The following is a 72,089-nucleotide window of genomic DNA, read 5'->3' on the forward strand; positions in this document are numbered from 1 at the left end:
GGAAGGACGGTAGACCCTTTTTGCACCGTATGTGGGGGCGAATCTTCTCCAAGGAAAGTACTTTTATATACACCTTAACCTATAACAGAATACTGATATGTTGCATTTGATGTTGTTATTATGTTCTATGCATTTGTTTATTTTGTTGTCTTTTTCTGGATTGTGGTATAATGTGGAACTCGATATGCATACACCCTATTTCGGTTTTAATCAACTGTTAATCATGATTATTATGTTAATCTATAATCTGATTTGCACTAATATCTTCATTATGAAATGAATACTTCCAACACTTAGTTTCTCCCTCACCTACGCAATACCTGGTTAGATGCAAGTGGATTTACATGATCAAGAGGCATGCTCTGATTCCATGCAACTCTCAAGCTATATTGATATTAATTGGGCAAATTGTCTATATGATGAGGTCTATATAATTGGATACTTGTGTTGCTTGAGTTAAATTTGATTTTATGGAGCTCTTCTAAACAACACATTGTGATCAAATCTAGCATTGAAGTTAATATAAAACTCCTGCTGTTGTTGTTTCAAAATTTATTAAAGGAATTGCCTATTATTCAATTACGTCCTCATATTATATGGTATCACAACCTAGGAAAGACTTATCTTGCACCAAATCCAGTTTTTAATGCTCACGTGAAACATATAGAGATGTATTTTCATTTTGCAAGATAGACAGTCGAGAGTAAAAAAATCATCGGTTCGAAGGAGCAACTTGCCGAAATTCTAACAAAGCCTTTGCCCACCGTGCAGTATCATTAGATTCAAGCTCAATCTCTCAAATATAGATATGAGCTGTGCTGGGGACTATAGAAAATCCTAATGATCGATCGGTTGTTTCCTTCTTGTTGAAGTGCACAAGCTCCAGTTGAATCATGTAACATTAAGAAACTCGTTGAGTTGTATAATTGGAAACCTAGTGAGTGTGGTTTTCCTATTGTACCAGGTTGAAATATTATACATAATTAATTTCACCTCTCTCAACAGTTGTTGAAAAAGAAAGAGAGACTCCTAGACGTAGGCTGGACTATAGCCGAACCACCTAAATCTCGAGCTCTGTGTTATTTTCGTTTGTGTCATGCATGATAAATCTGATACGTTAGACACAATTGACTATATAAACACATTCAGACTGATTCATGTTTTGATTAACACATTTTGGCTTGACCGTAAAAAGATGATTTTGTATCCGTGAATTAGTGTCTTGTGTATCATTGATTTCCTAAAATGATCTGCTTTCGTGCAAATCATATCTGTAAGGCTTCATCTACATCCCTTCCACCATTTTTTCTGGCAGGTGTCCACTAGAAATTGCTGGCCCACTGCCTCAACACCCCACGCACCTTGACACTTAGATGGCTGTTCACTTGCTTGCCACCCACATTTTCCACCACCTGACCACACCACCGGCAGCAGGTCGTCCAAGTGTAAGCCACTGGTGGCCACTCGATAAGCCAACAGCTGGTTCTGGCCGATCATAGAGAGATCGAGGGGAGGGGGGGGGGGGGGAGCATTTGGTGCAATTGGACAGTTGTGGAGTGTTTGCAGATCTTGGTCTGTTTAGGGGTCCCTTCTCTCTCTTTATATATATATATATATATAACATTAAACTAGTTGTGTTTAACATTAGATTGATCTAGCTTTATAAAAATAATTCAAATAATCTTAAAATCATGGCATTTTTCAAAATACAAGATTATTTTTTTAGGTAAAAAGGTAACTTTGATAGCTTCACAAAATTACCTTTTTAGAAAAAGGTGTTTAACTTTTCAATTCCCTCCAAGTTCAAAAGACCTATAAAGCCCTGAAAAAATAATATGCATTTAAAAAAATATTATTATTTCAAAAGTATTTTAATCATTTTAGTAAGATTGAACCCATCTAATATTAAACACAACTAGTTTAATATTAGATTAACCTATATATATATATAAACTAGAATATGTTTACCGACTAAATATATGTTTTCTAGTATGAATCGATATTTTCATAAGTTTTTTGCAAATCTAGCCCTACATATGCATTCGATGGGGTCCATTTGCAATGAATCAACTTTTGGATCATCAAAATTGAATCAACAAATACAATTTTTTATTCTTGAATAGTTATGAAAATTCTAAACTGTTGATTTTCATTTCTTAGAAGATCCTTCTTATACATCCTAACGGGATGATCCATTTCTATAAAACCAAGTATCCAGATCACATTTGTACAGTAAAAATTTCGAAAAAACTAAAAAAAAACTATGAAAATCTTGGTTCATACCCGTAAACATATTTTAGTTACACTATATATATATATATATATATACCAGCAAACATATTTGGTTGGTAAACATATTCCAGTACTTATGTCATTAAAAAGCTTGATGGTCACCACTAATTTAACCTAGAAATTCCTCGTGTAATTGATGGTCACCACTAAATAAACTATCAAGATTACATTTGTTAGGTTTGATTCACAAAACATGCAGTAAAATGTTAGAAAATAACATGGTCAAACTCAAATCAGGAAGGATGGATACGTTAGCCTGCATCACATGAAATAGATGAATGGTTAGGTTGCACTGTCATAACCTAAGGGTTTTAGCCAATGTTGCCAGTATAGTACTGACAACAAATCAATGCCAAACAGAGCTGATTCGGCTTAGTTTTAAATATATTTAAAAAATGATTAAAATATTTAATAATATTTTAATATTATTTTCAGATTTTTCTTAACATGTATCGGTTAAAAACTGGTGGTGATTCAGCCTGATTCTATTCATAATTGGAATCGGCCTATTTCTAAGTCCGTCACAATTCTGACCATTGGTTTTAGCTTAGAATACCGTTAAGGCATCCCTTGTCCCAAGGAGTCGCCAAGCTTAGGCTGAGCAATGACTTATCCCTTGCCCTCTCGTTAATGCAAAAGGCTGATGATGCTCATAAGAATGAAACCTTGATCACCCACCTAGTGGCCGACCAAGGCCACATCCAATGCGTCGAACTCTTGGGACAGGTTGTCCTCTATCCTGACTATAAAAAAGACTAAAAAAACAGAATCACATATGAGTTAGCTGGGCATCGTTTTTCTTGTCTCAGGTCTTTCCTGTTTGTCAAATGGTCCTGGCAAGACAAGCCTGGTAGATCATATAGCTTGAAAAAGTTTGGCACAAGATACAATGTCCAGTTTGGCTCAGCTCGGGATGAGCTCGTGTAATGTCCAGTAGATCCAAATCTAAGGGTGTATTCCAAATGAGATTTGACGATGTAAGGTTGAATCTGGATCGAACAATATGTCTGTGAATATTACGTATGGTAAAAAGAACTGACGTCAAGGTTTTTACGTCTAAAATGTGCAAATGGATTGGATCGGTTCAAAATCTGACATAGATCCGACCCAAAACCTTGATCTGAATCCAATCCGCGTCCAGAAATAATCCAAATTGTAAATCACCTCCATCTCCATCCACCGTTGTAATTTTTACAAGTGGACGGTGGAGGGGAGAGAGCACATCTCCATCAATCGTTGTAATTTTTACAAGTGGACGGTGGAGGGGAGAGAGCACATCTCCATCAACCGTTGTAATTTTACAAGTGGACGGTGGTGGCGTGTGTGTGTGTGTGGGGCCTCATTTCCATTGTCGTTTTCCAATGTCATCTTTCTTGTTTGGATCCCGCATAGCAACAACATATACGAACTAGCATTCTTCCGGACACGTGGCAGTTAATGCTAGAATATAGCCATCATAAGTAGGGTATCAACGAGTCGGGTTTGGTTCGGAACTAATTTTTGGTTATGGTATCGGGTTTGAATTCGGGTCCACTATAAGAAAAACCATACTCAGACCCGATAAGAACTACATAAAATCAGACTGAGACCATACCCTATACAATAATATTTTTTATATTGAAAATTTGCAGGTCTTAATCTGAAATAGAGTCAAGTTTGGTTAAGACTTAATTTTTGGGTATGGTATTGGGTTTGAATTCGGGTCTAATCGGTTCTGCTATAAGAGAAACAATACTCGGACCCGATAAGAACTACATAAAACCAGACTGAGACCATATCTGATACAATAATATTTTTAAAAAAATTTATATTGAAAATTTGCAGGTCTTAATCTTAAATTGGGCCGGGTTTGGTTCAGACTTAATTTTTGGCTATGGTACAGGTTTGAATTCGGGTCTAATCGGTTCTACTATAAGAGAAACCATACTCGGACCCTATAAGAACTACATAAAATCAGACTGAGACCATACCTGATACAATAATATTTTTTATAATTTTTATATTGAAAAATTGCAGGTCTTAATCTGAAATCGGGTTGGGTTTGGTTTAGACTTAATTTTTGGGTATGGTATCGGGTTTGAATTCGGGTCTAATTGGGTCTACTATAACAGAAACCATACTCGGACCTGATAAAAACTACATAAAATCAGACTGAGACCATACCCAATACAATAATATTTTTTATATTGAAAATTTGCAGGTCTTAATCTGGAATCGGGTTGGGCCCGAGTCTGGTATAAAATTTTATAAACTAAACCCGGGTCCATTTTATTAATTAGACCTTTAGGTTCGGACTGGAGTCTTAATCGGATTTTCTTATTTGTTACCATACCCGGATCCTATTTGGTACGGTCGGGTCCGAGAATCCGCGAGAACGCAACTCTGTCTCATTCGCACGCACCTATGCTGCTTAGGCTACGTACAAATCAAAACAAAGCCACGTGTAAGTCACATACAACTGAAACGCACTGGCACAAATTACGCTCTCATACCCAATAAAATTAAAGGAAGAAAATATCGTGATAAAATTGAAAAATTTGTCCTTTCCGAAGACATCAGAATATATAAAACCAAACATGTATATAAAACTTCAAATAAAAAGATTTATATCGAAATGGGATCAGGTCAGAGTGGAGCACCTTTGAATGCCGTTAATCTCAAGATGAACGAGGTCCACACCTGTACGAATGTGCGCCCCAGATTTTTTTACCGGTGTCCGTTCGTGTTTTCGGATGGACGGCATCTGGATGGTTTAAAATGAACGGCTCAAAATGAGCCTTTTTCACCCTTTGATGGGTGTCGTCCATTTTTAAGATGAACGGCATCCAAGTTGCCTCTGACGGTGTCACCGTGACCGGCCGAGGTGCATCTGACCTGACCCTCGCTCATTTATATCGGGGGTTCTTAAAGTGTAGTTACTGAAAATAGCGGCAGTGATAAAAAAAACAACGTGATAAAACTGCGATATTGTCCGTGACATTATTAAGAAACAGAAAAAGTATGAGAAAACGTACAAGGGAACTAAGTCGGTCACATGGCCACGTGTCGACGATCCCCTAAAGCCTCAGTTACGAGAGCGTATAAACTGACGCGCGCAAACTCTGCAGGGAGCTCGTCTTCTTCTTCTTCCTCCTTGCTTCTTTACGTCTCTGCTAGTGACAGAGAAGTGTCCGATCTCTCTGTGGTGTGAGAAAGAGAGGAGACAGAAGAGGAGGATGCCTCACGGACGCATATCGGCGACATTGGGGTCGCCCACCGTCGACGTGTTCTTCGACATGGGCCATCCGCTCCTCAATCGGACGGTCGACGGATTCCTCAAGATCGGATCCGTACATCTCTCTCTCTCTCTCTATGGCGTTGTTTCAGCGACTCTGCATTTCTCGTCTTCCCTTGGCATTTTTTTTTTTCGTGTCCTTATTTTGTTTGGTGTTTTGTGCCGTTTTCAGGTGGGTGCGATTCGAGTCGCTGCGGAGGAGGTCTACCACTGCATCCGTAAAGGTATCCCTAACTGGTTTTCCTGTCCTTCTTACCTCCTCTTTTCTTTTTTTTACTTAACGAAAATTAGCCATGGATTTTTACAAAGATACGGACACGAACCGTGACACGGTATGAGCTTTGTGACGAAATAGAAGAAGACACCGTATTTTTTATTATTTTATTGATTACAAATATGACCTGCTATTTTAATATATGAGATTTCTTTATTATTGAAAATGTTGTTGAAAAGTGCCTTTTCGTATCGTGTCCTTAGACCCTGTGATACTTCTTTTATACATGGGTAATGATTTCATTTTCTTTTGTTTTCTTTTATTGTTTCCTATTTTTGTCGTTACTATTTATTCTATTTTTGTTCTTCAAAAATGGAACATATGAACGGGACTGCTCAAAATGCGATAGATGATTACTTTTGGGTTTATTAAGGAAAAAAACACAAGAGCTCACAATAGGTATGATGGAATCTGTATATCGTTGATCATTGTATGGTAAAAATATGTAGTTTACATGTGTGTTACAATTCAAAATATTGATAAGAGATGAGAACTGAAATCTCTCCTTGATTCAGTCAAGGCCTTGTGAAGTACGTCTGCACACATGATGAAGGTGATGCGAATCTTCAAAGCCAGGTGGTTGGCTCATGTACACGTCTTCCTGTAAGGGTTAACGCCACTTGGGGTCTCGGTTCGCTTGTTTAAATGTGGTGGGCTCGGGCTCATGGTCTTGTATTATTTCTGTTAATAAGGTAATGGGTATAGGGTGTTTGGTGGCTAAGAAGGTTTTGGGTTTGAAAATTCCAGCCTGGGAGCGAGTGATCATTAGGTGGGTTCGGTGGGGTATTATGGGTAATATGAATTCTGGGTTGGGCGTATTTTGGTTTGGGTCAGTTGACCCATGAGCTGAAGTTGGCAGGTCAGTAGTGGGTGTAGGCGGGTTTGCATTAACTGAGGCATTGGTTGTGACTTGAGTTGGGTGGTTTGGTGTTGGGGAGTTCGGTTGGCTTGTCACCTCCGTTATTTGCGTGGCTAGTGGATCGGGTAGGCTTGTTGGGATTGATATTGTGGTGGTGTTGGGTTGAAGTGGGGGTGGTTTTGGGTAGGTCTGTCAAAGACAACATGTCGGGAGACGATCACTTTGTGGGTTTTAGAGTTCAGGCTTGAGTATCCATGGTGATTGGAACTGTAACCTAAGGTGTATTTTTTGGATTTTGGATGCGATAATGTCTGAGGTATGGGTGGCGTGCACGCCCAAATACTTTGAGGAATTGGTAGTTCAGCTAGGCTTCTAAAAGGGATTATTCTTGAGTTTCAGGTTGGGCAATCTATTGATTAAGTAGACTGCAGTTTGAAAGGCATAGGACCAATATTTGGTTGGTACGTTTGCGTAAGCCATTAGAGACAGACCTGTTTCTTCGATGTGACGGTGCTTTCGTTCTGCTCTTCCATTTTGCTCGTGTGTGTGAGGGTACGAGGTTTGGTGACCTATACCATGGAGCTTGAGAAATGCATCTAGCGCTCTATATTTTATCTTGGTTTCAATGACATTCTCAACGTGGGTTTTGAACTTTTGAAAAACTCTAAGCACATTTGATTTGTTCTCAATGAAGAAGATCCATGTGAATTTAGTAAAAGCATCAATAAAATGTACATAGTACTTGAACTTGTCTGAATTCACAATGGGGGTTGGGCCTCATACATCTGAATGAATTATTTCTAAAGGACTAGATACCTCATGAGAACTCTCGGTGAACGGTAGTTTGTGGTGCTTTCCAATCTAGCAAGCCTCACAAATTCTATGTTCACTTTTATTTTGATGCGGTAAATCAAATTTCTGTATTATTTTCTGCACCATACGGAGTGCAGGATGACCTAACCTGCAGTGCCACCGATTAACGTTCTCTCGCCGACTAAAGCTTCTTTATTTCCCCCTTCCTTAAACTCCAGTTGATATAGCCCTCTCCTACTCTGTTCTCTGATTAGTTCTGTCCCCGTTTGCTGATCCTTCACACAACAGAACGTCGGGTGAAATTCAAAAATAACTCCATTGCCCTTTGTAAATTTCTGAATTGCTATTAGTTTCTTGGTGATATCAGTGACATGAAGAACTGTCTTTTAAAAAAAAAATCAAATTTATGAGACGGTATATAGGATTTTCCAGTGTGGGAGATATGCAAAACCTTCACCATTACCCATCTTGACAAATTTGTTCCCATTGTAGTTGCATTGAATGGAGAGTGAGTACAGGTCAGGTGTGATGTGATGGGAGGCACCCAAGTCTGGGTACCAGTATTCATCATTAGATGAAGGTCTAGCATAGTAAGCATTTAGAGAAGATGGACTTCGCTTGATCTCACGTGCTAGTTTTCAGTAGTTACTGGTAGGGGTGCACACGAGCCAGGCTCAAGATGCTCGGCAGCTTTCAAAGCCCCGTCTCATGGTTGAATTTATTGAATTTGTACCTAGCATATTTTAGGTGGTGATTTGCAGCCTTTCCAGATCTTGCTCTTATTGGCTTTTCTGTGTTTCATATGTGATTTTGCTGTTAAGGTTTTTCTGTGTTAGCAAAGGGAAGTTCCTTCACAAATTTTCTCTGTTTCTGGGGCTGTAGACAAATATGTGGATAAGTTGAATCTGAGTTTTGACTGTGATTTTATTGCCATCTTATTGTTGAGTCTTGAAGTAAATGTAGTTTGAGGTTTTTTCTGGGTAAGCAAAGGGAAGTTCCTTGACAAATTTTCTCTGTTTCTGGGGCTGTAGACAAATATGTGGATAAGTGAAGTCTGAGTTTTGACTGTGATTTTATTGCCATCTTATTGTTGTGTCTTGAAGTAAATGTGGAGGATGTTATAATGTAACAAGTTTGTCATTTTTATCCATTTCAAAAAATGTGGCAGGTTCTAACCATAGTCACTAATATCGGTATCGGCTATATTTCAGCGAGGTTATTTCTCACGATATTATAGGTTTGGTGATAAATCTTGGGAAAATCTCAGGAAAATATTGGGTTTAAAAAATATAAAAAACAAGTAGGAAAATATCATGCTTAGAAAAAAATACATAAATAATAAATGAAATAAGTAAAAAATGTAAAAGAAAAAGAAAAACATATTTAAAATGTAAAAAATAAATAAAAACAGTAAAAAAAATTGGTAATATCATGATAAATATCACGATATTATCAAATTGCGATATTTTGAAAATATCGTGATATTTTACCTATATTATCATTTTCTGAATTTACAGTGATAATATCACGATATTTTCAAAATATCGCCGATATCTGTGACTATGGTTCTAACTATAGTCTACAGGGCCAAGTTAAGTAATACCAGTCACCCATATCGCTGATATTTTGAAAAGATCACAATATTATTGACATTTTCAGCTAGGCTGATAATATGGGAAAATATTATTATCACAATATTTTTGTGTTATTTTTTAAAAAGGGTTTTTTACAAATCGGTCCCTGCCTTATCAAGCATTTGCAAATTAGTCCCCGCCTTATCACGTTTTGCAAATTGGTCACCTTGTGATTAACCTTTGCAAATTGGTGCCTGGGTTAACAGCCATTCCTCACCTCTGACGGAAACTGTTGAAGGAACATAAATTAACAAATCTGCTCTCACAGTAGGGTGGCAATCGGGTCTGGTTGGCGGGTTGGCGGGTTGGGTCAGCGGGTCAGCATACCTCAACCCGAACCCGACCCGTTTATTAAACGGGTCGGCTGTGGCAAACACGAACCCGACCCGTTTAATAAACGGGTAACCCGACACGACCCGCCAACCCATTTAATAAATGGGTTGGGTCGGGTAAACGGGTTTTCAAGTTTGCGGGTCAGGTTGACGGGTCAGGTTGGCGGGTTGGCAGACGAGTCGGCGGGTCGACCCACCCGCCTAACCCGTTTATTAAACGGGTCAGGTGGGTTGGCGGGTTGGCATACCCCTAACACAAACCCAACCCGTTTAATAAACGGGTTAGGCGGGTCGACCCGTTTATTAAACGGGTTCATTTTTTCCAAACCCTAACCCGCCTAAGAGGCGGGTTGGCGGGTCGTGTCAGGTTTTGCCACCCCTATCTCACAGGGACTGTTTTGCAAATACCGATTAAGGTAGGGACTAATTTGCAAAAACTGTGTAAAATAACTATTCTGCCCTCATCGAGGATCATTTTTCAGAAAACAAAAATCCCAAGGACTGATTTGCAAAAAGTGCATGAAAAAGACTGTTCTCCCCTAACTGAGGACTATTTTGCATAAAACTCGTAAGGCAGGGACTGATCTGCAAAGAATGAACAAAAACCTCTCTCTCTCGTTCTGGTTCCTATATTTCCTTTTTTTGTTTGTTTTTTTTAATTTTCAGCAACTTGTACATAATATGAAGGCATTACGAGCTAGATTTGGCAGCCATTCTGAAAATGGGCTAAGCAGGGAATCCCTTGAGTCATGTTTCGAACATGGTTTCTTTCTACCCAAATATTCAGCTTGTCCAGATGGATGAGGACAGGCCCCACTTCTTAGGCCATTGATTCGCTGGAGGATTTTGCACATGACGCCCATGGCTTGTAGACTGATTTAAAACAATTTTTACTCAGGGCCGTGCTTTTTCAAAAGCCGATTAGACTCAAAAACTGAATTTAACAACATTGGTTTTAAGTTTTACCCCCCCCCCCCCCCCCCTCTCTGTCATGTACTCTAGCTAGAAATGGTCACCTCTCTCTCTCTCTATATATATATATATATATCATATTTTAAAGCAATACAAAAATAATCAAGCAATGGTCCAGCTGCCTTGGCCTGTACAATGAACCAAACCAGAATTGTAGATGGGGCCTTCATGTTTCTACTACAGTGCGGTGCCATTGAATGGTAAACAACTTTCAGCCATTTGACAAATGTGCATCATATCTTTCATTTACCATTTTGCTTTGGTGGTATTTTCAATTCCATTGTGCACATGGAACTACCATCTTGCCCTGACTGTTTATATTTTAAGTTCAGTTTTTCTGTTTTTTTTTGTGTTTCTCTTGTATTTTAAGCACTTTTAAAGCTTGTTTCTTTATATATTTTTGACAATAGAAAACCTATTATTTTCCTATGTTTCTTATTATTATTTATATTTTTCAATTTTTAAAGCTTCTAAGATTTTTCAGAGAAAAATCACTTTTTGAAAAGATCTCCGAGGAATTACCTTGAATGATCTATGAGTAAAACAATGCATATACATCTTTCCTCTACTTCATTCTATTTATCATGGCACATGGCAATATTTTTTATATACATGTTTGAGTGAAATATTGGTGCTTTACAAACACAGTTACATAATGTCCCCTTATTCATATACGTTTATTTTGGTCATTGTAGGAACCATTTCAAGCAACAATTTGGAGCACACGGTAAGGTTCCTTCTTTCTTAGGATTTATTTTGTCATTTTAGATTGTTTAAGAATTCATTCAATTGGCATGTTAGACATTGTGTTATTACAACAAAATGTCGGGATGACAAAGATGGTAGATAATAGATATATTTGCTCCTTTTTCATCCAAGAGCAAGGCAGTTCCCCGAAAATATCCTAAGTAAATGAGCTGGAGTTTATGTTTAGCTGATTGAGTTGGATGTATATACTGGTTTCGGTGGTCCATGAATAGTTTGGTGGTTGATTTGGCTTTAACCAAAGCAGCAAATGCTGTAGAACTTTGAGTCCTGGTGTGGTTATGTGCTTTGGGTATTTGTACTTTCATAGATCCATGCTCACTAGTTTGGTTTGGTGAATAGATATTTGTGTGTCATGTGCACAAGGATATTCATGTCGTCTTTACAGTCTTGCATTTCACGGAACAATTTAATGATTTATCATATATGTAATATCCATTTGTATACATTATCTTAGTTCAGTCTTTTCTTTATCACCAATTGAGTGAGCCATTCCGGTTTCTTCTCCAAGCTGCTCGATTCACATGGCTTGAGTGTTAGAATTTTGGGCTATGTCAATTTTGTTTTCCTTTTAAGGGGAATGAAAAGTATATGCTAGAAGTTAAGGATAAAGACGTGTCACAAGGTAATATGCCCATATAAAGTAAAAGGTAATGAATTAGAGACAAGAGTTGGAAGTGCCATGAAAAAAACCTAATAAAACATAAGTCGCCACTTGATGTTGCCCAAGTTATCATATTCTTTTGGGTGCGGGCTTGTATCAGAAGTCAGTTTTGCTGAAATGTCATTAAAAACTCTGCTGGTTGTTCACTGTTCATATGGATCGCAGGTAGTCAACAGCTGCCAATACCATGTAGCATTACATTTCATTCCTTTAGATAAATATATTGTCAGCAGAAGTATAGATTCCTGTGTAGCAAAAATCAAGTCAATACGTGAAGCAACTGAATTTGTTTATGCAAAGTGTTGGATGGTCTGCAAGTTGGTGGTATGTGTCTTACAAATTGTTAATCATATCAACCATGCTAAGGTGATAGCTCCAGAGGAGGGGACCTTAACTCCAACTTGCATTCTTGGGAAGAATTCTCGTTGATGGTTCCATAAGAGATCTATGGTAATGAGCATTCCTGGGCTTATTGAAAAGAAGATTCTTAGATGGACCAATACCAAATCACTGGCAAATGGCAATTCATGACTGCAATTGTATATTAGGAGTGGCTCATTTAGACTGCCAGTCAGTCACACATTTTGGTGGACATTTATTGATGGTGTTCCTCAGGGTTTGCATAAAAAACAACAGTTTTTTATCATTAAGCTACATCTACCACTTTGACGAAAAGTTTGATAGGTTTGAGCTCAATTTTGTGGTGTTTCAGAGCATTAAACTGCTTACCGTTTTATCTTTTGCATCTCGATTTCTGTGTGGACCTTCTAAACCTAAATTTTCCCCACTTCATGTATTTATATAATCCTTTATGTTAAAATTTTCTGTAATTTTATTTTTTCTATTTTGGGTTTTGTGATGAAATGGTGATCTTCCACAAAAGCACAAAAGCTCACAATAGGTGTCTATTGGAGACACTACAACCCACAAAAGGGTATAAATGGAAGAACACAAAATAAAATAATAAATTTTTATTTCTCACGAAAAATGCTTAAGAAGCATTGAATTACAAAGGAGAGAGGATCACCCCTATTTATACAAGAAAAGAGAAGGGGGAGAAGAGCTCTTCTCAAAGAGTCGTTGGACCTAGTCCAACGACTATAATTATAGCCGTTGGACTAGGTCTAACGACTATATCCTAGTCAAGATCTAATTAGATCTTTGACTAGATACAAAGTCTAGTTCAAAATGAACTAGACAAAAATTACAATAAAAGAATATAGAAAAGGAAAATAAAAATAATAAAAATATAAATAAATACTATATTATTATATTATATATGTTACACTTTTTATATTTTTAACACTTTCCCTCAAACTTACGGTACAATGAGCAAAAGTTTGTTTAAGAGGAAATGATATCTAGGAGCAGCCAGAGGTTTGGTGAAGAAGTTCGCTAATTGATATTTTGATGTTACATAGGGCAGATCAATGGTTCCATGTAGATACTCTTCTCAAACATAGTGACAGTTCATTTCAATATGTTTGGTGCGTTCATGAAATGTTTACTTGCTGGGAATATAGATCATACTCTTGTTGTCATAGCACATGCTTTAAGCTTGCATCACTTCAACTCCCATGTCAGCTAGCGGACATTTGAGTCAAACTACTTTCGTTGTCGTAGTGGTCATGGCTCGATATTCAGCTTCGGTGGATGAAAAAGAAACCTTCTACTACTTTTTGCACCGCCACGAAATCAGGGACTCACCTAAGAAAACACAAAAACCAGTGGTTCTATTGAGATCACCTCCACAATCAACATCAGTATAAGCGATTAAATCTAATGAAGATGAAGCAGACAAGAAGATGCCTCATGAAAGGGAAGATCTTATGTATCTAACAATACACAAAACTGCTTCCATGTGAATAAAAGTAGGAGCATGTTGAAACTGGCTAGCTGTGTTTACAATGTGTGCTATATCAGGTCTAGTAATGGAAAGGTAGGAAAGTGCTCCAATAAGCTGTCTGTAAGGAGTGGGATCATCAGGAGGTTCTTCGTCATCGATTCACATTTTGATGTTGACAACTTCTGGATTCTCCACTTTCTTATCATCTGTAATTTTAGACTTAGAAACAATATCCAAAGTAAATTTAGACTGAGATAATAAATGCCCACGAGGGTAATAAGCTACTTTAATTCTTAAGAAATATTTCAATAAGCCTAAATCAGTCATTTCAAAATGAGTTTTAAGAAGCTTTTTAATGTTTTTAACTCTTTGTTTGTTGCTTTCGGTGATGATCATGTCATCCACATAGAGAAGAAGAATAATCCCTACATCAGAATACTTAAGAAATAAAGCAGTGTCAGTCAAATAAGATCGAAAACCAATATCAAGCATAACATGACTAAACCTGTCATACCAGACTTTTGGTGCCTGTTTAAGACCGTAAAGAGCTTTTTCTAAATGAAGAGTTTTACCCTTAGGGATACTAATACCAGGCGGGGCTTCTATATAAACTTCTTCAACTAGATTTTCATTGAAAAAGCATTTTTGACATCAATTTGAAATATGAGTCATTTTCTAATAGATGCTAAAGCTATTAATGTCCTGACAGTGGTCATTTGGGCAAATGGAGTAAAAGTTTCTTCGTAATCGATGTCATACTCTTGGGCATACCCCTTGTCACTAATCTGACTTTATACCTTCCAAGAGTTTCATTACTCTTGGTTTTAACTTTGTAAACCCATCAACAACCTATAGGTTTCTTGCCTAGAGGATTATCTTGAATAATCCAAGTGTTAGCTTTTTCTAATGCTTTCAATTTTGCCTTTATGGTTTCTATCTATTCTGTATGGTTTTTGGCTTTAGAATAGGATGACGGATCTACATATGACTGTATTAATGCAATAAATGCCTTCTATATAGGTGAAAAAGATTCGTAAGACACAAAATTTTCGGGAGGTCTAGAAATTTTGGATGACCTTCTGGTTTGTACTTCGAAGTATTTTTTTAATACACATGGAAGATTGGATTCTCTATGTCTTAAATATTGTAGACTAACGTCCTTATGAGTTTGCTTTTCATTATCAACATTATGTTTAGAATCAATAGTACTTTGATCATTGTCTAAATTGTATTCATGATCACATTCATTAGATTTTGAAGTCAAATCTATCAAAAAAAGAATATTCGGTTACTACCTTGGGATTTTTAAATTCAAAGAAACTTTTTTTTTTCAAAAAAGGATACATTTCTTGATACATATAATTTTTCATTTTGATAATCAAAACACTTGTAGCCTTTTTTATTATCTTCATAACCTAAGAAGGCACAAAGAATGATACTAGGGGAGAGTTTATCATTCTTGTTGGTGAAAACAAAATATTTGCATCTAAAGACCGTTAATCTAGTGTAATTAGGAGATAAATTAACAAGTTTCTCAATTGAAGTTATATTTTTTAAAGAAGAAGATGGCATTCGATTAATGAGATAGATAGCAGTTAGGGCAGCTTCTTGCCTAAAATCCTTTTGGAACTTGATTTGTTATTAATAAAGTTTTAGTGGTTTTCATAATGTGTCGATGTTTTCATTCGGTCAGATCATTTTGTTGTGGTGTTCGGACAAGATCTTTGATGTGTGATGCCATGTAAATTGAGATAGTCTTTAAATTCTTTGGACAAATTCTCTTCCTGAATCAGTGCGAAAAATGAAACTATCATTTTGAAATTTATTTTTAGCCATTTTGTGAAATGTTTGAAAATATGAAAAAACCTCAGATTTATGCTTAGGGAAGGAAATCCAAGTATGCATAGAAAAGTCATTGACAAAAATTACATAATATGCATATGCACCTTATGATATGACCGGTACAAGACCTCAAACATCCGAATGTATTAACTCAAGTGGTCTAGAAGAAACAAAAGTTCTAACATTTTCATTTTGCCAATAATACAATCTTTACAAGTAAAACTTTCAGAATTTCATTTTTTTTTAACTTGAAAAAAGTTAGATTTTAGACATGATGATGGCCAAGTCTTTTGTGCCATAGATCCAACTTCATCTTTCCCCCAAGATACAATAGCTTCGACGATCTAGATCGGTGCACTCTGACGGTAGATCGTCCTTTGAAGACAACCTATCGGAATCACTGTTGTAGAAAACCCCTTTCTGGGAAACGCAAGAGAGTGAGAGAGAGATAGCAACAAGGAGAGAGAAAACGAAGAGTCAGGCTAACATAAAGCATTCTTGGGCAATTCCCAAAAATCTATATAATAGAGTTCTCCTTCTCTATGACTTTCTCCAATTAGCTTTACTCACTGGTGATCCTATACCCAACAACCATAAGAAAAGAAGGAGATATTACACCCATAATCAAATATTTGAGAAACAAATAAAAGATTTAGATTTAGATTTAGATTTAGTTTAATAATATATCTAATTTCTGGAATAAAGAATTTTTTGAATTTTTGAAGATTTTCAAAATTTTCTATTCCTTTAATTTCAAGAGATGTATCTTCAACAAGATACTATAATCAAGACCCAATGTTCTTGATGAAAGACAAGTGTACATTATGCACAATAAGAACACAAAGAACACTTGTGCACAAAAGCACAAATCAATCAATCTCACAAATGCACTAAAAAAAATGAATAAAAGCTTTATTGAATACTCGGGCTTTGACCCAAAGCCATAGCCAAACACAAGGGGGAACACCCCTATATATACACAATGAGAGGCCATGGAGGGGCTCCCAATATGATCGTTGGGACCCCTCCAACGGTTATAATTATAACCGCTGGAGGGCCCAATGATCATGTTGGGTGGGCCCCTCCATGTGCTAAAAGCCAAAAAAGAAAAAAAGAAAAAAGAAAAAAAGAAAAAAAAGAAAACAAAAAGAAATAAATTACATACATATTCTAAAAAAAGAATGTGTAAAAAGATGAATATACTCTTATGGCTGAAAAGAAATAAATATATATTATATATATATATATATATAATAGGTAGATACATATACATATATTATATATATGTATATGTATATGTATTACCTTATATATATAAAATATATATTGGATTACAAGATGAGATTACATAATTTAACAGTACTATTAGCTAGTATCATTAGCTGTGGAAACTTTTGACACACTTGAGTTATTGTTAAGACATTCCAACAAACTATTGATATTTGGAGTCATATGAAAAGAAACACTAGATTCAAGAAGCCAAGGAAAGTTACCTGTATCGGAAAAGGATGAAACAACTAAACAACTGCTCCGATTGAGGCTTCAGTTGAGGAGGATGCTCCTTTGAGAAAAGATTGAAGGAAACCCATTAATTGAGCTATAGATCCAGGTGCATCTTGATTCCGAACCAACATATGCAACTTTCTTTTTTTCTCTTTTCTTTAACCTAGGACATTGAGGCCTATAGTGCCCTAATTAATGACAATCATGGCAAATAACTTTTCTCTTGTCAAAATTACCATTTTGTTTACTAAAGTGAGGCGGCTTATAAGTACTCACATAACTTCCCATTCTAGATACAGTTAGAACAAAATTGTCTTCATGCTTTGGAGTATTCTTTTTTAGTCTATTTTCCTCCATAGTTAGTTCCTCTATATTATCAATGATAGAAAGAACATTTTCTCAATGTAAAAGAGTCGATTTGGTTGTTTCAAATTCCGGCCTTAAATCATTTACAAAGTGATAAAAGTGTTCCATATCGAGTTGCTTTTGGCGAAGCTCAATATCTTCGAAACAATGCCATTTTGGCTCAAGAAGAGCCAACTCTTTCCAAAGTTTGGATAACTCATTATTATATTTCTTAATACTTTTGTCTTTTTTAGTCAAAGTACGAACTTCGTCTTGCAAATTGATAGATGTCCAATATCTTTAAAGAAATACATATTCCTAAGCTCAAATTTGGCTAGAATACAACATTTCTTCATGTCAATGCTATTAATTAGTCATGACATAATTTTGGCATGCCCTATCCTCCATTCTTTTCATTTTTTCTCATAGGTAGCCAAGGTCTTATTTTTCTCTCTTTTCGTGAGAGGTACTTCTTTATCATTCTAATTTTTCGTGAGAACTAGTTTTGGTTCCGAATTGAAACCATCTACTATACCCCACAACCCTTTTTCCCAAATGTGGTGCTTCATGATAGAAGCCCACATCACATAGTTGGTGTCATTTAATTTCATAGGCATAATGGTGACATTATCATTCTCATCCATCTTTTACAAAGGTGAGAAAAAAAAGAGAGGATAGATGGGAAGAAAAAGAAAAAAAAAGAAAGAGAAGAGAAGAAGAAAAAAAGAACACGATCACGAATTTAGGTAGCCAATCTATCCTCCAAACGTCTTCTTTTTTTTATGGGAATTGCACAAAAATCACTTGAATCACGAACAAGAGGATGAATCGCTCTTTGCTAAGGAGGCACGAAAAAACGAGGTGAAAACTCTCCAAGATCTAAAAGCTTCCAAGCTCTGATACCATGTAATGAAATTGTGATTTTCCACAAAAGCACAAAAGTTCACAATTGGTGGCTATTGGAGACACTACAAGCCCAACCCACAAAAGGTAATAAATGAAAGAAAACAAGATAAAATAATAAACTTTTATTTCTCATGAAAAATGCTTAAGAAGCATTGAATTACAAAGGAGAGGGGATCACCTATACAAGAAAAGAGAAGGTTGAGAAGCGCTCTTCTCAAAGAGTCGCAACTCTAATTATAGCCGTTGGACTAGGTCCAATGACTATATCCTAGTCAAGATCTAATTAGATAGAAAGTTTAGTTCAAAATGAACTAGACAAAAATTACAATAAAAGAATAAAGAAACAGAAAATAAAAATAATAAAAATATAAATAAATATTATATTATTATATTATATATGTTACACTTTATATTTTTAAGAGGTTTATCCACCTAAATACATGAAATCAATTTCTTGCCTAGATCACTATCTCCCTTACCTGATTCTATGTTTCTGTCGGGATTTTTTCCTTTTTACAGAACAGTTTGCATATGTATGAGATCACCGTGTTCATATATATTGCTTCTTTTATATCTGCATCCTTTTACCTAGTAAAGTTGGTTTCCTTTTTTCTTTTAGTGCAACAGTTGTCTTGTCCTGTTCACTGTACTCCCTATAGTGCTTGTTCTGTGTAATGGAGAGGTTATATAGTCTTTGCAACTCACCCTATAAAATTGACCAGATCAAATGGCCATTGGAAATCTGATTGAGTGCTATTATTTATGCTTGGGCCTGTCCCTTTACATATACCCTGGCAGTGATGGAAGATTTGAATAATTTTGGCAATTTTGGGAATCAACTTGAACAATTGCTAGTTACTGTTGGCTGACTTTGCATTTTCACTTATTCAGTTATGCTGATATATTACTATCCTACTTACTATATACACAGGCACACAATATACCATTTACAAATTGTCTTTCTAAGCAAGAATTTTGTGCACAAAAGAACAGTCACACTGCTTCTCTGTTGGTATACATAGAAAATATATCAGTATATGGAATAGTTTAGTGTATATATCCCTTGATAATTGATCATGTTTTTGCAGTTCAAAAAGATGTGCAAGGAAGGTGCATTATGGGGTAAGCCTTATGATTTTCTTGATTCCTTCATATGTTTAGCTATTCATGCCTGTGCCCAAATGTCTTTCTTCCTTGGACTGGGCAGAGTTGCAGTTTCTTGACCTAGAGTTCTCCAGAGACTACTCCAGAGCTTCTCTATCCATCAAAAGAAAGAATAAGCTTTATGGATTTCTTCATTCCTGCATATACCTGAGTCCAACTTTCTTTGTTCCCTGGACTGGGCAGTGTTACCCTATTTTATCTTAAGGCTCTCCAGGGGCTGCTCCACTGCTTGGCTGTCCATTAAAAGAAAACCATTATAATGTAATTCATTTTGGGATATATGTCATGATCTTATAAAGTATCCCTAATTTTCCATGAGCATCCAATTATATAATCAATCTTCATTTTCATGTAATTGCAGGCACTGTAGCTGGAGTTTACGTGGGAATGGAATATGGAATGGAAAGGATTCGTGGCAGAAAAGACTGGGTAGTTCTCATTTAATCCCACTTGGGTCTATTTTACTTTTGCCACTATTTTTATTTGCTTATTTGTCTATTTTTTAAGCGATTTCTAGACATTATCTTTTCATGCACTAGCATTTGGGACATACAACACACACATGAAATGAAATAAGCGGAAATAAACACAATGTCCTATAATGGACATTCATAAGCAAAATGCAAAGAACAAGTCCACAATGGACAAACACAAAGACAACAATGGCTTTGCTAAAGGGAAAAATCTTACGAAGCAAGAAATGGGCTTATAAAAGCCACACTTTACAAAGGGGTTTACTCCTTTATTTATAAGTAAAAGAGAGAGAGAGAGAGAGTGGGCATTGGGAGGCCCAACAAGGAGTCGTCCAACGACTCTTAGTTTGGACCCCCAATGCATTATGCATTTAATGCATTTACAAAAAAAAAAAATAGGAAAAAGAAAAAGAAAAAGAAAAAAAAGAAACTAAAAGGAAAAGGCTAAAAATGCCCCTATTGGGCAGAATTACAGAAATACCCTTTATCGGGTATGATGGGATATATATATATATATATATATATATATATATATATATATATATATAGCCTCTGATTAACATTTTTAGCTAGTTTATGTGTGTCTTACCATGGTAGGGCATTTATCAATCTCTAAATGTGAGAACTAACCCTTTGGGATTGATTGAACATGCATTATGCTTAAGTTCTGTATTTCAACATGGGCTATTTCTTTGTTGGCTTTAAATTGATTTTTAACATAGTGATAATTTTTTTGAAAACAATCAAATATTTCAGATTTGTATTTAAGGAAATATATCCATGTATCTCTACTATAATCATCCAAAAAATTATATAGTACAATACTCCTCCTTTGGATACAACCAGAGCCGGTAATGTATTAACTCAAAAGCCTCTTTTGATACAAAATGACTAGATCCAAAAGGTAAGGATTTCATTTTTCCAAGAATACAATCTTCACAAATAAATCATTTTCATTACAATTTGCTAGAAATGAAAACAAATGCATTTTTGATATACTAGGATGTCCTAATCTTTTATGCCAATTTTTTGTCTTTTTTTTTTGCAAAATTACAAAAAACATGTTTTGATGGTTCAAGATTGTCCATGAAATAGAGATCTCCACTTCTATGGCGTCGGCCAATCGGCTTCTCAGATTGGAGATCCTGCACCAAACAACGACTAGATGAAAAATAAATCTTGCACCTATAGTTCGCTATTTGAGAAAAAGATAGATGATTTAAATTTAAATTTGATACCATTCTAACATTTGGTATATAAAAGATTTGATGTTTATCCAAAGTTTCAAAACTTTTGAATTTTAAAGTACCATCGGCGATAGAAATATAAGAATCATTTGGGTTAATATGGCATTCAGATAGTATGGACTCATTTGATAATGCACCAAAATTAAGAATCCAAGAAGTCTTACCAGGATCAATGCAAGTGGACACGACCACATCGGAGAGGGAAGATGCTTGATTTTTGAACATTGGTTGTAGTGCCTCCATGAGTTGTACTAGTGACGTTGAGACAACGCTTTTGGAGCTTTCATCTACACCATTTCTTTCAAAAGATGGCCCTATGGAATGCAAATTTTTTTCTCTTTGTTCTTCTCTTCTCCTCTTTGGAAAAAATGGCTTGATGTGACCCGACTTATTGCAAAAATGACAAATGATCTTCTTCATGGAATCATACTTGGAATTATACTCATTTGTGTTTCTTTTAAAGCGTGGAGGTTTGTAGACTCTTTAATGGTTTTCAGGTCTTGACATAGCAAGAACCAAGTCTTCATTTTTGGAAGAGATTAGTTTTTTAACCTATTCTCGTCCATGGTAAGTTCTTTCAAAGTTTCAACTACAGAGGGAACACTTTCTCTATGCAAAAGTGCAGACTTAGTACCTTTAAATTTAGGTCTAAGTTCATTTATAAAATGATAAAAATGCTCCATGTTAATTTGTTTTTCACGGAACTCTATGTCCATGGGATAATGCCACTTAGGCTCTAAAAGAGCAAACTCATCCTATTGAGCATTGTAATATTCTCCTATGCTCATGTCTCTTTGGGTCATGGTTCTAACTTTATGTTGAAGGTTACATACATGAGCTATATCTTTTAGAGAATACATATTTTGGAGATACTTTCAAGCATCACTAGCAAAATCAAATTTGGCTAGGCTAGAACATTTCTTAATGTCAACAATATTGATGAGCCTGCCATAATCTTTGAATGACTCATTCTTTATTCCTTCCATTTCTTTTTGTATTCGGCAACGGCTTTGCCCATATCGTTTTCTTGAAGTGGCACTTCTTTACCGTTGTAAATCTTAGTAAGCTTGAGTTTGGGTTCTTTGTTTGTTCCGTCCACCAAACCCCATAAACCTTTGCTCTAAATTTGATGTTTGACAATTGATGCTCACATCACATAATTGGAGTCATTTAGATTCACATGAATGGTAACGGTCTCTCTATCATTTTCCATGGTGAGGCCACAGTAGAGAAAGAAAAGGGGAAGAGAGAAAGAAAAGAGGAAAGAGAGAGAGGACATGATCCCACGATCTACGAGCACATGTTCCCACAAGCAAAAAGAAGATTTCAAGAGTCGTATCACCAATGACTCTGATACCGTGCAATGAAACATGGTGTGCATAAATAAAATGCCATTAAAGGGCTATAAAGTGCACAATTACAAAAGCCACTAATGGGCAAACAAGAGTTGCCAGTTGAGGAAGCGGGAGCGGGAAGCGATACGGGAAGCAGGAGCGGGAAGAGAGGCACTTTCAAAAATGTAGGAAGCGGGGAAGCGTGGGTCCACTTAGAAGAAAATTATGAACCGTCTCGGAAGCGACCTAGGAAGCGAACCAGAAGCGAGGGGGAAGAGAAAAAAAATGAAAAAATGGGGGAAGCGTGGGGGAAGCGAGGGGGAAGTGTGAAAAAGTGTATTCTAGATATTAAGACCCGGGTCCATTGTATGTACAGTCTATGTTTTATTTATTTTGGGTCTTTCGGGTCTGGACATTACACTAGACCCGGACCCATACTGATTCATTTACACTTATTAATAGAATGTTTAGGTCACGATTTCATTGATTGAATTCGTGACAGCCGCATCCTTTGTTCTCCTTTTTTATTCTTTTCTCATTTCATAGGTTCCTCTCAAACTTACATGCTATCAGAGTCGAGATCCAGGATCGAAGATCGAAGGGGCTTCAAAGAAGGATTCATCCAGAACTAGAGGTTTGAGGTTTTATCTCTCGTGTTTTTCTCCTCTCTGTGGATTCACGCTTCATGTGAAATCCCTAATTTCATCACGGTAACGCGAATCATGTTTCTCTCCTTTATCTCCTCTCTGTGGATTCACGTTTCACGTGAAATTCCTAATTTCATCACCGTAACGTAAAATTTTTGAAACACCCAAAAGGATCAGTTCCCTCATCCCTCGTTTCTCTCCTTGATTTTTTGGTGGACTCACGTTTCATGTGAGTCCCTAAAGTCGATTTGCTTTGGTCTGATCGTTTGTACTTGGAAATATCTCAAATATTCAGTTCTCCTCCTTTTTTGTCTGATATATCCAGATCTGATCGCATCTTTACAGCAGATTTGAGGCATTTTTTATTCCTAACCAGCGTCTCTATCTTTTCTATTCTCGCTGTCTCATTTGGTATTCAGAAAAACAGTCGGCTATTTGTTCATTTTTTTTTATTACTTCAAACATAAGCCTTATAAAAGGAGGAAAGGAAAAATTTTTTTGGGTCTGACAGACTCAGATCGTCAATCTCTTGAAAAGTGACAGTCGAGCAAAAAAAAAAAAGGTGACCAGTACCCTTCTCGGCAACAAATTGAGCATTTCACTTCGTGATTATTATTGTTAATTTTCTCCTCCCTCCTTACTCTTCATGGATTCTCATTCCTCTCAATCGAGCATCTCTTCGAGTTTTCTAAATCAGCTTGTCTCCGAAAAGCTAAACACCTCAAACTTCTTGATCTAAAAGAGACAAATCATCCCTTTTATAAGGAGCCAAGGACTCTTAGGCCACCTGGATGGAACCACTCTAGTACCACTAGAGTTTGTTACGAGAGAAGAGAAAGATGACAAAGGGTTTAGTTCAATTGTGTATGTTAAAAATGTGGAGTATCTCAACTGGGAAAAGAAAGATCAGTCTGTAGTTGCATATATCACTTCTACCCTGTCCCAAGAGGTTCTTGTTGCCATTCCCGACAATTGTACAACCCTGCAACTCTGGGAAAGATTGGTTCAGACGTATTCACAGGTTTCACAGGCGAGAAAGAATTTCAGTTGCTAAAAAAGGACTCCATGACCATCATGGAATATTTGAACAAGATGAAGACTATCACAGACCAACTTGCAGTTATAGGATGTGCCATAAGTGACACTGATATGGTGCAACAAACTCTAAGTGGATTGGGATCTGACTACCATATGATCGTTACTTCACTATTGTGTCTACCTGCCCTTCCTACCTTTGATGAGTTACGAGCTAAATTAATTCAGTACGAATGACTCTGAAGAGTTTTTCTGAAGAAACTCATGTTCATACAAATTTCCAAGAAATTCTTGCCACAGGGGTGACTTACGGTCGAGGAAGAGGACGAGGGGGGCAAGGGTGAAGTGGACACGGAGGACGTGGTTCGCTCCCCACTCCAAACATAATGACTCATGCACAGGGACAAAGATCCATCCCCACTTGCTTCCTTTGTAACAAAAGGGGGCATATCAAGGCGAATTGTTGGCACAATCCAGAAAATAAAGGAAAGGCTTCACAAACAGAACCCAAAAGAAATTTCACCAATATCAGAGACAGTGGAGAGATTAAAGATCTGTTAATATCCACCTTGTCAGAATTGAAATTGAAGCAGAATGATCAAGGTGCTTCGTTTGTTGACTCAGGGGCAGCAACTCACGTGACTGGTGATGCAGGTAAACACTCCAACCCTATTCCTTATTTTGGCAAAAGTAAAATTGTCACTGGCGATGGATCCCACCATCCTGTTTCTCATGTCGGAAAAACTGTCATTCCCATGTCACATTCCACCCTTGAACTTTCTGATGTTCTTCATGCTCCTAACATCAAGAAAAATATTGTCTCTGTTTCCAAACTTATTGATGATAATCATGCTTCAGTTGAATTCACTCCCTTCTCTGTGCAAGTCAAGGACCTTCGCACAAGGGAAACATTCGCTGAAGGAAAGAGACGAGGCAATATGTATGTCTTTGAAGAAGCTCCATGTCATTCCCTCTCCCCCTACTCATTTGGATTCAAAGTCTTCATTAGAGTCGTGTTCTTCCTCTTCTGCAAATGTTTTTAGTATTTCTCAATGTAATAAGCCTTTCTTGTGGCATAGTCGATTAGGACATTGTGGGAATCATTTTATTGAGAAACTTGTCTCGAATAATCTCATCTTAAAATAAAGTCTCAATGGGGATGAGAACAGTCAGAAGTGTTTCAGTTGTCTTTTATGCAAAAGTCATGTATTGCCTTTTCATTCCATTAATAAGAGAGCTTCAAAACCTTTTGAAATATATTGTTCTCATGTATGGGGACCCGCCCCAGTTGCCTCTGGATCTAGAAGCAGATACTACCTAATCTTTGTTGATAACTATTTTCGATACACCTGGATATATTTCATAAAAAATAAGTCGAAAGTTTTCCTTTTGTTTCGAATTTTTCTTTCCTTAGTAAAAATTCAATTCTCTTAGTCTATCCAATTTTTCCAATGTGATGGAGGTGGGGAGTTCAGCTCTAGTGACTTTATTTCTTTTCTTCAAAATAATGGGATAGAAAGAAGGGTGTCCTGTCCACACACCCCTCAACAAAATGGGATTGCTGAGCGAAAACATAGACATATCGTTGAAAGTTTCATGAGTATTCTTCGTGACAGTAATCTTCCCATCAATCTGTGGACAGAAGCTTTTCATTCTGCCGTACATATGATAAATAGACTACCTATGGTTGTTTTGAAAAATAAGTCCCCTTATTACTATCTTTTTGGAGCTCATCCTAATTATCATGATTTGTGTGCCTTCGGATGTGTTTGTTATGTGCACATTGATCGGTCCTTGAGAAATAAATTTCAGGACAAGGCTCAAAAGTGTAGATTTGTGGGATACGCAGACGACTACAAAGGATATAGGTGTTATGATTCAACCAACAGGCGCATCAGAATCTCAAGGAATGTCGTCTTTGACGAGTAAAATTTGATCATAGAGTCGTCACAACGGACATGTCCTCTAACGCAACTGAAGTTTATTATCCTTGGCTGAATTCAGAACTTTTTACTAGTTCCAATGAAGTCTGTCCTCCAGATTGTGTGCAGCAAGAAGAAGAAGTGTTTGAAACTACCGGAACATCGAGATCACAGAATGAGGAAGAAGTATCATCATCCGTACCAGGCAGATACAAGGGCATTTCCTATTCTAGACAGAGAACGGGAACTTCAAGTTATCTAAATCCTGTCTCAGCAACCGACCCTACTCCCTCTCATACCCTTGAAGTTAGGAACTTTTCCTTGGATTTTCAGTTGTTTTTAACAACCCTCAATAAGGACGATGAACCTATTATATACTGTCAGGCAGCTACTTCTACTAAATGGGTCGAAGCCATGAATGATGAAATGCAATCATTACATGAATGTGGAACTTGGGAAATTGTTATCAGACCACCTGACAAAAATGTTGTCGGATGCAAATGAGTCTAAAAAATAAAGTATAAACCAGATGAAACCATTGAACGATACAAGGCAAGACTGGTGGCAAAAGGGTTCACCCAAGAAGCAGGGCAAGATATGAGACCTTCAGCTCGGTGGTGAGAATGGGAACGATTCGAATCATTCTTTCCCTGGCTGTTGAACATGGATGGAAGCTGAGCCAACTTGATGTAAAAAATGCGTTTCTGCATGGGGATTTGAAGGAGGAAGTATATATGGAACAACCTTCTTGATATCAAGAACAAAACTGCAAAACCCATGTGTGCAGGCTAAAGAGAGCTATTTATGGTCTAAAACAAGCATCTCATTCTTGGTTTGACAGCTTCTCGCTTGAGATTCAAAAGCATGGATTTTCACCTTCTCTACTGGATCACTCATTATTCATTTTTAGAAGTCAGAATGTGACCACCGTTCTGTTAATCTATGTTGACGATATTGTCATCACAGGAAACTCTGAAGCTCACATCAAAGAAGTAAAAAACTTGCTAGGCCAGAGGTTCAAAATGAAAGATCTTGGTGTCTTGCGTTACTTTCTTGGTGTAGAAGTTGACAGCCAGGCTCGTGGTTTGACTCTCACTCAGCACAAGTATACAGTAGATGTTCTCAGTAAGGCAGGTACGAAAGACTGCAAGCCTTTAGGAACTCCAAGTATGCTTCACCAAAAACTTAACATTCATGATGGAGACCTGTATGAGGACCCTACCAGATATCGCAGTCTAATAGGGATGTTACAGTATCTCACATTCACTCGTCCTGATATTGTTTATTCAGTCAATCAAGTGTCTCAGTTTATGCATGCACCACGTACTGGACATATGGAAGCGGTTAAGAGGATCCTTTGATATCTGAAAGGAACCATTGGGGACGAATTAATATATTCACCACAATCATCTGGCAGCAAGGATGAGCATGAACTTACTGTATATTGTGATGCAGACTGGGCAGGAGACCCTGATGAACGAAGATCTACATCAGGATATTGTGTCTTCATTGGTAGAAATTTAGTCTCTTGGAGTAGTAGAAAACAAAAGGTTGTCGCTAGATCAAGCACTGAGGCTGAGTATAGATCCATGGTTGCCACTACTGCCGAAGCCACATGGATCAGGCATCTACTAACCGAAGTGGGAGAAAAGATATCTCACTCTACCTTGCTGTGTGACAATCAAAGCGCCCTCAACATGTCATTCAATCCTGTACATCACAGTCGTGCTAAGTATATTGAGATCGACCAACATTTTGTGAGACAAAAGGTTGAAGAAAAAGAGATCGAGCCTGAGTTCGTCAATACTGAAAGACAAGTTGCTGACATATTTACAAAGGGTTTGACAAAAGATCATTTTTTGATGCTTAAAGGCAAGTTGTTCATGGTCCAAAACCATGATCAACTTGAGGGGGGGGGGGGGGGGGGTGAAAAAGTGTATTCTGGATATTAAGACCCGGGTCCATTGTATGTACAATCTATGTTTTATTTATTTTGGGTCCTTCGGGTCTGGACATTACACCAGACTCGGACCCATACTGATTCATTTACACTTATTAATAAAATGTTTAGGTCACGATTCCATTGATTGAAATCGTGACAGCCTCACCCTTTGTTCTCCTTTTTTCTTCTTTTCTCATTTCACATGTTCCTCTCAAACTTACAAAGTGTGCTTCCCATTTATGGGAAGCGTGTTTCCTCCAAAAAAAAAAGGGACGCTTCCCCTCACGCTTCGGAAGCGCAACGTTTTACGCTTCCGAAGCGCGCTTCCCCCTTTACCCTAGGCGCTTCCGGTAACTCTGGGGCAAACTACACTAAGCCACAAAGGGCTAACACACAATACTCACAAAGAGCAAGAGAACACAACTAAAAAATATAATCTTTTTATAAAATGCTTAAGAAAAAGCATAGCAATTACAAAGGGAGAAGTCCTCTATATATAAGCCCAAAAGAGAGGAAGGGACGAAAATGAGGTTATGGGAGGCAATCTCATATTTATGACCGTTGGGAGCAGTCCGACAACTAGTTGGGAGCAGACCAACAATCCTTTAACTAAAATAAAAAGATAAAATAATGAAACAAAAAAAAACCTTAAAATAAAAAGGTAAAAAGACAATACAGTCTCTACTAGACTGCTCCTATTACAACAAAGGAAAATACTGAAAATACCGTTGATGGGTATTTCAGTTTCCATACAAAATGAATATATATATATATATATGTATATATATATGTATATATATATTCACATATATATATAGAGAGAGAACTATAAATGTAATAACTATAATTTTTAAATGTTAAATAAATTCATTATATGAAATTGAACCCTATGGATCTTGAACCGGATCTGGACATCATCCGAAATTCAAAAGCTCAATCCAAATCATATTCGGATATGAATATTTTATCGGATTTGGATATTGATCCAAACCCATATCCAAAAATAAAATGAATCTTTTAACGGATCTGGATATTATCCAAATGAATATTTTTAGTGGATATGGATATTTTATCCAAATGGATATTTGTAGCGGATCTGGATATTTATCCAAATCCATATTGTAGGAACTTGTAAATATTTAAATTGACCATTCACAAATTGGTAAAATTTTGGGTGCTTAAATATGAAATATTAAAAAATATAAGGTTTACTTTTGAAATTTATATAAAGAAATAATAATAATAATAAATATAATAAATATAATAAATATCAGGCATTAACCAATGCCTGACAACCTCCAAAATCAACTCCTCTTCTGAGAGTGACACCCAGGGGGTGTCATGGGACTGGGGCATGGTTTCTCTCACTAAAACTCCTCTCCCTTCGGAGCTCCTCTCTCCCCCCTTTCTCTATCCTCAAACCTTCTCTCTTCTATTTTAAATACCCCAACTTGGTTCCCTTATCTAGGTTTCTCTCACTAAAACTCCTCTCCCTTCGGAGCCCCTCTCTCCCCCCTTTCTCTGTCCTGAAACCTTCTCTCTTCTATGTTAAATACCCCAACCCGGTTCCCTTATCTATTTTTCCTTCTATGTGATATCAAACCCTTGTTTTCCTAGCTAGGATACTTGTTATCTGTAAAAAATCGGTTATTTATTGTTCGATAGCAGAAGCCTTATCTTTCTAAAGACAAATTTGAGATCCTGCTGCAGAAGCACCGTCAAAACTGCCATGTTTAAAAGGCGAATTTCATAACACACTACAGAAGTGTTGCCCAAATTTCCAAAACAAGGCATATACCATAAAACTCATTTGGGCCTTCTATGGATTTATAGAATCTCCTAACTCTCTCCTGAACCCTGAGGATTTTTTTTATAGACCAAGATGAGGTAATTTCTTCCAATTATGTTTTTATACAGGGGAAGTTTTGTCAAAAATTTTAAAATAACTTTTGGATTTTTCATATTAGTGAAGTTTCTATCAATTTTTTCAAAACAATTTATGGTTTTTTCAAATTAAATAGGCTCGATACTATTCAAAGTTCAGTAAATTCATAGGCATTATTATTAAAAAATAGAGCAAGTGTTGTCCAAATTTTTATAATCTTTGAATACCATGATATGTGATAGGGTAAGTAATACCTAGGATGCAAGATAAAGTAAATAGTTTTGTTTTATTTCAATCTGAACGAACTATTACTATTTTTGAAGAATTTTAAATGTATGTCACCTATTTAATGATTTAATTTTAGAATTTAATTTGATATATTGTGGATGATGTGAAATAAAATCGTAGGCCCTAAGGTTTTGGCACTATTCATAATTGAAAATATCTAGCACTCTTATTTTTCAGGGATTACGAGTTCAGAACTCAAATTAATTAAATAATTTTATGAGACTTGTATATAATATGTATGTTAAGATTAGCATACATACGTAAGATTGTGGTTGAGCCATGAGTGCAACCTAGGACTCTAGAATTGTTCGGAGATCCATTTATAATTGACTATATGCATCATATTGATAATTCATGCTATTTGTGTTTAATTGCAATTGTAGTTAATATTGTATCTGCCAGTGTTATTAAAAATGCGCCTCAAGGTGCAAAAAGCACGCCTCGCCTCAAGGCGAGGGCCTTTGTGCCTTGAGGCGCAGTCATGCAGGGTAAAAGCATCGAGGCGTACGCCTCATATGCCTCGAGGCGAGGCCCACACGCCTCATGTTGTTGGTCAAATGAGGGTCAAAGCTCTCATTTGACCAACATTAAAATGTTACCCCCGACCCTAATGAGGGTCGAAAGCCCTAATTTGTCGTAGGCCCTCTCTCTTGTCTCTCACAGTCTCTCCCTCTCTCTCGCATCTCTCACGGTCTCTCTCATCTCTCACAGTCCCTCTCCCTGTCGTCTCTCGCAGTCCCTCTCTCTTGTCTCTCACAGTCTCACCTTCTCAGCCTCCTTCTCGCCTTCTCAGTCGCGATGCCGGCAACCCTTGCCAGACACCAGGTAACCCCGACCCCCTTCATTTTTTTCCTTCGTGCCTGCCTCCCTTTTGACAGGCAGGGCCCTTGGCCCCTGCCGATTGTGGTCCCTGTCATGCAGGGGACCCGCGCCGTGGGGATGGGGGGAGCCCCCGGACCCCCCTCCCTGCAAGGGCAAAAACTCTGAATCAGACTCCACAACTCATCATGTTGGTCCTATATTTGGTGTCCCTGTCAAGTGCAAACTAGGATCTTTAGCAGTTGTCATGTGTTATGCTCGTTTTGATCTTGTTTATATAGTAAGAAGTCAACTTCGGCATGTATTTGATCATCTCTGACTTCATGTGTTTTTAATTATGACATAATGTTGCTAATGCTAATATGCATTTCGTTGTTAATGTTAATTTTTTATTGAATGAATGCTCATATTTTATTTCTTAGATACTTACATAGATCAAGTTGTTGCATTAATGTTACTTTTACATGTTAATCTCATATTTTTTCAGTATTTATTTGAGATTTTTTTATTTCTTGTTGGTTGTTGCTTCATCATTAAAGCATTTTTTATTTATTTATAATTTTAAATATTTTTATATTTTTTTAGGCTTAGGCTTTACGCCTTGAGGCTTACGCCTCGCCTCAGATTTTGGTGGAACGCCTCACTATGCCTCAACGCTTTTCACAACACTTTTCACAACACTGGTATATGCATATTGATACATTTTTAATAACATGAAAAGTTTTATGGGTATTGACCCAAAAGTGCAACTATTATGAAATTTTGATCTTGTTGCTTGTATTTTAAAAATAACATGCATTGAGAATATGATCTCAAAAAGATAAGAAAAGTTGCACTAATAATTTGGAGCTTGTCACGTTGAAAAATGGTGGATGAGTTAGTTAATTGTGAACCGACGTCAGCACCCATCTTGTGGAATTTTCAGTAGTCTCTATGAGGGATAATTCTCAATACTAGGTAGTCTGGACAAATTTCTTTGTGAGGATGAAAATCCAAGATCAGGATCCCTGTGAGGATGAAAATCCAAGATTCAGCAAATCTAAAGGACAATGAATTCTTTCCCTCAACCATGGTGGCTTAGGGGGATTTTCGGGCTCGGCTGAAAGAAGTTGGTAGTCCAACCACATACGTGTGTGTTTAGCAGTTGCATTGCAATCATAGCTACTCGCGGAAAATCTTTGACGAAGGTTCCTTGACTTTGGTGTCTACATCTCTACTAGCTAAGGGTATAATGTAAAACGAAATATGTGAATGAACACCCCACGGAGGTACGAACGCTCACAGTGTATCGAGCTAGTGGTGCCTCGAGTTTTGAATTGTGATAGTCACTTAATTCTGTGAAATGTTTGCTACCATGATATTTAATAGAAAAACATTTTGATTTGAAAGATAATAATATAATTCATGTATATAGGATAGGCGTGTATATACATAATTATTTGTTAAATTAATTGTGTAAACAATTCTTTATTGATTATTTAAATTAAATTATTTCAGTTATATACATAAATCATAAGGGATTGTGAGATGCAAGCAATTCCTTATGATCACAACAAACAACAACAACTACGCCTTCATCCCAAAACAATTGGGGTTGGCGATATGAACCAAAAAAGAAATTCATTTTGGGTCTTCCACATGAATCCTTTTCCTCCAATCATTTCTATCCAATGCCATGTCCACGGTGAGGTTCAAAGCATTCATATCATTTCCTATCATCTCCATCCAAGTCTTCCTAGGCCTATCCCGACCTCTTTTAACTAATATATTTTCCCATTTCTCCATCCTTCTGACTGGAGCACATCATTAGGCCTTCGCCGAATATGTCCAAACCACCGTAAACGATTCTCTCTCATCTTATTTTCAATGGGTGCAACGCCTACCTTCTTATGTATCTCCTCGTTCCGAATTTTATCTTTTATTGTATTTCCACACATCCATCTAAGCATCCGCATCTCAGCTACACTCATTTTTTGAATATGATGTCTCTTGGCAGCCCAACATTCCGTACCATATAGTAAAGCGGGTCTAATAGTCGTCCTATAAAACTTTCCCTTCAACCGCAATGGCATTCTACGATCGCATAGCACTCCAGTTGCACTTTTCCATTTCATCCACCCAACCTTTATCCTATGATTTACATCTCCATCAATTTCTCCATACTTTTGAATGATGGATCCCAAATATTTGAAATAATCATTCACCGGTATTTCTTGCTCACCAAGCTTCACTACACTCCCATCACTACTTCGTTGCTTACTAAACCGACATTCCATATATTCAGTCTTACTCTTACTTAACTTAAAACCTCTAGCTTCCAATGTCTGTCTCCATAATTCTAACTTAGCATTAACCCCAACTCTAGACTCATCAATCAAAACAATATTATCAGCAAACAACATACACCACGGTACATTTTCTTGAATTGATCTCGTAAGCTCATCCATCACTGTCGCAAATAGGAAAGGGCTTAAAGCAGATCCTTGATGTAACCCAACCGTTATCAGAAAATTGGTTGTCACCCCTTCACAAGTGCGAACATTGGTTACTACTCCTTCATACATATCTTTAATTATACTGATGTACTTGAGAGAAACACCTTTCTTCATCATTGTCCACCAGAGAACGTCACTAGGTACTCTATCGTATGCCTTCTCCAAAACAATAAAAACCATATGCAAATATTTGTTCCTCTCTCTGTATCTTTCAATAAGTTGTCTAAGAAGATGTATAGCTTCCATAGTTGATCTTCGAGGCATAAAACCAAATTGATTCTCCGATATCATGACAACCTTCCTCAACCTAGACTCAATCACCCTCTCCCAAAGTTTCATAGTATTACTCATGAGTTTTATACCACGATAGTTTGTGCAATCTTGTATATCACCCTTATTCTTATATAGAGGCACCAAAGTACTCTTCCTCCACTCATTAGGCATCTTATTTGTCCGCCAAATCTTGTTAAAAAGATTTGTCAACCATTCTAAACCTTTCTCTCCCAAGCATTTCCAAGCCTCGATAGGTATACATTCTGGGCCAACTGCCCTTCTTGATTTTATTTTTTTCAAAGCCTCTGCAATTTCTTTCTTTTGAATCTTGCGCATAAAGTCACGATTTATTTCATGAAAAGAAATAAAGAAGTCTCCAAGATCTTGAGCATGACTTTCATTAAATAGCTTATCAAAATAATCTTTTCATCTCTCTTTAATCTCATCTTTGACTAAAACCCTTTGTGTTTCATCTTTGATACATCTAACCATACCCAAATCCCTCGATTTCCTATCTCTCATCTTTGCAAGCCTATAAATATCCTTCTCGCCTTCTTTGGTATCCAACTTGTCATAAACCTCCTTATATACCTTAGCCCTCGCGTTTCAAACTACTTTTTTAGCTTCCTTTTTTGCTATCATATACTTCTCCAAATTCTCATCATCACGATTCTTACTTAGATTTCTATAACACTCTCTTTTAACCTTAATAGCTAATTTGACATCCTCGTTCCACCATGATGTATCCTTACCTAGTGGTGCACCGCCTTTAGACTCACCCAATACCTTTTTAGCCACCTTTCTCATGCCACCCGCTATCTTATTCCACATTGATTATGAATCCTTCTCGAGACACCAATCAACTTCCTTAACTACCTGCTCTACAAACATTCCTTGTTTAGCTCCTTTTAGTGCCTACCACTTAATTCTATGATCTATCATATGTCTATCCCTTTTGCGACATTGTCTAATTCTAAGATCTAAAATTAAGACTCTATGTTGTGTAGCTACACTTTCTCCCGGTATAACCTTACAATCGATGCAACAACCCCTATCTCTCTTTCTAAGTAGAAAAAAATCTATTTGACTCATATTAACCCCACTTTTAAATGTTACTAGGTGAGACTCCCTCTTCCTAAACCAAGTGTTTGCTAAGATCATATCATAGGACAAACCAAAATCTAAAATCCTTTTTCCACTTTCATTTCTTTCTCTTATACCATAGCCTCCATGGATACTCTCAAATCCATCCCTACTAATGCCTACATGTCCATTGAGGTCACCGCCGATGAAAAGCTTTTCTCCATAAGATATCCCTTGTACTACTTCATTTAAATCTTCCCAAAATTGATGCTTAATGGGATCATCTAAACCTACTTGAGGTGCATAAACACTAATAATATTAAAAATATCCGTACCTAATACTAATTTAATAAGTAAAATCCTATCACCCTTCCTACGGACCTCAACTACATTATCTATAAACTCACGACTCATAACAATCCCTACTCCATTCCTATTCCTATTTATTCCTGTATACCAAATCTTATATCCACAAGGTTCTATCACTTTTGCTTTCTCACCTACCCATTTGGTCTCCTGTAGACATAAAATATCAATCTTTCTCCTACACATAACATCTACTAACTCTACCAACTTACCGGTTAAAGACCCTATGTTCTAAGTGGCTAACCTAATTTTATGGTATTGGACTAACTTCTTTACCCCCACCCGTCCAACAAAGTGAGGGAACCCTTGCTTATTTGACACCACACCCGGGCGCCAGTGTGACGCGTCGCTTCTGGGTGACGACCTAGCAACCCTTGCCCATTTATCACTGCCTCCGGGCCTAGAGAGTACAACGCGTGGCTCAGTAGGAAACGCCACAACGAAATTCTCATATTGGTTCATTTTCATAGGGTATGACTAAGTTTTTATGCTGGCTGTCACAGGCATACCGCAACCCTCCTCCTTTATCTGGGCTTGGGACCGGCAGTGCACAGGCGGAGTTAAGCAATTCCTTATGATCATTCAACTAATTATAAGTATTTAGATTCAGTTAAATAGATTTTCATGTAAAATGAAATAAGAATATGTATTGATTTCGAAAGAACACATAAAAGAGATGATAATATAATGTCACATGTAAGAGGTGTGACATATTTTTGTGTATGTGGTTCTGTATATACTAGTACATATTTTGATATTAAGTTGACTCACTAGTTTTTATTTAAAAATTTTAAGTTCACTTAAATGAGTGGACGAATACTACAATACGCGAGGACTCAACTGAAATTTTGGTATAGATTAAGTTGATTTGAATTGTCCCTCAGTCTTTGTGTTTTTGGCTTGCATAAACTCTGATATTCATTCAATGGAATGAAATGTTTTTGAAATGATTGTTATGGTTTGGTTTTCAACCTGAGACCGACCTGAAAATCAAAGTAATTTTTCTATTTTAAAAATGATTTTCGTTGTATTTTAAAAAAAATTGAAGTTAAAAATTTGAAGTGTCTGAATTTTTGGGGCGTTACAATATATATATATATATATATATATATATTAGATAAAATACAATATCTTAATACCCCCCTTAAACTCTCAGTGCAACAACCGAGAGATTGCCAAGGAGGAAGTGAAATCTGGGTGACAAAAGAGCTTTGGTGAAAACGTTCGTTAGTTGATACTAAGATGGCACATATGGCAACATGATGGTCTTCTTGAGAAATTCTTCACGAACGTGATGGTAATCCATTTCAATGTGTTCGGTTCTTTCATGGGATGCATGATTGCCCGCTATGAATATTGCTCTCTTATTGTCACAAAATAGTCTTGAGGGTCCTGCAATGTGAACTCCCAAGTCTTCTAATAATGGTCTCAACCATACCAATTCTAAAGTAGTTGTTGCCATTCCAGAATACTCTGCATATGAAAAAGAAAGAGACACCTTGTGTTGTTTTTTTCTCTCTACAAAATCAGAGTCACCTACACATTACACAAAAACCGGTGGTTGAGCGTTTATCATTCACATATTCTCTACAATCAAAGTAAGAATATGCAATAACCTGTAATGAAAAGAAGCTGAAAGAAATAAACCATAATTTATAATGTTTTTAGTATATCTAATAATCCTCACTACAACACTCATGTGTACTGTAGTACGAGCATACTGAAATTGACTAACAGAATGAATAGCATCAGCAATATCAGGACGAGTAATAGAGAGATAGGATAGGGCTTCGATCATTTGTCTATATGGAGTTGGGTCCTTCATAGGTTCTCTGTCATCTTTCTTCACCTTAGCATTGATGACATCTGGAGTATCAACTCCTTTTTCTTCAGAAAGCCTGGATCGCTCTATTATCTTGACAACATACTCAGTTTGAGAAAAAAAATAACCACGAGGTAAATATGCAACTTCGATACCATGAAAGTAATGTAAAAAATCAAGATTTATCATATTAAAGTTGGACTTGAGAACATCTTTGATATGACTAACTCTCTGCTTATCACCTTCTGTGAGGATCATGTCATTTACATAGAGCAATAAGATAACTATGTCTGCATCAGGAGACTTAACAAACAATGCAATGTCATTATAACATGATTTAAAACCTAGTTGAATCATCACAGTACTAAAACGATCATGCCAAGCCTTAGGGGCTTATTTTAAACCATATAAAGCCTTCTGCAAACGAAGGACTTTTACATGTGCCAACCCTAATCCAAGGGGAGGTTTCAAATAAACTTCCTCATTAAGATTATCATTCAAAAATGCTTTTTTAACGTTCATTTGAAAAATAGGCCATTTTCTAATTGAAGCTATAGTAACGAGGGTTCTAATAGTGGTCATTCGAGCAACTGGAGCAAATGTTTCATCATAATCTATGATTTACTCTTAACTATACCCTTTCACTACAAGTCTAGCTTTATATATCTCTAATGTCTTATCACTTTTGGTTTTAATTTTGTAAACACATCTACACCCTATAGTTTATGTTTGAATTTCTTAAGTTTTTACATTTTTTATAGCTTCTAGTTGACTATTTGTGGCTCTAATCAATTCTTGGTGATTTTTAGCATCATTATAAGAGGATGGTTCTACATATGAGTGGATAGCCATAAGACAAGCTCTATACTTGGGTTCAAAGGAGTCATATGATACAAATCTACTAGGAGCTTTGAAAATTCTCATGAATTTTTTAGCACTAAATAGATCTATGTCTTGATTTTGGAAATATCTTTCTAAGACACATAGATGAGAATCTTTGGTGCGATGAGTATAAGTTTGTACATCATTATGTGGTTGGCATATGTTATTAAGTTTTTCACCTTCATTCTCATGTGTGTCATTGTCACTCTTATGCACATCATGAATATCACATTATTGGAGTCATTTAGATTTATAGGAATGGTGACAACGGTCTCTCTATCATTTTTCATGGTCAGGCCACAAGAGAAAAGAAAAGAGGAAGAGAGTGAAATTATGAGACTGTTTTGTGAGAAAGAGAAAAGAAGATGAGAGTAGGGTGAAATCGTGACCTAAAGAGGGTATATTAATATGTTTTGAGTGTACAATATGGGTCCAGGTCTGGTATAATATCCAGACCCGGAATGAAATAAAACAATATAAAGTTGTACATAAAGGCTATACAGGTGGATACGGGTCTGGTATGATATCCAGACCCAAAACACCACTTTATCACCCCCCCTCAAGTTGACCATAAACAACTTGCCTTTAGGCGTCCAAAAACGATCTTTTGTCAAGCCCTTGGTAAAAATGTCTGTAACTTGGCTTTCAGTGTTAACAAATTCAGGCTCAATCTCTTTTTCTTCAACCTTTTGTCTCACAAAATGTTGGTCGATCTCAATATGCTTAGCGCGACTGTGGTGTACTGGATTGAATGACATATTGAGAGCGCTTTGATTGTCACACAACAAGGTAGACGGAGAGATCGTTTCTCCCATTTCGGTCAGTAAGTGCCTGACCCATGTGACTTCGGCAGTAGCGGCAACCATGGATCTATACTCAGCTTCAATGCTTGATCTAGCAACAACATTTTCTTTTCTACTACTCCAAGAGACTAAGTTTGTCCCAATAAAAACATAATATCCTGATGTAGACCTTCGCTCATTAGGATCTCCTGCCCAGTCTGCGTCACAATATACAATAAGTTCACGCACATTCTTGCCAGACGACTGTGAAGAATATATCAACCCATCTCCAATGGTCCCTTTCAAATATCTAAGTATCCTCTTAACCGCCTCCATATGCCCAGTACGTGGTGCATGCATGAATTGAGACACTTGATTGACTAAATAAACAATATCAGGTCGAGTAAATGTGAGATACTGTAACATTCCTATTAGACTGCGATACCTGGTGGGGTCTTCATACAGGTCTCCATCATGATCCCTTAATTTTTGGTGGAGCACACTTTGAGTGGCTAAAGGTTTGCAGTCTTTCATACCTGCCTTGCTGAGAACATCTATCGTATACTTGTGTTAAGTGAGAGTCAAGCCATGAGTCCAACTATCGACTTCTACGCCAAGAAAATAGCTATAGGCTCTAAGATCTTTCATTTTGAATCTCTGCCTAATAGATCTTTTACTTCTTTGATGTGATCTTCAGAGTTTCCTGTGATAACTATATCATCAACATAAATTACCAATAGAGTGATCACATTCTGACTTCTAAAAATGAATAATGAGTGATCCAATAGGGAGTATGAGAATCCATGTTTCTGAATCTCAAGGGAGAAGCTGTCAAACCAAGAGTGATATGCTTGTTTTAGGCCATAGATAGCTCTTTTTAGCTTGCACACGTGTTTTACAGTTTTGTTCTTGATATCCAGGGGTTTGTTCCATATAGACTTCCTCCTTCAAATCCCTATGCAAAAATACATTTTTAACATCAAGCTGACTCAACTTCCATCCATGCTCAACGGCTAAGGAAAGAATAATTCGAATCGTTCCCATTCTCACCACTAGACTGAATGTCTCATCATAGTCTTGTTCTGCTTCTTGAGTGAATCCTTTTGCAACCAGTCTTGCCTTGTATCGTTCAATGGTTCCATCTGGTTTATACTTTATTTTGTAGACCCATTTGCATCCAACAACATTTTTTTCAGGTGGTCTGAGAACGATTTCCCATGTTCCACATTCATGTAAGTCTTGCATTTCATCATTCATGGCTTCTACCCATTTAGTGGAAGTAGTTGCCTGATAGTACATGATAGGTTCATCTTCCTTATTCAGAGCAGTTAAGAAGAGTTGAAAGTCCAAAGAGAAATTGTTATAGCTGACCCACCTATCAATAGGATGTCGCATGCAATTGAATCTTCTGACCTCAAGAGTATGAGAGGGAGTAGGTGAAGCTGCTGAGGTGTGATTTGAAAGATTTGGCATTATCGTTCTCTGTCTAGCATAGTAAATGCCCTTGTATCTGCCCGGTACAAATGATATTTCTTCCCAATGTTGTGATCCCGATGTGCCAATAGTCTCAAACATTTCTTTTTCCTGCTGCCCACAATCTGGAGGGCAGACTTCATTGGAACTAGCAAAAAGTTCTGAATTTAGCCAAGGATAATAAACTTCGGTCATGGTAGAGGACATATCCATTGTGACAACTTTGTGATCAAAATTGTGTTAATCAAAGATGACATTTCTTGAGATTCTGATACTTCTGTTGACTCGATCGTAACACTTGTATCCTTTGTAGTCGGCGGCATATCCCACAAATCTACACTTCTGAGCCTTGTCCTGAAACTTGTTTCTTAGGGACCGATCAATATGCACATAACAAACACATCCAAAAGCACGCAAATCATAATAATTAGGATGAGCTCTAAAAAGACAGTAATAAGGAGACTTATTTTCTAGAACTATAGGCAATCTATTTATCACATGTACGGCAGAATGAAAGGGTTCTGTCCACAGATTAATGGGAAGATTACTATCATGGAGCATACTCATGACACTTTCAATCATGGCACTTTCAACGATGTGCTTGTGTTTTCGCTCAGCAATCCCATTTTGTTGAGGCGTGTGTGGGCAGGACACCCTTCTTCCTATCCCATTATTTTGAAGAAAAGAAATAAAGTCACTAGATGAGAACTCTCCACCTCCATCACATTGAAAGAATTGGATAGACTCAGAGAATTGATTTTTTACTAAGGAAAGAAAATTTTGAAACAAAAGGAAAACTTCTGACTTATTTTTTATGAAATATATCCAGGTGTATCAAGAGTAGCTATCAACAAAGATTAGGTAGTATCTGCTCCCAGATCCAGAGACAACTGGGGCATGTCCCCGTAAATCAGAACATATCATCTCAAAAGGCTTTGAAGCTCTCTTATTAATAGAATGAAAAGGCAATACATGACTTTTGCATAAAGAACAACTGGAATATTTCTGGCTTTTCTCATCCACATTGAGACTTTCTTTTGGAATGAGATTATTAGAAACAAGTTTCTCAATAAAATGACTCCTACAATGTCCTAATCGACTATGCCATAAGGAAGACTTATTACATTCAGTAATACTAAAAACATTTGCTGAAGGGAAGGAACATGACTCTAATGAAGACTTCGAATCCAGATGAATAGGGCAGACGGGATGACATAGAGCTTCTTCAAAGACATACATATTGCCTCGTCTTTTTCCTTCAACGAATGTTTCTCTCGTGCGAAGGTCCTTGACCTGCACAGAGAAGGGAGTGAATTCGACTGAAGCATGATTATCATCAACAAGCTTGTAAACAGAGACAATATTTTTCTTGATATTTGGAGCATGAAGTACATCAGTAAGTTCAAGAGTAGAATGTGACATAGGAATGACAGATTTTCCAACATGGGAAACAGGATGATAGGATCCATCTCCAGTGACAATGTTACTTTTGCCAAAATAAGGGATAGGTTTAGAAAGTTTACCTGCATCACTAGTCACGTGAGTTGCTGCCCCTGAGTCGACGAACCATGTGCCTTGATCGTTCTGTTTTAATTTCAATTCTGAGAGGACAGATATTAACAAATCTTTAATCTCTCCATTGTCTCTGATATTAGTGGGCTTTGCTTTCTGTTCTGTCTAAGGAGCCTTTCATTTATTTTCAGGGTTATGCCAAGAATTCGCCTTGATATGCCCCCTTTTGTTGCAGAGGAAACAAGTGGGGATCAGCCTTTGTCCCTGAGTATGAGTCAAGAGATTTGGAGTGGGAAGCAATTCACGTCCTCCGTGTCCATTTCGCCCTTGTCCTCGACCATAAGTCACTCCTGTGGCAAAGACTTCTTGGGAATTCATATGAGCATGTGTTTCTTGAGAAAATCCCTTCAGAGTCATTTCATACTGAATTAGTTTAGCTCTCAACTCATCAAAAGTAAGAAGGACAAGTAGACATAATAGTGAAGCGACGATCATATTATAGTCGGGTCCCAATCCACTCAGAGTTTGCCGCACCATATCACTGTCACTCACGGCACATCCTATAACTACAAGTTGGTCTGTGATAGTCTTCATCTTGTTGAGATATTCCATGATGGTCATTGAATCTTTTCTCGGTAGCTGAAATTCCCTCTTGAGAAAAACCATTCTCGCATGTGAAACTTGTGAATACGTCTGAACCAATTTCTCCCAAAGTTACATGGCTATACAATTGTCGGGGATCTCAACAAGAACCTCTTGAGACAAGGTAGAGGTAATGTATGCAACTACTGATTGGTCTTTCCTTTCCCAGTTAAGATATTCTGCATTTTTGACATACACAATTGAAATTGCCCCTTTATCATCTTTCTCTTCTCTCGTAACAAATTCTAGCGGGATTGGAGTGGTTCCATCCAGATGACCTAAGAGACCTTGGCTCCTTATAAAGGGAATGATTTGACGCTTCCAAATCAAGAAGTTTGAGGTGGTTAACTTCTCAGAAACAAGCTGGCTGAGGAAACTCGAAGGAAGACTCGATTGAGAAGAATGAGAATCCATAAAAAATTTAACAAGGATATTCACGAAGTGTGAAATGCAAAAATTGAACAAGACTATTCAGGAAGTGCCCAGTCTATTGTGAGAGAAGTTTGTTGGTCGCCCCCCCACCCCCCCCCCCCTTTTTTTTTTAAGTTGATCAACCTTCTAGGACCTGGCGATCAGATACTGTCAGATTTAAAGAGAAACCAGACCTAAAATTTTCCCTTCCCCCTTTTATAAGGTTTGTGATTGACGCAATAAGGAGTTCTCACACGTTGAACAAAATTTGGAACTAACTGTGTTTTCAGGCAAAACACAGATGGTGACAGCAAGAAGAAATATGCTATAAAGTGGAGACGCTTGATAGAAATAAAAACAGATTGAAATCTGCTGTCAAAGAAAAATCAAGTCTGAACAAAAAAAAAAAACTTAATATTTCAGATCTGATGCAATTTCAGATCTGAATATTCCGGTTCACGTGAAAGGAGAATGCACAATCTGGTGCAAGAACACGACCAGGTCTGAATATCCCAAACGAAGAATAAGATGGGTCGTCTTTAGGGATTCACGTGAAACAGGAAATTCATGTGGAACGTAGAAAGAATTAGGGTAGTTTAAGAGATTCATGTGAGACGTGATGATTTTAGGGATTCACGTGAGACGTGAATCCTCCGAACACTGGAAGAGAAGAAGTTGAGATGAAGAAAATGAAAGGAGGTGAGATGAAGAAAACGAAAGAAGGTGAGATGAAGAAAACGAAAGAGAAACCTCTGGTCGTACCTTTTGGAAGCCCCTTCAAGCCCTATGTGGATCTAGGCTCTGATACCATGTGAGATTCTTCACCGGAACCTGTTTTGTGAGAAAGAGAAAATAAGATGAGAGTAGGGGCTGCGGCTGTCACGATTTCCTTAATGTGAAATCGTGACCTAAAGAGGTTATATTAATATGTTTTGAGTGTACAATATGGGTCCAGGTCTGGTATAATATCCAAACCCGGAATGAAATAAAATAATATAAAGTTGTACATAAAGGCTATACAGGTGGATATGGGTCTGGTATGATATCCAGACCCAAAGCACCACTTTATCAGAGAGAACAAAAAGAGGAAGGGGAGAGAGCAGGCTGATGATGCTTCACACGAACTCCATGATCCATGAGCTCATGCTCTCACAAGCAAAGAGAAGCCTTCAAGAGCCATTTTACCAATGGTTTTGATTCTGATACCATGTAATGAAACAAAGTGTGAACAAATACAATGCCATTAAAGGGCTACAAGGTGCACAATCACAAAAGCCACTAATGGGCAAAATACACCAAGCCACAAAGGGCTAAAACACAATACTCACAGACAGAAAGAGAACACAACTAAAAAAATATAATCCTTTTATAAAATGCTTAAGAAAAAGCATAGCAATTACAAAGGGAAAGTCCCCTATATATAAGCACAAAAGAGAGAGTAAGGGACAAAAATGAGAGGTCGTGGGAGTCAGTTGGACTGCTCCAACAGTCCTTTGACTAAAACAAAAAAGATAAAATAAGAAAAAAAAAACAGTAAAATTAAAATGGTAAAAAGACAGTGCAGTCCCTACTAGACTGTGCCTATTACAGCAAAGGAAAAGACTGAAATACCCCTGATGGGTATTTCAGTTGACCTACAAAATGAATATATATATATATATATATATATATTAGATAAAATACAATATCTTAACAGAAACAACCAAAATAAATGCTTGATTTAAACAACAAAAGTTTAGTAGTTTTAGTAATAGATGTCCATCTACTGAAGAATAAATGAAAATTCACAATTAACCAAAATGATTAGTAGTTAAAGAATCAGTGAATGATCTGTGTTCAGGAAATTTTCATGAAGAAGATTTAAATTCTGCATTTTTGATCTGATTGTGTTATTCAATTATATTATAATGAAATTCATGGCCTTTGTTGAAGATTGACAATGAAATTTGAAATATCATGGTGATTCCAGAAATTAGTTTCTATCACAAAGGATAAGTAGATTATTTCACACTGAAAGGCACATTTTGTAGGTATACTTTGTGAAAGCAAGGAATCATTTACCATGCATTTTTTCCAAATTCGTAAAATGCCCTTGATGGTTCACTTGGTCTAAGGGGCCACCGTGTTGCTCCAAAATTTTCCAAGGATGAAAGAATTACTGGGAAACTGTTAGCGTGCACTGAAGGCTGTGGACATGACAGTCCCTAAGAGATATGTGCATGCAAAAACTTGGTTTAATCAATAAAAGTGACCATGAATTACTGGGAGGAGTCAAAAGTGGACTTGTGAATATATAATGAAGATATGGAGAAATGTAGGATATCCTCTAGCAAAGTGTTACCAGCTTTTCTTCTCATTAAAATGGAATTCCCGGATATATAGAAGGCCCAAGTAGGCTGGCACAGTTAAATTATTATTTTGACATAAGCTATAATCCCGATGGTGTTATAAAGCTCTCTTCCCTTTTGTATATTTCAGACAAATATAATATGATGTGAATCAAATATAAGGCAATACGTTGCAAACTTATGGTGCAAATCAGGGGGATGTGACACATTCTTTGAAATTGCACATTCGTATACTGTGATTCAGCAATGACTTTATGTTTGTTGATAAATAGTTAAGTCCTTATTTTCATCCTACTCGTGAACCCCAAGCCTTTTCCTTCTTTGTTTGTTAAAAGTTTTGAGTAGTTCTTGGTTGGCGATTTTCTCATTTCATCATGATCACTAACCTTTTTGTGTCATTGTGTGGAACTCATTAGCAGCTAAGATGCTTTTAGGTATATGACTTGGTGGACATGTTCTTGGTTTAGGTATATGACTTGGTGGACTTGATTGCGCCATTTTGATTTTGCTTTCTAATTTTTTGAATTGTTATGACATATTTCAATGAAAATGTAGATAAAAGGCAAAACCAAATTTAATTGTTTGTTCTGATTATTTTCATTTAGAGTGTCTTATTGACTTGTTTACTTACAGCTAATAATATTGTTCTCGTAGCACATTTTTTTGACTTCATTTTGAGTCTTCTTTTATCCCTTCTTCATTCTTGTCTTCGAAGTTCATATTTAATTAACTTTTTAATTCATTCAAAATGATACCATCCTCTCAAATCATGACCTGTGAAAGCATTACTTCATATTGATACTATCCTCTACAAAAGTGGGATCCAGAGTGCTGACTATCTTTAGGCCAGTATCTTGTATCATTGTGATGTAAGTTGGTGCAAGTCTCAAGCAAAATTAACTCTTTCTCTCAGTTTGAGGACATGAAAAGCAAAAATATGCAAGAAAAACTTAAAATTATAAAATAAAGCCAAAGTCCTCTTGCTTAATGAAATCATTACCCCATCATTCCAGTATATCATGCTTGACCCTTTATTCACTAAACCTTTTATTTGTTTTTTGTATCTTACCTCTATTTGTTGTTCTTTTTGATAATATCTTCTCTGGGTCCTGCAGAAAAATGCATTGATCAGTGGAGCACTTGCTGGGGCTTTGCTTTCAGCAGCAGACAACAGTAAGAGAGACGAGATCATGGTTAATGCCATCACAGGAGGCGCCATTGCTACTGCTTCTGTTATTATTAATCGTCTTACATGAAAGAAGGAAAGGTCTTTCAAATGAACGCTTGTAAGAACTCGTTTTCTCATGGTTCTTTTTATGCATGACTACTGTGAACTCTGTCCTGGTTATCGGATTTTTAGTATGAAAAAAAGGTTATGAAAAGGTAAAGGTGCCAATAAGTTTTATGGTCCTTATGACTTGGGAGAATACGATATGATTAACTGGAAGGTGTTTAAAACAAGTGATTCAGTTGTTTGGTCAAGTCTGTTGGTGGTTTCAAGTAGGGATGCAAACGGTTCAGATCGGGAACAGCTAAATACATGGGGATTCAGATCAAAATCTGATCCTGAACACCCAAAAATTGCAAAACCTCCATCCTGGGTCCTGCCCATTTGCATCGCTAGTTCCAAGCCAGCATCTTTCTAGACTCATTTGACTCATTGATCTGATAATAAATCCTGTTACGAAGGATGGTAGTAGGGATGTCAACGGATCGGATATATCCATATCTCACCTAATTCTGAATGATTCGATGGATATCTGAATCCGATTACATGTATTTTTTTCAGATTTGATATTAGTTTTTTCCCATCTGAATCCGAAACCATAAGTCATTGTCTGATTACTCGGATTTGTTATTGACTACATCTGACCCGAATCTTAACCATTTACATCCCTAGATGCTAGACTAAATTTGGTTCCTTCTTGTTGGGCTAATGTCCAAAAGCCTTCAAATTTACAGCACCAGTAGACTGAGCGTTTTTCTTCATGATATAGCTGCTAGGGCTGGTAAACAAAACCGAGCTGCTAATCTCTCGGATTGCTTCTGGTTGGATAAAGCTCATTTTGGACTTTTCAAATGAGGTTGGCAACCAGAGCATTGAGCAGCTCATGTAGTGTAAGCAAGCCTAGCACAGATGATGTGTTCATGGTATAGCCACTGGGGCTGGTAAACAAACTGAGCTGCTAATCACCTGGATAGCTTCGAGTCAAATACAGCTCATTGGGGCTTTCAAATGAGGTCAGCAAGCCAAGCAACGAGCAGCTCATGTAGTGTAAGCAAGCCGAACACAAAGAATGATTATTCAGCTTTGTTCATGCTTGTCAGGGCGGTGTAGGGTCATTTAAATCAGCTCATATTGAGCTTGTGCAAAATAGTATGGTAGATCAACTGGTTGGCTGGGCTTACATGCAAGTGAAAGCCCACCTTTTTTGGTCAGATTGGTCTGGGAAAGCCCTCCTCTCCGTCTCCGAGGCCCTGATCCCATAGATAGATTAGCATGATTTTGATTTTCCATTCTAACTATGGACTTTTCAGATAGAAAGGTTTTTTTTAATTAACAAGTCAGCTCAGGCTTGTACGAGTTGAAGCTCGGCTTGGCTTACATGAGCCAGACAAGCTGAGCGCTAGAAGTACAAGCAGGCTGTAAGTGAGCTGAGTCCGAACAGAACATTTGTTCGCCTCATTTACCTGCCCTTATAGTAACCCAAGCCGTGCCCTTACAAAGGTTTCCCGAATTATTGGTTGCTTGCTTCCCTTAGGGCTGGGAAACAAGCCGAGCTGAACATGAGCCGAGCCATGCCAAGCTGCTCATGGCTTGGCTCATAAAGCGCTCGGCTCCACTCGTATAAGCTCGTTAGATATAAGAAATATACTTTAAATATATTTTACATCTACTTTTTTGTAATCCTATTTCTTCCATCTCTAAAATAATGTATTTGTTTTTTATAAACAAGCCAGCTTGAACTCGGCTTGTTTAACTTTAAATGATTATGAGTTTGACCTTGGCATGACTCGCCACAAGAGTGAGCCGAGCTTGAACACTTCAAGCTCATCTCATTCAGCTTGTTTACCAGCCCTAGCTAGCTGCCCTTATGCAGCATGTTTAGTATAATCATAAAGGGAAACTGAAAAATAAATATAATTTATCAGCCATCATTTTTTGGTAGGTTTCAAATTTGTGTTGTTCTTGAGGTTTTCATTTAAGACTTTTCAATCTGATAGAAACATCAAATAGGAATAGCTCACAAGGACTCTACCTTCCTGGTTAAGGGTGTCCTTGGTTTGTCACGGTTCAAAACCTGTTGGGGTGACTTTTGCCGCAAGGCCAAAGCTGAGTGATACTCTCGGATGAGTAAAGGGATCTACGAGGGTAATACCAACTGCTGACATATATAAGAAAATAAAAACCTTCCCAATAGAAAACCTCCCAAACCTACCCAATAAGAAATATTTTTCAGATTTTCTGTGTTTTTTTCAAAATTCTGACCTTACAGATGTATTAAACATGATTGATTTACTAAAAATCGATACTTGAATCAAGTATTTTGAATGAAAAAAATGCTATTTGGGGCCTCAAAATTTTATGAAATTGTAGGATGTTGATTTTTGAAACCTTATAAAAACATATCTATGCATTGGAATCAAATGATCCAAGAACTAATTCCTATAAAAACAAGCACATAGATCACATCTGTCAGGTCAGAATTTTTTAAAAAACACAAAAATCTGATAAATGTTTCTTATTGGGTAGGTTTGGGAGATTTTCTATTGGGTAGGTTTTCATTCCCCTATATATATAGAGCAATGGTAATATACTCGACCTCATCCCTGCCAGAACCGTGCCCAATGGGATTTTTTTCAAAAATCTGACCTTACGGATGTGTTCTGCATGATCGATTCACTAGTAATCGACTCTTGGGTCATGCATTTTGGGTGAAAAAATATTTTTTGGAACCTTGAAAGTTTAAAAAAATAGTAGACCGTTGATTTTGAAACCTTATAAAAACCCATCCACGCATCGGAATCAAATGATCCAAGATCCGATTCTTATGAAAACAAGCATGTAGAACATATTAGTAAGGTTAGAATTTTAAAAAAATACAAAAAAATTTAGAAAAAACTCATCTGGTATGGGTCGGGCATGGATGGCGTCAGGTAGCTTTCCATTTTCCTATATTATATATATAGTCACTAGAACATGAAAAAAACTGAAAATATGAGAACATGTGTGAACCGTCATTTTCATAAAAAAATTTGTTCTTTTTTGTTGAATCTAACTATACTGATGTGATTTACATGTTTGGTTTTATAAGAACCCACTTTTGGATCATTCGATTTTAAAGCATAAACAAGATTCTTTTAAAGCTTTAAACTCAATGACTCATAATCTTCATAAATATTCAAGCATTCAAAAATCACACTTTTTCATTGAAAGTACACGATCTAAAGGTTGATTCCTAGCAAATTCACTATGCCAAGCACATCCACATGGTTGGATTTGCAAAAAAAGTGTTGAAAATGCCCATATTTCTAGTTCTCAAATTTCAGTTCTCATATTCTAGTTTATGAGAACTAGAAATATCAGCATTTCAACATTTTTTTTCGCAAATCCAACCATGTGGATGTGCTTGACATGGTCAATTTGTTAGGAATCAACCATTGAATCATGTATTTTCAATGAAAAAAATATGATTTTTGAATGTTTGGATATTTATGAAGATTATGATTGATTGATTTTAAAGCCTTAAAATATCTCATTTATGCATCCGAATGGTATGATTCAAGAGTAGGTTCTTACAAAAACAAGCATCTTGATCACATCTGTATGGTTAGATTCAAAAGAAAAGAACAAAAAAATCATAAAAATCGTGGTTCATACATTAGTTCTCATATTCTAGTGACTCTCTCTTTATATATATATATATATATATATATATATATATATATATATATATATATATATATATATATATATATATATATGTGTGTGTGTGTGTGTGTGTGTGTGTGTGTGTGTGTGTGTGTGCAATTTGATCAGCCAAAGTACACTATATGGAATAAAAAAAATTATGTGCACATATTCCCCAAAAATGAGAAGGCAGTTTCAAAAAACATTGTGCTTTTAACATTTTATGTAGAATGCATACTATTTGGGTCAATGCAAAGTTCTACTTCCATGGGATCAGGTTCCAATTATATGAATGAAGGTGACCCGCAAGAAAAATGCTTCTTGGACATTTTATGCAACTTCTTTAGTTTCTAAGAAACGTTTGGTTTGGATAGATGAACTTAGTCGTGTTGTAGATGACACTCGAATTAGAATGCACTCATAAAGCGATTTCTAAATCCAAACATCACCTTGATGTATGGGAAAATCATGAATTGGATAGCTATACCACCAAATGAGAGCATCACCTATACCACCAAATGAGAGCTTCGCGTGCCCAACTCGGTTTCACTCATCCCCTTTTTCATCCCTATCTTCATACTCGTTAAGATTTCAATGATGCAAGTTGTTTTATCAAATCGGACTCTACACATGTGATCTACATCATTCATTTTAGTAAAGATCGATATTTAAATCACCAAAATCTGACATGTATAGGATTTTTTGGCGATTCAAAATTCAATGGTTGACAAACATGAAATTTTGTGACTTAAAAAATCATATTTTGTTAAAAAATTATTCAGTCAATTGGTAAGGCAAATAAGCATGAACCAGGTGCACTCGAAGGCACTCGTTACACGTGCTATCTTTCAAGCAATAGTTGTCCAACTTTGGATCAAGTCCATGATGTAATGGGTATTCATGCAACTTCCTTCTCAGGATACAACTGAGCTTTCACTTACTTCCAAAGATCAGCCAATGCCCTGCACATAGTGAGACCGAACGATTCGATACAAACTACCTTGAATAGCCTCTTGACTAGGTTACGTAGACCCTAAGCTCAACTTAAGCTTAGACCCTAGCTCAACTTAGGCAGGGACCCAAGCCTTTAACTTTGGCAGAGCATTGACCAAGTCAAGGTGTGAACTCACTAGAGAGACATACAGGAAAAGCACTAAAAAAAAGAAAGATTAAGTGAGCTAGGAAACTAAAGAGAGCAAGGAGAGAGAAAGCTTGTGAGAGAGAGAGGAGGGGGAGAGCTGTGAGTGAGTGATGATAAGAATGGGAGAATGCTTGGGTATATATATGACCCACCCAATAGCTAACAATAAAGGGGCTTGGGTTGGCCAAACTGCTAGCTATAAAGGCCCCAATGACTAGAAGAGGGAGGTTATGACCTAAGCTAAGCCCAAAGATGAAAAGAACATCAAATGAGTCAGGAATGACCTTAATAAGACAAAAAATGTCCAAAAATTGGAGTGCGGTCAATGATGATGGAGTAAAAAGGTTAGCTAGGAGATGTTTGGAGTAATTAATGGGCTATGTAGAAACGTTGGGCAGGTTCAAGTCATGGCCAACAATGGCTCACACGGTCCAATTGACCATGTCACGTCAAAAAATGGTTGGTCAAAGCTCAACAATTGGTCGGTCTTAGTCTTGGGGATAAAAATGTCTCAAGAGCTAAAAAGAATGGTCAAGGTCCAAGAATGACCATGACCAAGTCAAACCAAACTTAATCAAATTGAGCCAGACTGAATCTAAACTTAAACTCAAATCCAAGTCCAAAGCTAAAGGCAAAGCCAAATTTAAATCCAAAGTTTAAAGTTCAAAGTTCAATTGATATGCCTCAAATGGGCTTTACCTATAAATACAACTCTCTACTATGTAAAAACAAATAAAATTCTCACACACTTTAGTGTGAGACTAAACTTGTAGGAATAAATGAACACCTACTAACATAAGTAAATATAGGATGATAAATAGGCAAACCTAGGTTCTGACTAGATAGTTTTGAAACAAAACTCTAACAATTCCTTACAATGATAAAAACTATGAACAAACTCAAGAGGCTATTCTTGAATATTCAATGCATAAATAAAAGTACATTTTAGTTTTGAACCTCCACATTAGTATTACTTAGTTATAGTCAGTCTGAGACGCTAATAGCGTTAGTTTTGAATTGAGAATCCTAATTGAAATTTTAAGCACACTAGCATACACTTTCACTTCAGGTGATCATAGTGTGTCTACTTATATGTAAAAGTCATACATTAAAGGTCATGTATTATATTCCAGTTTTATGAGTACTATAGAGATAAAGATCAAGTATCATAGAATGGGACCCCCACCTTCACACTCCCATAGGTGAGTTTATCAACAGTGTAAATCTGTTTGGAATACTCCAACAATAAGGCCTATGGATTTCATTAAAAGTAAAATTAGAACTCAACCTCATTACACATGTTTCAACCAAAAAAAATATAAGTGCTCAACCCAATCACTTAGTGACTTGCTTTTTCCATTGAACCACTAGAGTTGGTTTGGCCCATATCATATGATTGAGTTTTTATCAACAATGATTATTTTTCTAGGCTTTAGCTTAATTCTCCTTGATAATTTAAAGACAATTTCTCAATAAAGCCCCTTTGTCAATGAATTCACAAAGTTTTGACAAGATTTAACATACTCAATATAGATTACTCATTGTTTGAGTAAATTATTCACATAATTATGCTCTATATTGATATGTTTAGACTTTCCTCTATAAATATTACTTCTAGCTTTATAGATAACTGTTTTACTATTGCAATGTGTGGCTATCAGGGGTACTGACTTATCTCATAATAGTAACTTCATCAAGAGATTTCTCAACCATTCATCTTTCATACTAGTTGAAGCTAGTGCTATCAATTTTGATTTCATTATACAATGAGTTATCACAATTTGTTTCTTAAATATCTAGACAACTGCACCAGATTCAAGAGTAAAATATTCATCCACTTGTGGATAATGTCTCATTGAAATTAAAATTCTAGTTTGCATCACTATACCCTTCAAGTACAATGGGTTCTCTGTCATAAAATATCCCATAGTCTACAGTTTCTCTCTAGTACTTCAAGAATTGATAGATAACATTACAATACTCTTGTCATAAGTTACTAGTGTACTGACTCAACTTACTCATGCAAAAGACTATATCTTATTTAGTTTCATTCATAGCATACATGAGACTAGCAATAACACTCACATACTCTAACTTGGATATACTTCCAGTGTTAATCGATAACTTAATACTATGATCAAACAAAGTAGCAACAAACTTACAATCATAATGATTATATTTTCTCAAAATCTTTTCATTCTAGTGAGACTGTGTTGATACATAAACTATTTTCATGTATAATCAACTTAATACAAAAAATAACATCAGCTAAGCCCATATCTTTCATGATAAATTTAGATGAAAGAAAATATTTGATATTATTTATGCATTTTATACTATTGCTCGTGATTAATATATCATCCATATATAGGCAAATAATTATAATATTGTTAATCTTTACTTTGTTATATATATATATATATATATATATATATATATATACATTTATCAAAGTAATAATCTTAAACCCGTATGATATGATCACATTATCAATTTTTTGATGTTGTTGTTTAGGTAATTATTTCAAACCATATAATGACCTTAGCAATTTATAAACTTTTATTTCTTGGCTTGGTACTACATAACCTTCAAGTTGTTCCATATAAATCTTCTCTTCTAAGACTCTATTTAAAAATATGGTTTTATATCCATTTGGTAAATTTCAAGTATGAAAATCGATGCCAAAGCAATCATAGTTCTAATGAATACAATCCTACTTACAGGAGTGTAAGTGTCAAAATAATTAAGTCTGAGATTTTATTTAAAACTTTTAACAAGTCTAGTTTTAAAATTTTCAATAGAACTATCAAGTCAAAGTTTTCTTTCGAAAATTCATTTACATCCAAAAGGTTTAAAACCATAGAGTAGGTCTACCAAAATCCAAGTTTTATTTTTTAGGATAAAATCTATTTAATTTTCTATAGCTTATTTCAAAAAAGTGGCATCTAGAAAGATCATAACTTCCCAAAAGAAAACTAGGTCTCTGTCTATCATGTAGAGATAAAAATTAGGACCAAAATCTTTTTGTTTTCTCAATATCCTACTTTTTTGAATTTTAAGATTTTCAAGCTCACAAATTCTTTTTCTTAAAATTGGTTCATTTTCAATATCTTTTGGAATTTCAAGGGATTTTAAGGTTAAATATTCTCTAAACTCAGCTTGGATAAATTTTAAAATAACTTTGGTTTCAATATTCATAAATCTCAAGTTTTTTAACCAAGTTTGGTTAATTTTGGGTTAGTAAGTTTTACATAAGCCATGCAACCCCAAACTTTTAAATAACTCATTTTTTTTTCTACCTTTCTAAAGTTCATAATGTGTAGTGTTAGAATCAAAATATTTTTTATTTACCCTATATATTATATTTCATTTCAGAACTTATTAACATTGCATTAACTATACCAGAATCCTATTCTTACGTTCAACTATACCATTATGCTAAAAAAATATAAACTATTATTTTGTCTATGTATCCTATAAATTTTGCAAAATTCAATAAAATTATTTAAAAGATATTCACCACCTCTATCAGACCTAAATGGTTTTATTTTGCAATTATAAATTTTTTTAACTCCAACCTTGAAAATCTTAAATTTTGCACAAAATTCATCTTTAGATTTCTTGAGATAAATATAAGCATACTCTGGAAAATCATCAATGAAAGTTATAAAGTAGTTGTTACCCCCATGAGTTGGAGTATTTTTTAAAAAACAAACATCATTGTGTATTAAACCAAGAAGTTTTGAATTTCTTTCAACATTTATAAAAGTTTTTTTCGTAAACTTGGCTTGAATACAAACATTATATTTTCTAACATGCTTGATTTTACATTTAGAAATTAGTCCTAAGTTACCTATACTTCTCAAAGATTTAAAATTAACATGCCCTAGTCTCTCATGGCATAAATCATATGAGTCAAACAGAATTAGAACCAAATTTATTGATCAAATTGACTATAATAATCTATTGGTAGAATAACATTTGCCTACAAACTTATGGTTCTTCGATAGTATAATACTGTTAGATTCAATTACAAATTTGAAACCATGAGTTTTAAGTAGGTAGGAAGATATAAGATTCTTTATAACAGTCGATACATGGTACATACTTTTTAGGGTTAAAACACTTTCTTGAGGTGAATCAATTCTCCACACTCCCTTTTTCATAAACTTTAACCTCATGTGAATATCACATGTAGTTCTTAATCTTTCCAGGTAAATCTTATAGTATCTCATGTAGATTTTATGTTTTGAATATACTTCTATCATTATATGAATGGATCGTTGATCCAAAATCTATGTACACTCTTTATGCGAATTGATCATAAATATCTCACTTACTACAATCACCAAGTTGTCATCAGGTTTACTAGCCTTGTTGCTTTGAAATTTTTTTCTGTGTCTATACTCTGTTACATAGTGACCTGATTTATCATAAGTATAGTAGAAAATTGAATATCTCTTCTTAGCAATAGTCATGAATTTCTTATTCATGTTCCTAAGTCAAGGTTTGACTTTGGTTTATGCTAAACCATATTCACTTTAGCACCAACTTCTTTCAATTCATCATTCTTATCACGAAAACAAAATTCTTCAATGATTCTAGGATGTTGAAGAAGTTGTTCTAAGCTAAACTTCTCATTTTGTTGTTTTAATTTATTTCTATAATATTTTAAACATGGAGACAATTTACCAATAATTTTAGCAACTTGGAATGATTCGTTAAGGTGCATACCCTCAAACTTGATATGATTAGTCAAAATTCGTGTCTTATAGACTTGAGGTAGTAGTGAATTATCAACGAAGAATTTGAAATCTATAAACTTATTAACCAAAAACTTATGATTTCTTACATCCTCTATCTTGTATTTGATTTTAAGTGCATGCCATAACTCTTTCGCCATAGTAACTTTAAAGTAGAGGTTGAACAAGGTGTTCAAGAGTGCTTTTAGGATGTGACCGCAATACACGAAGTCGTCCTCTTTCCACTTTCACTTCTTTCAGTTTTTAGGGGTGGTTTCATTCTCCTGTTCTTTTGGACACGTTTTCGTGAGCATGTATACCATGTTCACAATTGTTAGTTAAATGCTAACCTTGTGCTGCCACCTTTTGAAATTAGTACTATCGAAGTGGGATAATTTGGGTAGCTCTTGATTTTCAACCTTCACAATTGCAATTTTGCATAACTATTGCTCAAAAAATGTTGAAAAATTATTCACTCAATGGGTAAGGCTACTAAGTTTGAACTAAATGCACTCAGAGGCACATTACACTTACTATCTTTCAAGCGATAGTTGCCCTACTTATGATTAAGTTCTTGGTGTAATGGGTATTCATGCAACTTCGCTCTCAAGATACAACAGAGCTTTCGCCTATTCACGAAGGTCAACCCATGTCTTGCACTGGGTGAGACTGAACAACTCGACATAGACCATGCTGCATAGCCTCTTAAGTAGATTGGGTATGTTACGACAATGAAGCCATACATGATACTTCAAGTACAAGGTTTTGATGATGAACAAGTGAATCAACTACATTTCAGCCAAGGCAATGAAGAAAGATGACAAGCATTGAAGAATTCGATGAAGAATCTTTGAAGACTAGTGTGCAAATGTTAAATTCATTAAAAGTCTTAGATTTTTTTAAGAGTCTTACTTAGAGTGCATATTTCGGTTGCATTTCACCTAAAAAGTCTTTAGAAAAACTTTTCTAAAAGAACCCTTCATGAAAATCTTTTTAGAAAACTCTTTATTTAATTTTTCGTGTTTATTAGTCGACCAATAGACTCACCAGTCGACTAATCCTTTCACGCCAAATTTTCTAAACAAAATATCATTTTTGTCAAATTAATCGACTGAAGGTTTTATCAGTCGACCAAACAGAATGTCTGTTTTCTGGAAATTTAGCAGCAGTCGACTAATGATTTTATCAATCGACCAGACAGAACATGTATTTTCAGAAAAATTTAGCAGCAGTCGACTGAAAGATTTTTCAGTCTACTGATGATATTATTAGTTGACTAATTTTTTCTCTAGTCGACTAAGTTTCAAAACTTCAGATTTTCAAACGGCTTGATAAACATATTAGTCGACCGACGATAACTGTCAGTCTACTAATAGTTAACTATCAGTCGACTAACTACTGTTCCAGTCGACTAACTACTGTTCCAGTCGACTAATTTTGTTGTTTTTCTTGAAACTTTTAAAAGGCGTGTCTTTTCATTTTTCAAACATTTTGATCATTCAAAATGGACTGTTTTGACACCTTTTTCATACTCTCAACGTATGGAATCTTTCAACTATAAATATGAGTGCATTCCACACTAAAAAACAATCAAATCCAATCGAATTATATTGAATTACTCTTTGTTTTTCACTCATATTCATTTTCTCGCTCACTTGATATTTTTCACTTTAGTTTTCACTCAAATTTCTTTGAGAGACAGTGAATTCGTGAGTAGAGTATTCCAACAACCTCAAAAGCCAATTGCATCTCATTTGCATTCATAAGAAGGGCTCATAGGTTGTTTTGTAAGTTGTTATTTATTTTTATTTTCTGTAAAAAGGACTCCTTGGTTTAAAGGAGTTGTTTGCTTTCAGTAGGTGTGTTACTGAAAGTGGGACCAGATTTGGTCTGTATGATCTTTTAGTTACACAAGGTTGATAGTGAAAATCTCAAGCTGGTTTTGCTTGGGGACTGGATGTAGGTCGGGAAAGACCGAACCAATATAAATTATTGTGTTCTTTGTGTTATTGCTTTGCGAATTGCAAAATTTGTCAAAATTTCGAAGACGATATTTAAATGCACTATTCACCCCCCCTCTAGTGCTTGTTGCCTCGATCCTACTGCACTTTTATTTGGTATCAAAGCAGGTTTGCTATTATTTTGATTTGACCATCATCTAGCATGACAACAACATCATCTCAGCACAAAGAAGGATGCTCCTCTGTTCCTCCTCTTCTCTTCGACGGAACAAACTATGGATACTGGAAAGTGAGAATGACAATATTCTTACAATCCATAGATCTCGAAATTTGGAGAGTTGTTTCAGAAAAGTACCAAATGCCATCAACTGATTTCAGTCAATGGACAGATGAAGAAAAGAAGTCTGCCTCACTTAATGCCAAGGCTATGAATGCATTGTATTGTGCTGTTGACAAGGTAGAGTTCAATTACATCTCTCAATGCTCTACAACAAATGAAATTTGGCATACTCTTCTTGTGACTCACGAAGGTACGTCAAAGGTAAAAGAATCTAAAATTGCTTATTTAGTTCATAAATTTGAATTGTTTAAAATGAAGCAAAATGAATCTATATCAGACATGGTAACAAAAATGACTGATATCACTAACACTCTAAAATACCTTGGAAAAGAATATTCACAAGTGGATTTAGTCAGAAAAATCCTAAGGTGTTTAACTCCTGAATGGGAGAGAAAAACCACAACTATTGAGGAAGCAAATGATTTAAACACTCTCACTCTTGAAGATTTGGTTGGTAACTTAATGGCATATGAAGTCCAACTTCAAGACAGACAAGAAGAAGAACCCAAGAAGAAATCTCTTGCTTTTAAGGCTACTTCTGATTCTGAAAATTCAGAAGAAGATGAAGATGAAGATAAAGATATTGCTCTCATCACAAGGCAATTCAAAAGATTCATCAAAAAGTGAAGATTTCAAAGAAAGGTAAAGAAAGTGGATTCTTCCAATCCTAATGAAGTCAAGTACTTTAACTGCAAAAAGGCAGAACACATCAAGAAAGATTATCCTCTTCTTAAAATCAAGCCCAAGGACCAATTCAAGAAGAAAAAGGCATTTCAAGCATGTTGGGATGATAGTGACTCATCTTCCGATGAAGAATCAAATGAAGAAGTCACCAACATGTGTTTTGTAGCTCAAGAAGACTCGGTAAGTCAATTTGAGTATGATGATTTATTAGAAGCATTTAATGATTTATATGCTAAATTTAAGAGTCTAAGTTCTAAAAACAAAGAGTTAAAAACTGAAAATTCAACTCTTGATTCTCAAAACAAAGTGTTACTTCAAGAGATAGAAGATCTCAAGAAGAAAAACTCTTGTCAAGCATTTGAGATAAAAGAAATTGGAATTAGAACCAATCTCTTACAAAAAGAAATAACGAGTCAAAAAGAAAAATCAAATGATCTTCTTTCTATAGTGACCAAATTCACAAATGGTCAAGAGAATTTAGAAAGACTTCTTGGTTCTCAAAGATGCTCGGTTAATAAAACCAGATTGAGATATAGCTGCTTTGATACTCAAAATAGACCAAACTATGTGGTGAAGAATCAAAGACAATATTCTCAACCATTTGTTCAAAGATCTAAATTTTCTAGTTATAATAGAAATACATCTAATCATGGAACTTATAATGCTTATAAACCTAGACATGATTACTCTAGAAATGCTAAATCTTTTTATAGAAAGAATACTTTTTATCAAAGGCAACAAAAATCCAAATGGATATGGGTTCCTAAGACTAACTCTCATAGACCCGAAAATAGAAAGTGGTCAAATGCTTTGTCTTCTAATTTTGTTGTAGGTACATAAAATAAGGAGCAAATGGATATTGGACAGCGGTTGTTCCAAACATATGACTGGAAGGTCAGAGTTATTTTCCACCCTCCAAAGTAAGGATGGAAGAACCGTCACCTTTGGTGACAATAACAAGGGAAAAATAATCGGTATTGGTAACATTGGTAATCTAAAATTTCCCTTGATAGAAAATGTTCTTTTAGTAGATGGTTTAATGCATAATTTATTATCCATTAGTCAATTATGTGATAAAGGTTTTTTTGTTTCTTTTGAACATGATTTATGCTTAATTTCTGATTTTCAATCTAAAAAGATAATTTTTAAAGGAAAAAGAAGGAACAATGTATATGAACTTTATCTAGATGAGTTACCCACTTTTAATGAAAAATGTCTTATTGTTTCAAATGAAATTTAATGGCTATGACACAAGAGACTTGGACATGTTAACTTTAAAATTATTTTCAAGTTATCCAAGAATGATCTTGTTAGAGGCCTACCTAAAATACCATATAAGAAGGATCACTTATGTGATGCTTGCCAAATGGGAAAACAAATCAAGAGTTCTTTTAAAGCAAAAGATATAGTTTCAACAAAACGTCCTCTTGAACTTTTATATTTAGATCTATTTGGACCATCTAGAATTCAAAGTTTGAATGGTAGCAAGTATGCTTTTGTTATAGTAGATGATTATTCTCGATTTACATGGGTGATTTTTCTAAAAAAAAAAGAAGATGCTTTTTCTGAATTTTCCAAACTTTGTAGAAGAATTACAAATGAAAAATCTACATCTATTATTAAAATTCGTAGTGATCATGGCGGTGAATTTGAAAATGAATCTTTTCTAAAGTATTGTGATTTACATGGTATATCTCACAACTTTGCTTTTCCTAGAGCGGCTCCACAAAATGGAGTTGTTGAAAGAAAGAATAGAACTTTGCAAGAATGTGCTAGAACCATGCTTCAAGATAAAAATTTACCAAAATACTTTTGGGCTGAAGCAATAAATACATGTTATATTTTAAACCGTGTTCTTATTCGACCAATCTTACATAAAACATGTTTTGAATTATATTATGATCGTACACCAAAGATCTCATATTTCAAAAATTTTTGTAGTAAATGCTTCTTGTTAAATACCAAAGATAATCTTGATAAGTTTGATTCAAAATCAGATGAATTAATATTTCTTGGATATTCTTCTAGAAGTAAAGTTTATCGTGTTTTTAATAAAAGAATATCTTGCATTGAAGAATCTTTACATGTTGCATTTGATGAGAATTGTGAGCAGGTTATTCCTCCAAGCGAAGAAGAAGAAGTAATACTTCAAGAAAAACCTTTGATAGAGAGTACTTCTCAAGAAAATGTTCCTCTTCAACCGCTTTGGAAAGAAGTTCTCAATCATCCACATGAACAAGTTATTGGAGAAATAAAGAGTGGTGTCCAAACTAGAAGGCAATTGCAATATATTGCAAATATTGCTTTCATATCTAAAATAGAACCAAAAAATATCAATGAGGCTTGTGATGATGAATTTTGGCTTTTGGCCATGTCTGAAGAACTTAACCAATTTACTAAGAATGATGTATGAGATCTAGTTGATAGACCAAAGGATCATCCAGTAATTTGAACAAGATGGGTCTTCCAAAATAAGCTGGACAAAAATGGTGAAGTCATTCGAAACAAAGCAAGGCTAGTAGCACAAGGCTATAATCAAGAGGAAGACATAGATTTTGATGAAACCTATGCACCAGTGGCTCGATTGGAGTCAATTTGAATGATGCATTCTTTTGCTAGTTACATGAATTTTAAATTATATCAAATTGATGTTAAGAGTGCATTCTTAAATGGACACATCAATGAAGAAGTTTATGTAGAGCAACCTCCAGGCTTTGAAAATGAGAAATATCCAGAAAAAGTCTACAAATTAAAAAGAGCTTTGTACGGACTTAAACAAGCACCAAGAGCGTGGTATGAAAGACTACGAAATTTTTTAGAACAATCTGGTTTTTTCATTGGTCGGGTAGACTCCACTTTATTTATTAAAAATCTTAATTCAGATATTCTTATTGTGCAAATTTATGTTGATAACATAATATTTGGTTCTACTAATGATTCTCTTTGTAAAGAGTTTGCTAAGGCTATGTAGGAAGAGTTTGAAATGAGCTTGATGGGCGAATTAAACTACTTTCTTGGACTTCAAATAAAGCAAACTGAAGAAGGAATCTTCATCAACCAGGCTAAGTATACAAAAGAACTTCTCAAGAGATTTAAGATGGACTCATCAAAATCAAGAAGAAATCCTATGAGTACAACTACTTCTCTTGATAAAGATGAAAATGGTAAAAATGTAGATTTTAAGCTCTACAGAGGTATGATCAGATCTCTATTATACTTAACTGCTAGTCGACCTAATATTATGTTTAGTGTTTGTATGTGTGCTAGATTTCAAGCTAATCCAAAGGAATCTCATTTAACTGCAGTAAAACAAATTCTTCGTTACTTAAAAGATACTTCATATTTTGGTTTGTTTTACCCAAAATCATCTTCCTTTGATTTAGTTTCATATAGTGATGCAGATTTTGCAGGAAGTAAATCTGATCGCAAGAGTACTAGCGGAACTTGTCATTTCTTAAGAAATTTCTTAGTCTCTTGGTTTAGTAAAAAGCAAAATTCAGTGTCACTCTCAACAACTGAAGCAGAATATATAGTGGCTAGTCTAGCGTGTTCATATGTAATATGGATGAAACAGACCTTAAAAGATTTTGGTTTGAATTACTCCACAACAAGTATTTATTGTGATAACACTAGTGCTATAAATCTTTCGAAAAATCCTGTTCAGCACTCAAGGACTAAGCATATTGAAGTTAGACATTATTTTTTAAGAGATCATGTGTTAAAAGAAGACATTTTGTTAAATTTTATATCCACTAATGAACAACATGCCGATATCTTCACTAAACCACTTAAAAATGAAGATTTTATGAGAATTAAGAGAGAACTAGGCATTTGCTCATTTTTAGATTTATAAAATTTGTTTTTGAAAATGCTATTTTTGAACAAAATCTTAAAATCACACCATATTAGTCGACCGATAAACTTCTAGTCGACTGATGTTTTAATTTTTTTTTACTGAAGGAATCGCACATTATTAGTCGACCGATAAAATCCTAGTCGATTGATATTTTTTTTAAAAATTTCAACTGAAGGGACCAGATACCTCTTGGATTTTTTTAACACCCATTTTTTTTAAAAGGGCGTTGTTTCATTTTTACGCCCATTTCGTTTTTCTTAAACGACACCCTCTCTCTCTCTCTCTCTCTCTCTCTCTCTCTCTCTCTCTTCCGAAAATCCCTCGGAGTGTCGTTCGAACCCCTTTTTACCGAAATCCTCTTGCCGTGACCGATGCATCTTCAGTTCTCGCCGGAATCCTCTTGTGGCATCCTCCTCTCACCCGCCGTCATCCACCGCGTCATTTTCTAGCAGACGAACTCCTCCTCGCCTCTTCATTCTTGCCTAAAATCTGTGAAAACTCGACATCTCTTTCGGTGGGTTATTACTGTCGATTATTTTGGCCACTACCAACGATCTTGATCGTAGAAGGCACATCTTTCACTTTGCATAAAGTTGCATTGGTTCTCTGCCACAACGCCAGACAACATCTTCCTTCCGTCGGACGTCATTTTTAAAGCATTTGAAAGTCGACACCAACACCATCTTCAACTGTTCTTCTCAACGACTGTGTTGATCAATCACTCTCTGCAACTACAAATTTTTTCAGGTGAATTTGTTTCATTTCTTATCAACCATGCCTCGTCAGAAGATTGCATCCGCACAAGGTTCTCCTCCAACTACACCACAAGCACGTCATGGATTTTCTCTCAGACTACTTAGAAATCCTCTTTTATATGATACTTTTGGATCGATTTCTGCACTTCTTATTTTACCAGGCCGAAATGTCCTGTTTCATCTGTTTTCTCGTTACAAAATCAAAGAAATATTTCCAGGTATTTCACATCTTTTTGATGCCGGTGCAGACCCTCTTTATTATCCTTTTCTGATCCACTTGTTTTACACAAATTTACAAATTGATCATGAAACTAAAATTCTTTCCTCTCTTGTTCGCGATGTTGAAATTGAGTTTGATTCTAAACTGCTTGGACAAATCTTAGATATTCCACCTTCAGAAACTCTTTTCAATACTATTGAACTTAATGATGAAAGAACTTTTGAACAAATTTTTCTTCCCGGTGCACCTCATTATCCTCCTTTCAAAAATACCAATCTTCAAACTCGTGCACACATTGCTGGATGAATTCTTGCCCACAATGTTCTACCTAAAACTGGATATTTTGATTACTATTCCACAGATCTCTCTACGGCTCTTTATGTCTTATTTGGAAATATTTCGGTAAATTGGGCCAACGTGTATTTTATTAATTTGTGGAAACAAAAACCTTTTCTTCCGTATGGATGTCTTCTTACTCGTATTTTCAGATATTTCAAAGTACCCTTAACCAATGAAAAACATATTGAACAAAAGGAGTTCTTTGATCAAACTATTTTTAAACGTATGAAAATCAAATATCTGCCTCCTTTAAACTTTGATCAAACTGAACCATCTGAACCATCACTCTCTGAACCCTCACCATCTTCTGTGACACCTTCATCTCAAGCAAAACGAAAGAAATTCTCTACTAGTCAAGACCATGATGAAATTTTGCAGCGAATGAAAGCTTTGGAGCTGCATCAACACACTTTTCGTGAAGATGTGACTCAACAACTTTCTTCAATTCAGAAAGATATTGCTGAACTCAAGGAGATCATCAAGCAACACTTCTCTTGATTTTTGATTAATGTCCTTACTAAAACTTTGATACTTTATGGGTTGTAATATTTTAAACTTGAATTTGCATTTTGCTTATGTTATGACTGCCCTTACTATTTTTTATTATGACAAAGAGGGAGAAAAAGATAGAACTTGCATGAGAAATTAGGAGAAAAAGATAGAACTTGCATGAGAAATTAAGAGAAAAAGATAGAAATTGCATATTGCATTATGACATGGAAATTACATCATGTGAAAGCATTGAAAATCGCATTTATGAAAAGTTTTAAAAATGCATGAAGTAATGATGGAAATGCAAACCAATCAATATGTGATATATGTGCTTTGAATGTACTAACTTTTAATGTTTTGCAGCATATTGATAGGGGGAATAAAATCTCCATCTATGCATCTAAATGCTCTATCTTTGATTAGTTTGTCATAATCAAAAAGTGAGAGATTGTTACGACAATGAAGCCGTACATGATACTTCAAATACAAGGTTTTGATGATGAACAAGTGAATCAATTGCATTTCAGCTAAGGCAATAAAGAAAGATGACAAGCATTGAAGAATTCGATGAAGAATCTTTGAAGACTAGTGTGCAAATGTTAAATTCATTAAAAGTCTTAGATTCTTGTAAGAGCCTTACTTAGAGTGCATATTTCGGTTGCATTTCACCTAAAAAGTCTTTAAAAAAACTTTTCTAAAAGAACCCTTCATGAAAATCTTTTTAGAAAACTCTTTATTTAATTTTTCGTATTTATTAGTCGACCAATAGACTCACCAGTCGACTAATTTTTTCGCTCCAAATTTTCTAAATAAAATGTCATTTTTGTCAAATTAGTCGACCGAAGGTTTTATCAGTCGACCGGACAGAATGTCTGTTTTTTGAAAATTTAGCAGCAATAGACTAATGATTTTATCAGTCGACTGGACAAAACATGTATTTTCAGAAAAAATTAGCAGCAATCGACTGAAAGATTTTTCAGTCTACTGATGATATTATTAGTCGACTAATTTTTTCTCTAGTCGACTAAGTTTCAAAACTTCAAATTTTCAAACGGCTTGATAAACATATTAGTCGACCGACGATAACTGTCAGTCTACTAATAGTTAATTATCAGTCGACTAACTACTGTTTCAGTCGACTAATTTTGTTGTTTTTCTTGAAACTTTTAAAAGGCGTGTCTTTTCATTTTTCAAACGTTTTGATCGTTCAAAATGGACTGTTTTGACACCTTTTCATACCCTCAACGTATGGAATCTTTCAACTATAAATATGAGCGCATTCCACACTCAAAAGCAATCAAATCCAATCGAATTATATTGAATTACTCTTTGCTTTTCACTCATATTCATTTTCTCACTCACTTGATGTTTTTCACTTTAGTTTTTCACTCAAATTTCTTTGAGAGACAGTGAATTCGTGAGTAGAGTATTCCAACAACCTCAAAAGCCAATTGCATCTCATTTGCATTCATAAGAAGGGCTCATAAGTTATTTTGTAAGTTGTTACTTATTTTTATTTTCTGTAAAAGGAAGGACTCCTTGGTTTAAAGGAGTTGTTTGCTTTCAGTAGGTGTGTTACTGAAAGTGGGACCAGATTTGGTCTGTATGATCTTGTAGTTACACAAGGTTGATAGTGAAAATCTCAAGCTGGTTTTGCTTGGGGACTGGATGTAGGTCGGGAAAGACCGAACCAGGATAAATTATTGTGTTCTTTGTGTGATTGCTTTGCGAATTGCAAAATCCGTCAAAATTCTGAAGATGATATTTAAAAGCACTATTCACCCCCCCTCTAGTGCTCGTTGCCTCGATCCTACTGCACTTTTAGAGTAGACCTTAGCCTCAACTTAGGTAGGGACCCTAGGCTTTAACTTTGGCAGAGCCTTGACTAAGTTAAATTTTGAACTCACTTGAGAGACAAAATAAGTACTAGGAAAAAAGAAAGATTGAGTGAGCTAGGGAACTCAATAGAAAAGGGAGAGAAAGCTCATGAGAAAGAAAAAGCTCGTGAAAGAGAAAGAGGGGAAAGAGGAGATAGGAGCAATGAGTGATGAGAATAATGGGACAAAGCTAGGGAATGGGATATATATAGGTCCCATCCCAATAACTAGCAATAAAGAAGAATGGGTTGTCCTAACGGCTAGCTATAAAAGCCCCAACGGCTAGGAGAGAGAGGTTATGGGATGGGCTAAGTCCATGAAAGAAAAGGGCTGTGAATGGGTCAAGAATGACCTTGATAGAACAAAAACATCAAAAACATAGAGCACAATCAATGGTCTTGTAGTAAAGAGGATGACTAGAAGATATTTGGAGCAATTAATGGGCCATATAGGAACATTGTGCAGGTCCATGTCATAGTCAACAGTGGCTCAAACGGTCTAATTGATTAAGTCAAAAACTGGTTGGTCTTAGTCCTGGAGTTAAAAACGTCACAAGAGCTAAAAGGAATGGTCAAGGTCCAAGAATGACCATGATCAAACCAAACCAAACCAAGTCAGACCGGTTCAGACCGAATGGCATCCCAAATCCAAATTGAAAGTTAAATTGATATGCCCCCAATCCGCCTTGCTATAAATGCAACTCCCTACTATATAAATACAAGTTCTCAATGTGAGACTTAACTTATAAGAATAAATGAATATCCACTAACTTAACCTATGTTATAACCAAATAGTTTTGAGACAACCCCCCCCCCCCCACCACCACCACACACACACACATGTTTTTTATAAAGAAATACAATTCAGGAGTCAATCCTTATTAAATGTTTAATCCATCTATAAGGTCAGGTTTGGTCAAAACAACTTGTATCATAAGATTTTATCATAAGATTTAAGAGGGGTATGAAGATGGCAGATGAGTGGAATCGGAACTCTTGCGTGCTTGTCAATTTTTTTAGAGCAAGGCACAAAATTCAATGGTAGTTAGCTTTGTAGTACCATGGTTTTCCCTTTTAGTGAGCATTTGTTTCATGCCCTTTTCTGTAAGACATTTTAATCGGAATATGTGGTGGGGTCCACATAATAAATAAAAAACGCAACTCTCCTATAGGATGGGTTCACATCTCTCTCATGGGAAGCACTTTCCCTACTCAGCATTGGGTTCTAGGCAAAATGACTTTCCTTTGGGAGTCTGGATCTGGGCCCAAAATGGAGGGTGATCAGGTGCTTAATGCACAAATGTTTGTGCAATCATATTGCACCTGATCTTTTCACCTTACTTCATTGCTACCTTTTTGCATAGGCGCATTGATTCTGATGTCATTGTCATTGCATTCGTGTTTGTTTTAAGGGGAAAGAAACCACCCTCATAAGAAAGTTTCTGCCTTTCCCACGTATGTGGAGCAAGTATATGTTTAAGTTCGGCTCGAGTCGGGCTCGGCTTAGGTTGAGAAGTTGAATTCTATATATATATATATATATATATATATATATATATATATATATATATATAGTCCAAGGGCAGGTTTGAGACCGCGACCTCTTAGATGGAAGATCAACACTCATTTTCTGCATTATTTGTGGCAGTGGAAAGAAAGTGCCTTTGGATCTGTACATGGTTGATTGTATCAAGTGGTGTTTATGCATCATTGTATTACTACTGCATTGCTCTCACCAAACAGTTGAAAGCAATATGATCATCACAAACACCCTGTAAAAAAAAATAAAGAAAAGTTCTTTTTCTTTTTCTAAATTATACCCTCTCATACCAACATGCACTAGGTGACCTCTACAGACCACCTTATATGCATATGAAACAATCCAGATAAAATTCTAGAAAGGGAAGAAGAAAAAGTACATTGTTTTGGCCACTACATGGAGCACCAGAGAGCACCCTTGGCCAATTATTATACCTAACAACACTCATAACTATATCACTCACAGTGACACACAACACAATCATATGCTATAGCTGCATCCCCTTCATCAGTATATCATTTGCAGTTGCATGGGTTACAGGTGCAGTTGCTACCGCACTTGCATCCTTCATTCTCCTGTCCTCCATTTATCCCAACCCCTTCAAAATAACTGCATCCACAAAAGAATATCAAGACCAACAAATTTCCATAAATCCCTGAACATGATCAATTAGAAAAAAAGAAGACAATATAAAAAGATCACCATTTATTCTTCAAACAGAAAAGAAGGAATTAAAGCTCTTACTTAGCTTGAGGGGCAACCCCAGCAATCCTGATCTCCATTTTCTCTTCCCCACGGAGAGTGAGATCAGGGAACATCTTGCATCTGCAACCAACAAACATTGTTCTCTAACATTGTTAAAGAAAGGAAAATTTTGACAAGAAAGTATTTTTTTTCTTTTAATTTTCTGATTAAAAAGAAAAACAATTACAGCAAGCAAATATAACAGTATCCTACCATGAAAACTTTAAACTAAAAAGAAATATATGAAATCGAAATTAACCACCAGAAAATATCTAGAGCAAAAGCAAACAAAAAAATACAAAAAGAAAATAAATCATAAAATATATGTGAATTGTACAACTACATTAGTAACCTTACTACACTTTTCTGGATGACTCAAGATCAAATTCTAAAGGAGAAAAACAAAAAACTCATAACACCACCAAATGAAACGTGAGAATATATATATATATATATATATATATATATATATATATATATATATATATATATATATATATATATATATATAATTGATTGTACTTACAATCTTGCTGAAATCTCACAATGTATATTGTTTTTACTCAATTTAACCTAAACATGTTTTTTTAGTTAGAAAAATTTGGTGCATTTATGGCGGTTGATTTTTGCATGGCCAAAAAAACCAATACACATGTTAGATTCTGGCAATCCAAAAGCATATTCTTACTTTTTTTAAAAGAAAAAAGCATATTTTTACTAAACAAAGCATGTAGATCACATTTATGAGGCTAGATTTGCCACAATAAAAGGGTTTCACTCTTACAATTGGTTGTCGCAATATATATATATATATATATATATATATATATATATATATATATATATATATATATATATACGGTGCTCTGGGAGCACCTACTCTCACATACTAGAGAACTCACAGTTGTAGGTTGTATATTCTCAATCAGACATTATAGATATATTCAACATAGTCTATTTGATAGGAATTATGGTTCGGATCATGTTTATTGAAATAAAAATATGATTTTTTAAGTCCTGAAATTTTGATACATTATAAGCTGTTGAATTTTAAAGGTCTTAAAAAAATTACATATAATAACATCATCCAAAACTTGTTTTCTACTAAATAATGCTTGTAGATCATATCTATATCTATACAGTCTGATGAACAATAAAAGTTAAAAAAAAAATGAAAATCCAAACCATAAACGAGTTTAGCATTGTTGATTTGTTAGAGAATCGACCTTTACATGATTGTTTTCTTTAAGACACTTTTTTATGTCATGAAGTTTTTGGTGCATTTACAATTGCTGATTTTTTTAATAAAAAAATACGTACAAACCATTATTTTTTTCTAAGGAAGTTAACACATATGGTGAGGTCGCCATGACGAGTTTTAATTTTTTTTGTGTGTGTGTTTTTTCATGAAGCTAACCTTGCAGACGTGAAATATCAAACGTGATATACATGGTTTTTGTTAGTGGGAATTGGCAACTTTGATTGCAACAGGTAGACACGAACTTTACGAGTCTTGAAAAATCAAGGGAGATCAATCTTAAAAAACACCCATCAAATCGTGAATAAGGCTCATTGTGAGCTGTTCATCTTAAACCAGCTCATTGTGAGCTGTTCATCTTAAACCATCCAGATGCCATCCATCCTAAACCCGAACGACATCGAGTAAAAAAAAGTGGGGCCTATCCAAGTGGTGGACATCTTATTCATACAAGTTTGATTGCTATTCATTTTGATATCGACGGCATTCAAAGGTGATCCAATGGTATTACCGTTGGAGCACACTATTACCGTTGGAGCACACTCTGACCCGATCCCTATTAAGGTGATCTCGTTTTCAAGAAGGGTTTCTCATCATCAAAATACATTTTATATATATATATATATATATATATATATATATATATATATATATATATATATATATATATATATATATATATATATTCTTTTATTGATTTTATAACTAGAAGAAACCGCACCGGACATGAAGATCGCGCTAGCTCAACCTGCTAAAACTCCGAGGCTAGAACCCCCACCCCAAGGCCTATGCGCATGACGCTCATGAAAATCGAACCATGACCATCCGGCCAAGCCCCAAGTATGTTCACAGAAGAGAAGAGATAATTACCCTTTGCAGCCGTTGCCGCAGCTGCAGCTTGACCCACATCCACAGTTCCCTCCACAGCAAGACATTTCTTTCTGTTTCTCGTTCCTGCTGCCCACTAATCTTCCATTTTATAGAAGGGTGACGATTTTTCACTACATACACGTGGCATGATCTTAAGACACTTGGTATCCTTATAGTTCGATGTTGGACCTGGCATGCATGACTCCTGCTTTGCTATCCGGTTTTCCCGCCACCATTTTGCCTTGGTGTCAATAATGTGTCAATTCATACATTTCCTTTATTTTTGTATCATTTAATTTTTGTGTATTTAGTATGACTATGCTAGGGATGTAAACGGATCGTATTCGGTTTCAATGTAGGCATTATTAAATCCAACCTAATCCGATTTGGATTTGGAGCTGGATAAAATAAAACTCAATTCGTATCTAATGAGCTATTAGGGTATATTCTATACGCAATAAGTTAGAATTGTCCATCAACTACAAATTCGATTAGGATTTGGTCTGTGATTTAGATGTAAAACTGCATGCGAGGGAAAATCCGATGCTTACTGTCTTACCAAAACCAAGTAATTGGATTTGAATTTAGTTTGATATCCAACCCAAATCCGATGTGTTGGCATATATTCTTACTAGTTCCCCGTTGTGGCCAGAAAATGGCTCTTGAGATAGAATATACATATAAACAAAGCCCATACATGTTCTTAATTTAGGAGAATTTATGGATGTTTTTATTTTGATCATGGCTACCTATCTCACTTGAGTTCATTGGTGTAAACCCAAAATCAGATTTGTAAATGAGCCAAACAAACTGAATTTGAGGTATTCAAGTTCGACTCAACTTTTCTGGCAAGTGAAGCCAAATTTGGCTCACGATGGGATTGAACTAAATGAGCAAAGTACAAGCTGGTGCATTTACAAAAGCATATATAGTTTCAAGGTTGAAAGTAATAGGATTTGAGCTTTAGATCTAATGATCAGTTTGAAACTTTAGCTGACTCGTTTACAAAAAAAAATTCATTGTTGCAAAGCTAGAAGTAGTAGGATTTGAACTCTAAGCCTATTGCTCATAGGCCAAACACATCAACTATTTATCTTGCATCATATTATCTTATATAAATATATCTAAAATATATTTATTACTACATGACAAGCTTATTGGAGCCGATCCGAGCCGAACTATCATCTTTGGCT

General features: G+C 35.8%; 1 protein-coding gene across 1 annotated transcript; it reads left to right on the forward strand.

The window, feature by feature from the left end:
* Positions 1-5,399: 5,399 nt before the first annotated feature.
* Positions 5,400-46,658, forward strand: LOC149839787 (outer envelope pore protein 16, chloroplastic-like). The gene is made up of 6 exons (XM_090004230.1): positions 5,400-5,621; positions 5,739-5,790; positions 11,146-11,177; positions 19,410-19,443; positions 19,847-19,914; positions 46,282-46,658. Exons 1-6 carry the CDS (start codon positions 5,508-5,510, stop codon positions 46,420-46,422), a joined length of 441 nt encoding a protein of 146 aa, XP_089860356.1. The 5' UTR covers positions 5,400-5,507; the 3' UTR covers positions 46,423-46,658.
* Positions 46,659-72,089: the final 25,431 nt, after the last annotated feature.

Source organism: Nuphar pumila, chromosome 4 (genome assembly GCF_984573655.1).
Source record: "Nuphar pumila chromosome 4, dmNupPumi1.hap1.1, whole genome shotgun sequence".
Classification (NCBI taxonomy): Eukaryota; Viridiplantae; Streptophyta; class Magnoliopsida; order Nymphaeales; family Nymphaeaceae; genus Nuphar; species Nuphar pumila.

Coding starts and splice junctions, on each gene's coding strand:
- LOC149839787 (XM_090004230.1), top strand. CDS start 5,508: ATGCCTCACGGACGCATATCGGCGACATTGGGGTCGCCCACCGTCGAC. Junction 5,622..5,738: donor GATTCCTCAAGATCGGATCC/GTACATCTCTCT, acceptor TGCCGTTTTCAG/GTGGGTGCGATTCGAGTCGC. Junction 19,444..19,846: donor CAAGGAAGGTGCATTATGGG/GTAAGCCTTATG, acceptor ATGTAATTGCAG/GCACTGTAGCTGGAGTTTAC.